Consider the following 72,089-nt stretch of genomic DNA (forward strand, 5'->3'; position numbering starts at 1 on the left):
CCTAACCCACAGCAGCCAAGATTAGCATTTGGGTCCATAACTTAGCAGTAAATCACATACTGTACATGCAGAAGGCCCAAGGGTCAAGTTCAGATATCTCCAAGTTTTTGTTTTTTTTTTTTAAAAAGCTTTTATCTGAAACACTAGGAAGTCTCTGCCAATTGGTGGCTGAGGTTGACCCACAGGCTAGGCTAAACAGCTTCCGATGGTGGTGTACATGCTTAATGGCAATTGAATTAATTCCATAAACCATAGGTCAAATTACTGTAGGTTAGCGTGTTGTGAGGACCCAGATATCATAGTTAAAGCCAAGAAATTGGGATCATGGTTTGACCTGGTGTTAGGCAGCCTTGTAAATTTGTCTAGATTTGGCGCTCAAAATCTCACTTCCAAGAAAAATACAAAACTGGAAGATTTAGGTGGGAGAAAGATACTATGAGATGCAAAGAGGGATGAATATGTCTTTGATGCATTTCTCATTTTTCCAACCTGAACATTTCAACTCATTTGCATTTTTTTAAAAGACGGTTTCAGGGCGATCACAGACACCAAGTACAAAGGTCCTCTGGCAACAACTGCAAATTTTCCCTGCCAATTGACAGGGACTTCAAGACTGGTTCTGAGACTTCCGTTTACTACTGCAGCTACTCCAGGAGACCTCTGAAAGCCTTTAGAGCAGAAGCGGAGAACTAGTGGCCTTCCAGATGTTGTGAAACTATAAACCTATCATCCTGCACTGTTCACCTGTAATGGTATGAGGGAAAGACCTCGGGAGACGGGGCGAAGAGATGCTGCCTAGGGAATGGTCAGATAAGAGAGGCCATAGCCCACAGCTGCATAATGGGCATAGAAAGAGGCTCAGGAGGGACCCTCCCTAGTTTTTCAGGCTGTAAAGGAGATGGGGGGATGAGTCTGAAGGGGAGGGTGATGTAATGGTATGTGGGAAAGACCTGGGGAGACTGGGCTCAGAGATGCTGCCTAGGGAATGGTCAGATAAGAGATGGCTTAGCCCACAGCTGCATAATGGGTGGAGCAAGAGGCTCAGAAGGGACCCTCCCTTGCTTCTCAGGCTGTAAAGAAGACGGTGGGAGATTTGTACTTTCAGACTTGCAAGATTCTGCTAATGCAGCCTTACAGTAAAGTAGAATTAGCTCATTGTGTTTCCTGTCTGGTCTACCTGGGAAGGCTGACATCAATCCCTCTGATGGAAGGAGATAGGCGGTGACAAATCTGATAGATAGATAACTAAATAAATAAATAAATAAAAATCTTGCAAGTCTGAAAGTACCAATCTCCCAGCATCTCCTTTACAGCCTGAGAAACTGGGGGTGGGGGGGGGTCCCTCCTGAGCCTCTTTCTCTGCCATTATGCAGCTGTGGGCTACGCCTTCTCTTATCTGACCATTCCCTCGGCAGCATCTCTTCACCCCATTTCTCAAGGTTTCTCCCATACCATTACATCGCCATACAGCCTGAGGCTAGTTAGAGTTCAGCAACATCTGGCGGGTCACAGTTCCCTTCTGTTTTTATCGCATAAGAAGCCAGAATCAGAAAAGAAATCCAAATTGTTCATTCCATCTATGGACAATTCCTACTCCTGATCAAGACTGTGAGTATGGATATCAACAGATGAATTCCACCACTGCATCTTTCTTGAATCTTCCAGATGGAAGTGGCTACTACCATTGACATCTGGAACCTAGGCCTGAAATGGACAATTGCCTTGACCCAACACAGTAGCTATAGGTTCCTACCTTTGTAGGCACAACCCACGTTGGATGCAAGCAACACTACCAAGACATCTCCCAACTTTTCACTTTAAGGAGTTGCTAAAATCAAGCAGTAGTCTGATACAACCAGCAGAATACCCTCGTCAATCAAGAAAGAAGGCAGGAGACTTCCTTACTCAGCTGGCAAATTCTACCACGACATACTTTTGGGTATTTACTTGAAATAGCTGACTTTGCCAAAGAAGGGACCCAGCTGATCTGGGCTATTTATGCCTCCTTCTCACAGAAAAACAGAATTCCTTTGCAATTATTACTCTGACCTGTTCCTGCTCTGGTTGTGCTTTGTTCTTTAAGGTACGTCTCTAACAAAATGTAAATATGACATTTTGGCAACTCCCGGTTCAGACTTTTATAAGGCCAACTTTTTAAATGCAAAAGATAGAGGAGGATATACATGCACTTGTGCGGGGTGTATATGTGTGTGGATGTGCATGTGCTCAGCTCCCTTTTTTAATCAATTATCCACTGCCCTCTCCTCCCCACTTCCGCATCCCTTCCGATCAAAGAGCAAGGCAACATACATCTGTTAAGCAAGCTTAATATCTAAATTAGACGCTTTGCTAAAATGATTATAAGCCACAGTAATTTCTCTTCAACCTACTTTCTCCCCCCGCTTGAATGGCGTTTTCAGGATTCAAATACATATTAATGAACAGCAATTGCAAGGAAAAAGCTATGTTTATTTTTCTGCCACTCTGGCCATTGTGAGTCAGATGTGGTGTGTACACATTCTAACTTGCCACTTTGGCCTCCGCATTGAGACAATTTACTCTTCAGAGTTGCCAAGATGCAGTTTAAAGGTTGCCACTTTTATTGCCAATAACTGGGGAATTTATAAATGAGATTATGCATTCATGAAATGAAAAGAAACTTTTTCCCCATCAATGGCAGTCGGGGGTGGCAGGGGGGAACATTGGTTTAATCGCAATGCATTAACTCTGGATACAGCCTTCAGAGGCAACAAGGAAGCCAAGACTGAGTGCCAACAAACAGGCTTGGCAGCCTGGCTAGGTGGCAGCATCCATCTGACTTAGGCCGATGTTGGAAAACTCAGCAAACTCAAAATTGGTTAGTACTTGAATGGAAGGCCGCTCAAAAAATCCTAGGGATGTAGGATAAACTAGGAATTCAGTTAAACGTGCCACTGGAAAATAATTACAAACCACTGCCAAGAAAATTGAGCTCAGAATGAAGGAAACATTTTGCATGAAGATGATCTCACATTCCAAATCACTGGAAGCCACCTCTTGAAAGAACGACACACTGCAGGAGAGGGGGTCAAAGAACACTCATTCTGGAAGACTAGAGAAAGTAGTCCTCAAGAAAGGGGGTTCCAGCAGTAGCAGTGACAACTGTAGAAGACTTAGACATTCAAGGAGCTCTGCTGAGGGCACCTTCCTAACTTCCTTGAGTAAATGAAGACAGCCTGTCTTCTCAGCCACTACCTAAAGCTGCCCTCAGGGAATAGAATGGCCCAGCTCTTAAACTGCGTGCCAAAGTTAGGTCACTTCCCTAAGCATCATTCCTAAGTAACTAGGCTCTCTTTAAAAGCATGTTTCCTGACATAGGCATGGAAATTTTTTTACCTAGTCTAATGTCTGAACAAGACAGCAATACAGAGGACATCCCTATGTAGCCTCTTTCCAGAGCCTTGTTTTCAAAATCTTCAAATCAAAACAGCCAGACAGTTGACCCTGTCCTGGTCCATAGAAGTGGTTAGGATTTTTCAGGATAGACACACCTTTCCAGAGCTATTTTTCTCTACCTCCCCATTTTTGCCCCCCCCATTGAGGGGGGGGGTTGCAGTTTCCCCAAATGTGCCAATGTCTCAATTCAATACATGCATTTTTCGTTGCATGCAAGATTCCAAAAATGTGCTGATTGGGATGCACAAGTATCTTCCCCTTTAGAAGATAAGAATTGGGTAAATGTTTGGAGCAGTTTTCTCTGCCTGTTGGACTCTTTCTTACAATCCCCCTTCCATTTTGGGGCCATTCTGATTTCTCACCAACCTGCCTATTCTTTACAAGTAGCTGAAATCTCCTTTCCCATCACATCTGCAGAGGAAGGACGGTCCAACTGCATGTTCTCTTGCAGGCTTAATTTGCAACTCAGGTCAACTGTTGGTATTCTGCTGCTAAATCATTTCCATTATCCAAACGGTGGCTTCCCCCTGAAATAATGTTGTAATCCCCCGTTTGTGAGACCTGCCAGTGTGAAAGAAGACTAAGGGAATATAATTAACCCATCTCTCTCTTTTTCTCTCAGGGTGTCATTTCGTATTAATTTTTCTCTTGCAGGAGAAATCCGCCCCTACCTGAGATTCCCTGGAAGATCCCAATGGGAAGGGAAGTGTTCGGCAGGGAAACATGACATGGTGCAGGGCTGACCTTTCGGTCTGAAATGATCACCTGCAGTATTTTGACAGTCCGACCTGTTGAAATGGATCGCTCTCAGCAATGAGGCCCAATTGAGAAAAGCAGATATGCCATGAAACCAGCAGGGGAGAAAGTGCATAAAGTTTGAGCTGGGGCATCGGGTCTCTTTTCCAATTGTCCTCTTTTTTCCTTATAGTGAAGCTGTTGTACTGAGTACAAATGAAACGTGCAAGGCTTTCGATGGCCAGGTTCTCCCCTTTACGCAGCTCCTTGAAAAATTAGCTGCCAATTCTTGGCATGCTGCAAAAACATAGAATGTTTATTTATTCAGTTTATAGGCCGCCCAGCTCCCAGCGACTCTGGGAAGTTTACAAATGTTTAAAAAAAAACATTTAAAACCAGAAAATGACATAAAACAAAAAAGAGCAAAGGTGGCGAAGATAATTAACCCAGATGAGAACAAAGAAGAAAGGGGGCTTTAATCAATACTTGCTAAAGGCCTGGGCCAAGATAGATAGATAGATGGATGGATGGATGGATGGATGGATGGATGGATGGATGGATGGATAGAGGTGGGCAGGTAGTAGGTAGGTAGAAGATAGAGAGACAGACCTACAGATGATAGGGTTTTTTTAATCTGTTCATTTGTGTCTGATTCTTGGAGACTGCCTGGACAAGTCCATGCAGTTTTCTTGGCAAGGTTTTTCAGAAGTGGTTTGCCATTGCCTCCTTCCTAGGGCTGAGAGAGTGACTGGCCCAAGGTCACCCAGCTGGCTTTGTGACTAAGGCAGGATTAGAACTCACAGTCCCCTGGTTTCTAGCCCACACCAAACTGGCTCTCAGATAGGTAGATAGATGATGGATGGATGGATGGATGGATGGATGGATGGATGGATGGATGGATATAAATTGGGAACAAGATTCTGCTTTGTTATGATTGCTGGGTTAAGGAAAACAGGCACATCGCTGGTCTTCATGGATGGAGCAGTATAAGCAAATGGGGGATATAGTATGCTGAGATATTTACTTGATTTCTCATGCTGGTAGATGCTATTTTATCACACATTCCTTCAGCCTCTGTCTCAGTCTCTAATGCTAAACTAATCCAGATGGTGGTGGTGGTGGTGATGATGATTTGTTATTGATCTATACGGTATCTTCTTCAGGAAACAGATTCCCTGAGCGGTTTTTCCAAAGCAGCATTAAAATCAAAATGTTCAGCTGATCACACAAAGGTGGACAGGCCTGATGGAATAAGAAAAGAGGTGGTCTTGCACGGGGACATCAGGGTGGGGGAGAGCCTCAGCAGGCCCACTCTGGCACAGAAGGGCTCCCTCTGCTAAAAGTCCCTTCCCTTTTCACTCCCCCCCCCCCGCCTCTTTGGACAAACCGTTAATGTCAAAGCAGGCTAACGCGGGGGCAGGAAATCCTTCTGATGTCACTGCTCCCCCAACCCCCTTTTATTTATTTCTGGCCGAACGCGCCTCTTACCTTTCTCTTTCTTGAGGCAGCTTATGAGAATCCTTAACAATATATATAATAATTATTATGAGGTCTCAAAAGCAATTGCCAGGCCCGCCAGCGACGTCCAGAAGGAAAGCGCCGACGAAATCCAGGGAATGTAGATGGTGCAAATTGACTTTACGGAGCACAGCTACCTTTCTCTCAGGGCAGGTTTTTGATTGGATTCCCCACCCCCAGAAAGTACACATGTAAACATAGAATCTCACTTCCGAATCCCAGTCATGTTTTTCCTTCCCCCACCCCAGCCTTGTTCTGCATGAGAATTCTTTTCCCTCCTCTTTTATTTATTTTCACTGCACATTTTCTCCTTGCTGGTTCTGGCCTGTTTCTATGCTGGATTCCCTCCTATCCTCCTTTCTCTCTCTCTCTCTCTTTTTCTTTTTCTTTTAATGAAGGATGACCCCAGTTTTGATCAGTTCAGACCCAAGTCCTATCACCATCACCATCACCATCCCCTGGACTGAATTTCTCAGCAAAACTTCAATTATATTGCCCTGCTTCAGAGTTTGGGCTTGGTGACTTGCCTTCATTTTTTCCGAGGATGAATTTGCAGGACTGAATCAAGTACAGGCTTGCTTCAGTGCTTTTCAGCGTCCATTCCAGGCTTCCTTTTAAAAATGCATGAAATGTGTATGCCTTCCAAGATGATTAAATGGGTTATGATTCACAAGAGGTTATTGTTGATTTGGAAGGTGACACAACGCTCTTTGTTCAAAGGATGAAGCCTTGTGGTGTTCTCCAACATGTTCAGCCCCCTCATTATCTTTTCTCCCTTCACCAAGCTAAGCTTGGGAAGACAGGATGAAATAGCTAAAGAATGGAATATGTTCTTTGCCAAACAGGCTTTGCACTGAACAGTGAAAAGCTGTTCTGCTGCCCAATGTCCTCTCTTGTACTTTTCTTCAGCTGCTTCTGATTCGCGCTGGATGATTGAGAAAGCCAAAAAATAACCCACCGCCCTAAAACTCAATATGTGCTTCACTGACGATAAAAAGGCCTTTGATTGTGTTGACTGTGTCAAGTTGTGGAATGTCCTTTGTCCTCAAGCAAAACTTGTGCGCAGGACCGAAAGCCACAGTCCAGAGAGAATATGGTGAAACAGACTGGCTCTAGGTTGGCAAAGAAGTGAGACAAGGATGCATACTCTCTCCTTATTTATTTAACCTAAATGCTGGATGGATGGATGGATGGATGGATGGATGGAGATATAGATATAGATATAGATATAGATATAGATATAGATATAGATATAGATAACCAGGGATGCAGTGGCGCTGCGGGTTAAACCGCTGAGCTGCTGAGCTTGTGGATTGAAAGGTCGGCAGTTTGAATCCGCGTGATGGGGTGAGCTCCCGTTGCTAGTCCCAGCTCCTGCCAACCTAGCAGTTTGAAAACATGCAAATGTGAGTCAATTAATAGGTACCCCTTTGGCAGGCAGGTAACGGCGTTCCATTTAGTCATGCCGGCCACATGACCACGGAGGAAGTGTCTACGGACAAACGCTGGCTCTTCGGCTTTGAAACGGAGATGAGCACCGCCCCCTAAAGTAGGACACGACTGGACTTCATGTCAAGGGAAACCTTTACCTTTACTATATCTATAGATATAGATCAAAGGAAGCTGGATTGGAAGAAGATTTGTGTGTTCATTAAAATTGGAAGAAACATCGTTGCATTTGGGGTTTTAAAAGGTCCTTTCCATTGCCACATCTATGCTGTGCTAATTACACTATTCTGATAACTAAAAATGGAAATGATTTGCAAGCTCTAGTAATGAGAGACAAGGAGCACAGTGAAAAAAATGGGACTAATATAAAGACGGCCAAACTAGTGACAACAGGTCCAACGACCTGCCTTAGAACCGACAGTGAAAATACTGAAGCAGTGGATAATTTCTGCCTTTTAGGATCAGTGATCAATGTTAAAGGAACTAGCAATCAAGAAATACACTCCCAACCAGCACATGGTAGAACAGCCACTAAGGCCTTGGGGAAAAAATATGCAACTTCTGTGTTGCATTTATATCTAGACAGATCAGAATCAGGAAGTCAATGGCTTTCTCTGTGACATTCTATGGAAGGGAAAGTTGGGCTTTGAAGAAGCAGGGTAGGCAGAGGACTTTGAACTGTGATGTTGGAGAAGGCTCTTCTGGATACAGCAGACAACCAATGGATCACAGAACAAATCTAGTTCCTACCTCCAAAATCACTCTTTCAAGCTCCAGGTGTAATCCTGAGCCTAGCTGGCAGAGCCCTCGCAAAAACCCTCTTACCATTCAGCTTATCACACATCATAATCGTACGCAAGGAAGACTGGTGGATTTCAGTGGATTTCTATATTGGATTCCCTCCTATCCTCCTTTCTCTCTCTCTCTCTCTCTCTCTTTCTTTTTTATATGAAGGATGACCTCAATTTTGATCAGTCCAGACCCAAGTCCTATCACCATCACCATCACCATCTCCCGGACTGAATTTCTCAGCAAAACTTCAGTTATATTGCCCTGCTTCTGATAAATGAGCATAGGATTGCACTGCAATTCTAAGCATATTTATTCAGAAGTCCCACGGGACAAGCCGCTGTAAGCAAGCTTAGAGCTACAGCAATGGTCCATATGAATACACAGGAAACCGAAGAAAGGAATCCGAGAGACTCTTCATTCCTTGGGCATCATCTGTCATCTCTCTTAAGTAGAAGCTGTTAACAGCATTTACTTGGGTACTACAGATGGCTGAATACACCCAGGATAAAATCCCAGAAGTCTCTGGGAAAATGTAACACTTTTAGAAGTCTGTATTTTGAAGCGCTTTCTGGTATCATCTGAAAACAAGACACGAATAAATCTAAGAGAATGAGACAATAATGGCAGGCATGTCAACAACAGCTGGTTTACCTATGAAATTTAAATAAACTCTGGGTATAACAAGAGTGAAACCCAATACAGATCTTTAGGAAAGAACTGTTATCTCCAAGACCTGGTAAATTAAATAACAACCCTTAGAGAATTACTCCATACATATGTTTGCTGATACATGTTTTATCTCTTTATCTATCCGCATAAATGCTTCTTGCATTTGGGATTTTAGAACTTCCTTTCCATTGCCACATCTAAAGAGTTTATCTAAAGCAGAGGTCAAAAATTCTGGTCAGTGGGTCAGATGCAGCTTACAAGTCCTCCCGGGTTGATGACACATATGTTCAAAACAGACCAAAGCTCTAAATATTGTCTGCAGCTTCGAATGGAGCAGTCGAGTCTGCAGACGGGTGGAGAGGGGACAAGAATCCAAGGGCTGAAAATGACAGAGAGGAGAATTTAACTAAAACTTTAGGAGACATAGCCCAATAGAAAGAGCCACTTCACTACAGGATCAACTACTTTTGTAGATGGGGAATTCAGAGAGGCAAAAGTGTCAAGAAAACCAAGAGAATTAAGAACACAAAGGACAGGGATGGAAACAGGAAAGACATATTTTGCCTGGATCCCAATTTCTGCTTACAATGGCCCACCTAGGGTTATTCAACCAGTTTGAGATCATCCACTCATAGGATTAGAAGTTTGCTCACAGATCTTAACAGAAAAAGTGTGTGTTTTGAGAATTTTCAAGGGAGAATCCCTCTCATTTGGTCCCCAAAAGGGAATCAAAATTAAGGATGATGGCCTACCCCTAAATTCTCTACCTCAGCCTCTAAAAGGTAGTATCTCACATTTGGCTACCTGCATTTCTCAGGTCAGAGGCATGAGGGGGAGAGAAGAAGGAAAGAATCCTTCTTTTTAATAAGTAACTATAAATTAACCTGCTTGATCTCTAGTATTTGGCCCTTAAGAAGAATGAAACTGCTCTCCCTGAATTCTTTACTGTAACTGGAATGATTCTTGAAGATCATTTTATTCCCACTGAAGACCTTAGCTGGCAGGGTGAGGGTTTTCTTCATTAGTCTGAGAAAATATATACAACCTCCCATTTTAATTTACTCCCACCAAGGTAGCATCATGAATAAAGATGGAAGGAAGCATCTAGTTCTTTGCTTAATGGACCATCTATAATTCAAGATGCCAGTGAAGCACCCTTTCCAACCCTATGTCCTTCAGATATACTGGACTTCAACTGGCTAAAGATTAAGGGTTCAAAATCCATCATGTTAGGAAGGCCGCAGATTAAGAAGAGTTACAATATGGTATCTGCTGTGCTGTCTGACCCACACTCAAAAAACAAGAGTGATGGGTCTTCATAAAAAGGAATACCACCCGAGAAGTGGAGCCACACAAATCCCACTCTCCACCAGTTTGTCTCACACAACTTTCTTCTAGCTTTCCTTTGACGCCAGAAACGAGTTGGACTGGAGACAAAGCAGAGAAGGAGAAATTCACGACTTCCAGCAAACTCATAAAGAGGGACATGGCCAGGGAATCTGCATAAGTGACTACACAAGCATTTACCTTTCAAGAATGCAGTGATTTCAAAGGCCAAGGTGAGAACGTGCTATAGAAATACCAAACTGGGCAGGTAATCCGTATCTTACCTTTTTCAGCCGTAAAGCAAAGTATCAAAAAACTGACCAAAATTTTAAAAAGCCTTTTTTCTCTCCCCACGAAGACGATGACTTGGGTTTCTCTTTTTTCCTATTTGTGTTTCAGTCCAGCTTGCAGACCAAACCTGTGCCGCGGCAGATAATAACGGAGCAAAACAATGGCGACCAGGTTTCCCTACACGCACATTTTCAACACAGCCAGCAATTGGAAAAACAACCAAAGACAGCGAATCTCTTTGCTGGTCTAAAGTAGCAGTTTTGTTTATCTTCAGAGCAAGTTTGTCTCTCCTACCAGCAAGAAAAGTGGGCCGTGGGGAACGAAAAGGCTTCCAAAAATCTATTTTTAACATCAGCTTCATCAGCTGGCAATTTACCATCACAGCATCCCTGTCTCTTGACACTTGTTATTTCTATTTTGTGTGTGTATCCTGATGTTTTGACATGAACATTTTGATTCTACTTTTACTTGTATTAGATTTGGGGGGCGGGGGGGGAGAGAGAACTGACTTTGGGCTCAGCTGGAAAAGAAAGAGTGATCGACACTCAGAGACAGAAATTTATTATTTTTGTTCCTTAGGTCTTATCCCCACTTTGCCTGCAACGATTCACTGAATTTATGTCCATTTTTTTTTCCTTGAGAGTTCAAGAGTCTCTTTCGCTCCTTCTCAAGAAAAAGGCAGCCCAAAATGTCTGAAATGTAGGCTGGATTGAGAGATGGAGAGTGGTCCGTAAGCTGGTGTTTGAATTAGCAAACTAAGTCACCAAATGGCTTAATCAAAGCTAACATTAAAACACCCCTTCCAAATCTGAGTCTTCTATTATAAGTTGCCGGAACCTCTCCATTCACTCAGTTTATTTTATCACCAGTTTCACAGCCTGCCAAGAGCAGATGAGAGACATGATGTTTTAAAAGAACAAAACCTACACACACATACACACACACACACACACACAGACCCCGAAAAAGATGATAAATGAACAATGTATTAGGGACATTAACCTTGGGCAGCCGTTTGAAGACCCTGGATGGGGAAGCTCTCAAGTGGACCAATATGTTCAAACAGCTGCTCTTGTATTTTTAAGATAATTGTGTTTGGCAACTTAATGATTTAGAAGGTGACTGTTCTAAAAATTTGGCACATACAAAACAAAGGGGGGAATATTTCCAGCCTATCCTTGAGGCTGGCCGTAAGTTCTGCCCACCGTTATTTTCCCATATGCCCCACAGCTGTTCCACTCCTGGATCAATCCCATCCCAAAGTATTTTGTGAATTTGTTTTATTACAGTTTAGCAGGATGTCCCAAGAGCCAGTGTGGTGGAGCAGTTAAGGTGTCGGACTAGGAATGGGAAGACCCAGATTTTAGTCCACACTCAGCCATGGAAGCTCCCTGGGTGACATTGGGTGAAGAGTGATATGTGGGGAATGAAATGAACAGGGCCTTCTTGAACATGGCACCTATATGTTAAGAACTCCCTCCCACCAGCATTCCTGTATGATCCTTCTCACTTTCCAAAGGACCATACAACTGTGACACCACTAACGAAGCTTTGGGAGTCGTCGTAACTGATTTCATGTTGATGGACTGATCTGGTTCCCTTTCAGTTTGTTTCATCCGCTGCTGTGGATGAGGCAGATCTACAAGAATCCTTCTAACATGATGATTCTGTGGCCCACCCAAACCCTAAAACATGGCTTGCCCCTTCTTCGACCCTTTCTTCTTAATTGTCACAGCTGCTCTGCAAGGAAGGTTGAACGTTGGGTCCATAACTGCTACAAGAACGTTTGGTGAACATTTTGAGGATTTGAAGCTGGATTTCTCCCGTGAAAATTGAAGGTGCTTAACTACTACCAACACACTGGTTTAAAAGAATAGCTACCACTGTGTATAGGAGTCAGTCCCAATGGCTCTCTACGGCTTCCTATAAAAATCCCTATGCCGGTCAATACAATTGATGCATTGCCCCATGTAGCCTTTACTTTATTTAACTACTATGCATCCAAAAATATAATAATGGAGAAAGAGCTCCATTCATCCTCTTACTTTGAAACGTGGAGGAGACAATTAGCCCTCACTAATAAGGTTTACACACTGTGGCAGATAGAATAGAATTGTCACTTTTACTGTCTTGACTCTTACTTTCCAGCCAGATTTAATTCACAATAATGTCATAATATCTGTGATTTCTTCGCTGTTTTACAAATAATGCCCTTTTGATGAGAGCTCCAGTTCAGATTTCTGCCCTTTCCAGCACATACACAGAAGTGGAATGCCAAGCTAATTGGCAATAAAACTAAAAGCAAATGTCCAAGAAATGTGTGGGGAGAAATATTATCAACACAGCATCAGCCAAACTCTCAGCCAACTGTTAAGAAGTACAAATACTTGGGGGGAAAGCTGAAGTTTGGGCACTTGATGAATTCCCCCCCCCCCTTGGCTGTTCATTTTGTATTATTAATGGACTGGAGTGTCTCTAATGTAAGAGAAACGGTTTTCAGGCAAGGTAGCAGCATACCACTACAACGAAGGGTAGCATGGCCAGTCAAAAGAACACCCACTCATAGGGAAGGTCAACTAACCATCAAAACGGTGACTTACACATGCAAGTGGAGAAGTCATGGGGTCTGCATCATGAGGCCATCAGCCACTGCCCCCTTCAGAAGCCTGTGAGCCCAGTCAATATATTCAATACATGGGATTACCAACCCAAGAAGATCTGAAGTCACACTAAGTCATTAAGAGCACGGCAAGTGGGGTAAACTATTCCTGGACTTGCTTCAGGGATGGGGTGGGGTGGGACGGGGTGGGACGGGACGAGCCAGTGGGAAATCACACAACGAACTCACCGATATAACACCACATAGCGCATCAAATAAGACTCTGTGCCAATGCCATCAAAGAGAGTTGAGGGTGAGGGCAATGCTTCCACAGGGGGAGCCTCGCTAATCAGACTTGGAAAGAATCTCTGAAAAAGGGGCGCATTCCCACATTCCTGTTGTCCCTCAACGGGCCATGGGCAAGCAACAGCCATGCCCAAGTTGTTCATTCTACCATGCTGCAAACGGATTGACTCCCTACTCCGATCAAACAGTGAAGTGGAAAACCAACTTGCTCCAAAGTGGAAGATGGGCAGCTCTGCCAATTTAATTGAAACCAAGTTGCCAACGGAGCTCACCACTCCAGCCCCCCATTGCCCTCCCTGCTTAGCTCTCTCTCTCTGGGGAGAGCTAATAAGGAGCCATTAGTTGCTCAGTGGTGAGTAGATATTCTTTAAAAAAAAACTTGGGAGATCTTGCTGGGAAATTAGTGTCAGACATAAGTAATTCTGGGGAAGTGAAAATGGCAAATTCTGTGTTTGCCATCTGCAAACACAAGGCGCTCCATGAAATGCCATTTTTGCTAGGAAACGTGCAAGACAGCATAGCCCATTTCCAGAAGGCCCACAAGGATCGTAGGAACTGTGCTCTGCCCCATAGCATAACCGTGACACAGCTGAGTTCACCACATAAGCTAAAGTCTCATTCCAGATTAACAAAATACAACTGCAATCACCTAATGGGTATGTTGACAGAAGACATTTATTTGAGTTGTTAAATGTACGGCCTGCCTTTCCTTCAGGAGCTTCTTCTATCCAGCCCCACCTCCTCCAATTATTCCCCATAAAACCAATCCTGTGAGGTGGGCTGGGCTGGGAGACTGCACCCAGTCCAAATCATCCAGTGACTTTCCATGGCTGCAGAGGACTTGAACCAAGACCTCCCCAGGCCTAGCCCAATCCTTTAACCCCTGCACTACGATGGTTATTTCAATGAGATGTGCCATCTCAGGCAACCTGCTAAGACCATTGCTGGGTTCTTACAACAGGCTGAACCAAAAGTTACCCACCCCGTTTTAGCCTAATTACAATTAGCCTGATTGTATCCATTTAACCCATGTCTATCCATGTAGTGAATGCTTGGTGCCAAGGCTTGGCTGGAGTCCTTGCCTCTGCCAACACTTGTTTTCATTCCTCCCTTCTTTCCTTTTGGGTTGCACTTCCTTAAGGACTCTACATTTTCAGCCTGACTTAATTTGGACATCATTCTGAACCATGGTTAGTATAACAATGGCTTACTGAATAAACCACACTGGAGGGGTTTACGCAGGGCAACAGCCAACACCACACCACACCGAGATGTATCATGATGCATGGGCCAACCAGTGAAGCTGGTTCACACTTTGCTCTAAGGATTTGTTTACTGAACACACTGCAGTGGGTGGATTAAGTCAATACACTAAGTTGACCCAATGGTTTTGGCTCTGTGTGATGTGTAACCCAGAGCATTGGTTTATCTCAGAGATAAATCACCTGGTTTCCGGGTCACTCTTGGAGCTGAGCAGCTGAAGGGGCAAGAATCTTGGTTCATGCCCCAGTGAGTGAATCACTTGAGCGATCGGCTTTCCTGCGGCCAGCTACGCCATCACAAAAGCCCTCCGTTGCGTGTTGCAAAATCCAAGCCTTTTCAACCAAACAACAGGACAAGCAGCCCCCACACCAGTGGGAAAGCAGTGCATGAAATCCCTCCTTTGTTGATCCCAGAAATGCAGTTCTGCCAAAGCAAGCCCTGATGGATGTGCACCAGCTGGTTTCTCAAGCACTTGATAAATATTAATGGCCCTGATAAAGCCACTCAAAATTTGTCATGTTGCGCTGTTCTTCGTGAAATGCAACCTGGCGGAACCCCGGTTGGGCATTTTTCGCCCTCTCCCCCAGAGCTTCCAAACAATTTGCAAGATTAAACCCACATTCCCCCACCCTCAAGATGGAGAAATGGGTGCAAGAATTTGAAGCTGTGTGGAGAAGCCAGTGTTTCAGTATCTGACATTATTACTCTTAAGGAGAGGAGGACGGGTGAATGAGGGGATCCAAATCTCACAGAAACAAAGGGATCCCTTATCCCAACCTGTAGCCTCAAAAGATCTGGCCAAATTCTAGCTTTGATCCTGTGTGCACGGCCCCCTCATTGCCATTTTTGACTTCCCAGCCAGCTTCTGGCAAGAAAAAATCAGTGGGGAACCACATGATTCACTTAACGACCACATGGTTTGCTTAATACCTGATTTTTCTTGCCAGAAGCTGGCTGGGAAGTCAAAAATGTCAATCCCATGACCACGGGACACTGCAATGGTCATAAATGCAAACTGGTTGCGAAGCACCCAAATCATGATTACGTGACTGTGGAGACACTGTGACGGTCATAAGTGTGAGGAATGGTCATAAGTTGGGTTTTTTCAGCACCACCGTAAGTCCAAACCATCACTAAACAAATGGTTGCTAAGCAAGGACTACGTGTAGTTGTTTCACCTATCCCCAACCTGCCTGCACGCCCACCCCAGACAGAAGCTGGAGGTGAAAGGGGGCAAAGAAGAGCTAAACATGAACCAGACAAGGAAAGGAAAAACAGTTGGCGGGGCTAGGATCGTTGCCTAAATGAAAACAAAATATTCTCCAAGTTGTAGAAATCCCATGGCTTCTTTTGGACCAAAGCCAGTTCAGAGCAGCCAATGGCTAGTAAACCGTTTTCATGCCAGGTCTGTGCTGTATATCATAAATGAGAACTATTCCCCCGTAGCTGTGTTACACCTTAAACAGGAAGACCTGGAAGCATTTTGGCCACTTCTGCCCAAATATGCCGAAATTGATGTACTCAGCAATTTTTCCCCCTTCAAGCATGAGTTATAGAAGGCAGCTTCTTTTAAGGGTCATTTTTCCTGGTTGTTCTTGTCAGCAATTCAGCCTTTGGGCAGCTTGGAGTTGGGGGAATGCCATTATTCAATCTCCCGTTGCAAAGAAACCTTACCGGGGTATATCAGGCCATCCACGGTTCGAAGTGATCCGCAATATTAGCCTGCCATTACTCAACAGAAAGATCCCATTTGTAGGGAGAGAACAGGAATTCCAAAGGCATGGATGAAAGGGCTTATGAGGTAGACCAAAAATAAAATCCACACGCACAGGCATCATGATCAAGAGGGTGAATGGGCTAGCGGGATAACAAGGCTGGATGGAAGCAAGACTGTTTTTTTAAAGATGATGGCAGCCTGGGAATTTTAGCCCTCTTACCATTTGACAAGGAAATTGTCAGAGAGAAGGATGGCGGAAAAACACCCTTTCCCTCCTTTCCTTTTCTTTCCAATGGGCAGCTTTAGCTTTATCTGCCTCTCTGCCTGAAGGAGCAATTATTTATTTGTGGTTCCAAAATTAATTGCAGGACGTTGATCCATCTGCAGATTGCCATCGTTTCTGCTTCATATAGATATTTCCCATTCACACGTGGAGAGAGACCAACACGCAACATGCATGTGGTGGTGCAGAAATCCAGATCCAGAGTGCAAACTCTGCTTTCTGGGTGTGCATGACACACTTGCCAGGAGCACCTTAACACAGATGTATCTTTTGGGGGGTTCTTGTGGTTCTGTTCGCACTCTAGATGGAAATACAGTTTTCTCCCATTCCTCTGCCCCAAAACAATCATTTTAGGCTGGGTTATTTGGGATTGATGGTCAACATTTCTTTTAAAGAAAGTTGAAAAAGCTATTGGCTGTTTGAACGTAGGGAACAAATTACCCTTGTAGTCTATGGGATAATTGCTAGGCTGGGAAATTGCAACTCCTTTGGAATTGATCATATGCAGGCCACACGCTAAGAAGATTGGAAAAGTGCTTAGCGTGTTAATAATGGCATATAGGTATCCTGCCACAGGCAGCCCAAATTGAGCTGTTAACTCTTGGCTTGCCATTGTTATTCTGCAATTGAGCTGTTTGCCGGGATTCGGCCCAACAGCAGATGTGGGAGTTAATTCTCAGACCAGCAGTGAAAAATGGTATGGTAGGAGATCTGAGCGTTTCAGAAACAAAGGAGAGATGGAGACAGACCGGCCAACTCAAAAGAGGAGGCCATGTGGTCATCCTTTACTTAGGGCAGGAAGGAGAATGAAACACAACCTTACTTCTCTGTATAGATTCTATATTGAGTCACAACAGGTGCTGAAATTTCATATATCTGTTTGCTACTGTTCTTCGGCAAGTATTACTTATCTCTAATTTCTGGATTTTTTTTATGAACTTGGTAAGCAGTTTCTTCTGGCCTGTGGGATAAAGCCTGACAGAAGGCTGTGAATTGAAGACTTCTGAAATGCCAGCTGGAAAGTTGGAGGATAGCTGCCAGCCAGACCCAACCGCGGTGCATGACCAAAGGAAGCTAGAGACCCAGGATCTCATTAATCAGGCTGAATGCCAGGAAAAAGAGGTTGCAGAATCTTGGGGGCTAGGTAAAGCCTTTTATTTTCTGCTCTGCAGAGAATTTCATGAAACTAAGCTAACGAATATGTGTTCTGACTCAATGTATGGCAGTGTAGAAGTCTATCTAGCAGTCACAGAAGTAGGCCAATGTTTCTCAACCTTAGCAACTTTAAGAGGAGTGGACTTCAACTCCCAGAATTCCCCAACCAGCCATGCTGGCTGGGGAATTCTGGGAGTTGAAGTCCACATATCTTAAAGTTGCCAAGGTTGGGAAACACTGAGCTAGACTCACCCTATTATAGACTGCATGCTTGGGGTTTCTGACCAGAAAGAGTCATATTTCACTAGTGGATCTTCTACTTGGTATCCAGAAAGTCCCAGGTTCAATCCATCAGCATCTCCAGGTAGGACTGGGAAAGATACTTGCTTAAAACCCTAGAGAGTTGCTGCCTGTCAGTGTCATCTACAGCAGGCTAGATAGAGCCAGGTCTACCGCTCTTTCAGGAGAAGTTTTAGCTCAGTGACAGATCTCTCATTTTGTATGCAGAAAATCCCAGGTTAAGTTCTCTGCATCTGCAACTCAACCCTGGAGAGTGTTTTGGGCTAGATGGGCCAGAACCATCCCAACTTCGGGCTCTGAACAGTTCTAACAGTGCCACTTGATGTTTGAAAAGCCAGAAGCTACATTTAAAAGACTTTCAGAAGCTCTGCAGCTGACTCTTACGGATACAGTTGCTGCACTTGTTCAGATGGCAATTACCATTTTCTGGCACACCAACCATTGCTTGAGATGAAAGCATCTGTTGCTCTGCTCCTGGGGAACTTCGTTTCTTTTCTTTCTTGTCCCTAATAATTGATTCTTTCAACATCTGGTACACAGATTAATATGTGAGGGCTAATAGTCCCAAAATGGAACAGCAATTCATTTTCATTGGGCCTAATAAAATAACCAAGTGAGGTGAGGGACGCAGGGTGTCAGGAGCACTTAAAAAAACAGTTTCTCTCTGCTCCTAGTAAGTAGCAAAGAACCCACTGACTATATTATGGATTATTACCTGGCCAAAAGGACTTGCCTTCCAGCTTCTCCAGAAAGATAATTAAACATGTAGATAATAGGCCCAATTTTCTAGCTTAGGAACTCATGGGATGCCACGTTCTCACTTCCCCATTGATCCCTAATAAAACGCATTTTATTATGCTTTAATTCCTCAGTAGAAACCCAGGGCAACTGTCTCTCACCACATCTATCAGTGCACTTCCAGGACACTTGCCCAACACTGTTCAAATGATGCTGGGTCACAAGCATTCCCCCTTTCGATGTTCCTCACTGTCAAGAAGTTCTCCTTCCCTTGAGGAACGATTTTGAGGGAATGAAAGGCTCATGCATCTTCCTGGTTGTCCAAGAAGATCCATTTGGGACTATCTATAACTGGCTGTTAATCTGCCTCTAAGTCAGAAGTGCAGAATGAAATGGAGCAGGAGTCTAATTCGACACGCAGCAGTTTTCTTCCTAAAAAGACTGAGGGCTGGAATATATCACTTTTTGTGTTTCTTTTTTATTAGCCTGGCCAGCTGGGTCTGGTAACACTGAGATCCAACCATGCAGGAATCCAGTCAGAAGAAATACGACTGTTGTGCATTTTGTAAGCAAATAGAGAACGTTCTACCTTATGGCTGAGAATCCATACATCACCTCATTGGTGTTTTGGCATCTATGAAAAATTAAATTGTGGCCCAGAGCCTATAATGGAAGAATAGAAGGTGCAATGTTCCCCCAACTATTTTTCCTTAACCCTTCCTTTTTGTCCCGTTGCTGGAGATAAGCTAATTGGCCAAAACCCAGATCTGGTGTACCACTACAATAGAATGTCTTCGCTGTCACCATCTAATACAAGGGACCCATTCTTAATGAAGCGAACGTGGGTGGCTTTTGAAACTGCCAACAGTTTGAGACTTTTTTGGGGGGGCAGATTATACTGCTCACATTCTTCATTTCCTAAGATCCATTTCAGTTAGGAAGGAGAAGATTTGGGTTTTCTTCTCTCAAAAAGCAACAAGTAGATCCCTAATTTGTAAGGAGGGGTGATATAGCCCCACTACCATTATAAAATCATCCAAGCTCGATCTGTGAAAAGCCCCCCTTTGCTGTGATTTCCCCTTTTGCTCACCCACTGGATTCACAAGGGCACAAGTTTGGTGTTCAACAATCTGCAGGGAGGGCAAAGTCTTGAAAGTCTTCTCTTAAACTGATTCACCCCCTCTTAAAGTTGTGACAACCCTTAGTTAAACCCAAGGCCTGTATAACATTGTGATGTCACTCTATTCAATAGTAGGTTTGCTGACTGGTGTTGTAATGGGCTGTGAGAATAATATTGGGAAACAGGAGGAAGGGAGGCAACCAAGACAGTGGTTAGATAAGAGGCAGCTGAGTCCTCAGAAGGAAAGGGGGTGTGGGGAGCATCTTGGAAGGGACCGTCCCTAGTTCTCTGGAAAGTAGAAGTAAAGGAGGGGAGAGATGCTTTCAGACTTGCAAGATTCTGTTAATGTAACCCTAGAGTAACAGTAGTGTTAGTACTCATGGTACTAACATGGTTTTGGTTTCCTTCTGAACTACCTCGAAGGGCTGACAGGTAGGTCCATCTGAGAAGGTGATCAAATCAAGGAGGAAAGAACAGCCCTAAAGCAACAACTGAAGAAACTGAGAAAAGATCTAAACAGGGTTTTCGTAATCACGGTGCTTTTCCATAGCTGCATATCAAACAGAAGGGAGTCCTTGGTGCCCTCTGAGCTTGGTTGTTTGCTTGGAGACATTTCATTACCCAACTAGGTAACATCATCAGAAGAGAATCTGGCAGAAACCTAACAAGGAAACTTGTTTTTGAAGCAAAACAGAACCCTTACCATCGCAAGTGGAACAATTCCCACAAACATCGAGTGGCTGACAAAGATCTCGGAGACCACCAGCTCGCTCATGGCCTCATCTCGAGGGTATTCTACCTGCCAGGTGATTTGTTGGGCTCCAGCCAAGCCACTGCTGTTGTCGATTTCGAAATCCATTTGAAAGATCTCATAAGAGGTTATGTTGATCCTGAAAAGAAAAGGAAAAAACAGAAATGTGGCATTAGGAACTTCAGGAAGGAGCTGCTTTCTGCATTTTATAAAAGGCCTGTTCGTTTTTCATTTTTCGGCTATGACGCGGAGAAAAGGAGGGGGGGAAAAGCAAGTTAAGCTGCCCAAAATGATAGGTTTAAAAATGCAGTTAGGAGAAACATAAGAAACTTAACAGTGACTCTGTACCATGGCTACTGTAGTGGTGAATTAGAGATTCTATAATGAAGACAGTAACAGGAGGGACATCTGCACCATCGGAAGATCTGAAGGGCCAGGTGGGGACAGATCATCCTGGAGAACATCTATCAATGTGCTCACCATGAGTTGACACAGACTTGGTAGAACGTAATCAGTCAGGAGCAATTACTACTTAGCATCCCCAGATTTTGGAAATGAAATGTCCTGTGACTTCTCCCCCACACACAGTACTTTAAATGGACCCTGAGATGTTCAAGGTGCTTTCCTATCGCTTTTTCTTTTCAGGAGCACATCCAGAAGCCAAGTCCCAACACAGAAGAGAGTTGAAACCACGGGGAGTTCCCAACAGCATACAAAGTGATCCAGACCAGGAGAAATGCTTTCCATATTCTCAATACTCATTTGATGGCTCTAGTTGAGTAAGAATGATAGTTGTACATTCCTGATGACTCCAGCTTTAAAGTACGGGGTTATCTGTGTCCTTCTCCCTTTCCCTCTGCAGCCAATTTGCATATACTAAGCATGGCTGGCATAAAAAAGAGGGGGAAATTAGTGCAGTCCTTTTATTTTAATCTCTTTTTTAAAAACTTTGCTGCTGGTGCCAGGGGGAAAAAAAAGCAGCTGTTTTCACCTCTCAGAGCAATTCTCTTATCATTAGATTTTGTGTTAGAGAATAACCACCTTACCCTTACCCTGTTTTAAACCAGAGAAATGGTTCACAGTATTGCAACCGAAACTCTCCCCACGACCCGAGTTTGATCCCAGGGGAAGCTGGATTCTCGGGTAGCCGGCTCAGGTCGACTCAGCCTTCCCTTCTTCCGAGGTCGGCAAAATGAGCACCTGGCTTGCTGGGGAAGGAGACGACTGGGGAAGGCAATGGCAAACCACCCCGAAGTCTGCCAAGAAAACATTGCGAAAGCGGCGTCCCCCCAAAGGGTCAGACATGACTCAGTGCTTGCACAGGGGACCTTCCACCTTCCACATGAAGGGGGACCTTGGACCCTGAATAACAGATGGTGGTATTTCTTCAACCAAGGGCTCTCATTTCCATTCTTCCCTTCTGCAGACAGATCGTTTAGCCCAAATGCTCTAGGAACTGGGACACAATATACCCCCATCCCGAACACCCAAACAGAGGGGGAAGGTGGCAATCAATCTGTGATCTTTGTTCCATATATTTTCCCAGGTTGTGGCTATAATGAACTAGTGATAAAAACTTTCCCAAGCCCTTCCTTCCTTCCTTCCTTCTTTCCTTTCTTTCCTTCTCTCTCTCTTTCCATCTTCAGCCTGTTTTGCTTTTAATGGCTCCTTTCCTCTAGCCATCACCCCCTTGACTCAGTTCTTTCATAAGCTTCTTCCATCTCTGGCTGGGTAGATAATTAACCCTCCATTCAAGTCATGCCTATTACCAGCTTGTCTGGGAGCTCAGCAAAACCCCTAAATTCAAGAGTGACCTAGAGAAGAAAGACTGGGGGAAACTGAATTGCCTTCGTTTTGCTGTTCAGGGAAGGTGAGGAATAGCACACACAAAAAGCCTGCTATGGCAGTAGAGATGTGATTACAATCCATGAAAAGCTGAAAGTGTGTCTTCGGAGCCACACCAGAGTATGTCAGAAGAACAAAGGATGAGAATGATCTTCTTTGGTTCACCAGAGCAGAGAAAAAGAGCAGTATCCTGTTCTTTCTTTCACAGCTGCCCCTAAGTGGTAAGTCAATTAAACTGCCAATGGAAGGATCTCCCATACGGTCAGAAGAGGAGAATCCAGCCGCAGGCAGCAGAAAACATGGATGGGACCTGAAGGAAAGGCCAACTATCCTGTCTTCAGGACCTTCCTGGCTAATTGAACGTCAGGACAGGCGGGTTGTGCATAGATAAATTGGGGAGATTTGATTCAAAGGCAATTTGATCAACTCTCTGAATCAAATGAACTTCCAGGATGGAATCAGCAAACTGTGATTCAGTGCATAGACTCGGCTGAATTTTTCACGTTTAAGTTTCAGATAGGATTGAATCAAGTTTCGAATCACATTGGGGCCAGTTCACACACTCTTGCAGAAGAGGCAACGTCTTCAGGAGTAGGGTGGCTGAGACATCTCAGAAACAGCTTCCCTCTATAGCATAATGGGGGCCACAACTCACTCGCTTGGAGTTCTCCATGGTCCTGATTCCATTGCTTTGTCTATTGCCTTCTTCACTGAAGGCCCTACTTGGACTTTACAAGCAGTGTTTGATTTCTCCTCTGAGAACAGCACAACGTCTGAAGAGCTGACAGCTTCAACATGTAACTTCCAGCTAGTATGGAATTCTTAGCATTCATTATCCGAAATCTTGCTTTGCGAAAATAGTTCTATTGTAAAACACCCCATGAGCATTCTGTGAGCTAGAGTAAATATTCCAAATAAACAGACAGTAATGGCTCCCAGTAGCTCCACCTACCAAGACAGAAAAAAACAGTTACTCTCAGCTCCGAGTGTCGGGTGAAAAGCTTGCTCGCAAGACTTAAGAAGACTTGCCAAGCATTTTTGCTAATCACCGATCTTCTCCACCCTCCCTTCTGCAAACTTAGCAAAATCCAAGTTTCCTTTTCAAAAAGAAGACAAAACTTTGGTGGAAAAAGAAACAGAAATTTCCACGTGCGCATGGGCCATTATTTCCTGCAAGCAATAGGAAAAGGCCTTGTAATTTCAGGCAGCTGGCATGCGTGCTAATAAGTCCATTTCTATGGAAATGAGTTCGTAACTATTAATTTCGCCTGCTCCTGATCTATTCTTGATGTGCTTTTCAAATTTAGAAAAGCGCTTCATGATTCTCTCAATTTGGTAATTACTGACTCCCTTTGATGAATCCTGCCCAGTGTTTCAGACATGAGACATTCATTAGACATATTTCTTTCTGTGGAGGGGTGGGTGGGGGTAGAATAATAAAAGGCACCACTTAGCTTTATTGCTTCCCTGCAGCCTTAAGTGAGCAGCTCCCCAAACAAAGCCAGGCCATAAAATCTGATGCTCAGTTGTAACTTTTTCCCCCCTCCAAAAATTTCTGCAGAATTGTTAGATTTTGACATAACTTGGAGTCATCTCCTCTATGCAAACAGTTCCAAAGGCATTAGGAGGTAGCTGTGGGAACAGCCCACATCAGCTAATGCTCCTAAGAAGGTGTAAACCCCAGAAAGCTGGTGTTGGCTTGCACCACTCTTGAACACCTACGAATCTGGCTTTTGGGTAGCCTGTTTGTGTCCATGCATGTATCATAATGGCAGCCAGAAAAGTAAAAAGAGTCCCCCTTTGGGGGGAGATGGGCAGTGATAAAATTTGATAAATATATAAATAAAATGCATTCAGCGAGGAACAGAGGGGTAGGAGCAACAGGATGTGTAGAGCCAGCCTGCCGATGACAACTCTACGGGCATAGGGCACTATTTCTTTCTGGAGAGCCTATTGCAACCCTGTTATGCAGACTGGCAGTTCTCAAGCATTCCTAGCAGAGTTTGGGAAGAATGCCACCCTCAGGAACATGAATAGCTCACTGTGTGCCTGTTTACAAGGTAAGGTATGAAAAACCAGGCCAGTAGGGCTTCAGATCTGATTCCAGAAAGGTGCTTTGGAATGTGGCAATCCCAGGAAACGGCTGCTTTAAAGAGTTGCAGGTTGGGGTTACATTGGTGCCTCGGTGGGCTTGGGAGCCTCTTTTCAGCACTAAATCCAAAGCATTGCACAGCCATTTGGAGATCTAGCAAGGAAAGAGCTCAGAATGTCCTTTCAGCTGCAGCCAGGGGCCTGCTGGGAGCTTACGTTGTCCTGTTTCAGGATGTGTATGTGGAGCCCTTTCTGTGACATGATGAGAGCCACATCCCAGTGTAGGGGAGGGTGCTGGAGTAGGGCCAGTTGGGGAGTCTGAAGGGGTGAAATGAAGACCTTGAGCATCTACAACATTTAAAGCAGCCGTTTAGGCCCATAAAACGCTCTTTCTTAGATGCAAAACAAAAAGTCTCCAAATTGGGGACCTGCCCATTCTGTGGAACCCCAGGAGACAATCCGAAGATGCTGGCAGGCCACATATTCCCATCAGGTCATACTTCTTGTTTAAGGAGGACCACACATTATCCCGCCACTATTTGACAAGTAAGAAAGAGATGGATGGATGGATATCAAACTTATACAGGTGGTCCTCGACTTACAACCATTTGCTTAGCAACCATTCAAAGTTATGATGGTGCTAGGAAAAGTGACTTGCGATCGGTCCTCACATTTACAACCATTGCAGCATCCCTGCAGTCACATCATTGACATTCAGGCGCCTGGCAATCAGCATGAATTTATGACAGTTGCAGCATCCTGGGGTCACAAGATCACCATTTGCAACTTTCCCAGCCAGCTTCCGACAAGCAAAGTCAATGGGGGAAGCCAGATTCGCTTAATGACCACAGCAAAAAAGGTCGTAAAATCAGGCGAGACTCACTTAATGACTACCTCGCTTAGCAACGGAAGTTCCGGTCCCGATTGTGGTCGTAAGTCAAGGACAACAAACAATTGTTGGATTTAATTTTGTGGAGAACCTGGTGAAGATCACATTGGAAAGCTCCTCTTTGTTAAGAAAAACCTCTGCATCTGAAAAGCTAGCGCATGAATAAAAAGCTGCCTTAGTAGCTACCTTTCTCCTAAAGTGCTAACAGTACAAGGAGTTTTCCCTGAGGAAGCATTCCAGCCTACAGACCTCTGAAGAAATACAGATTAAACTGTATTTTTTTTAATTGAACAGAGGACTCAGTTCTTAACTTGACCAGCTTCTGTTTTTACTGCCAGAATGAAAGGCAAATATTAAATATTAAAGGAAATAAATATTTTTTTGCTAAAGCACTGCTGCACAGTGTTGGTTAATAAATTACTTTTGATGCCAAAGTAATAGCAGCCCTAGACTCCTGGCATGATTAATAAAGGAACATGATCTTACAAGTGGCAAGATCTGCTTCATAAGCATCTGTCATTAATAAACAAAAGATAGCAGAGGTGTGAAAAAATGAAGGAAAAAGACGTCCATTATAAAATCTACCAAGGAGAACAGTTGGCTTGCAGCAACAATGGCAAGGAAAAGCAAACTTACAACAGCTGTATATTCAAAGGATGAAGGTCGCATAGGCTTTAAAACAAAGGGAAATTGAATAAATGGTTTACAGCAAGCTGGTGAGCACATTAGATTTTACTGGAGCAAGGCGGAAAATACTCAGCGGACTGTGTTTGGCCACTCCGCAAACATTTTGAAAGCAAAACATGGAGAGATCTTCTTCCATGCTTCCAATTCAGAGGGAGGTCTGCATGACTGAGCTTGGCCAAGACTCAACAAGCTTTTATATGGTTCCTTCACCCACCCTTGATTCTGAGGCAATTCTGTTCTTCCTCAACAAAAAGAATATTATGCAGCAATCTGATAATATTCAAACTTGGACTTTGGAGGGAAAGATTGGTAGTCAATCAATAGCTATAGGAAAGAAGATCTAGAACAGGATTTCTCCACCAGGGTTCCATGGCACCCTCAAGTTCCCTGAGAGGTCCCGAGGGGTTCCCTAGGAGATCCCAATTTATTTTAAAAATTACTTCAAATTCGGGCAACTTCACATGAAAGACGGAAATTTCATTCTTCATGTTTAGTTTAAGAACACTGTCAAAGCGTAGAGACAGGCCTACCCATGGAACAAATGTAATAATTTTGTAATGTCTGGCCTACATTTGAGCCTGAATGAGCAGGGGTTCCCTGAGGCCTGAAAACCATTTCAGGGGTTCCTCCGGGGTCAAAAGGTTGAGGAAGCCTGATCTAGAAGTCCTAAAAACTGTCTTTTGTTGGTCAATGGCTTCACCTCTATACCCTGCTGCTAGCTTTTGAAAATATCTTACACAAAGATTCCAGGACTCAGTTTTTCTGCAGGCCACCTTATAATCCAGCATGAACGGCCTAGGGACATAACAGTCCTCAGATGTATAGCTGCAAAACCCACAAGTGAAAGCTGGTATTTTTGTTCCAAACATAACATCCCTCAAACCAGATTTTGCTTAGTTGATGGGAGGGGGGGTTTCCCCCTTCCTTGCACGTGAAAATAATAAATCTGGGTAATGAGAAAACATCTTAAGCACCCAGACTGGTTGGTGCTGCCAATTCACTACCACTTCTCTTGCTAACAACTTGCAATAACTTCCAGTTTATTTGATTTTATCAACAACACTGTGACAAGCCAAGAGGGAAGAAAGACGATTGCCTCAATTATTTTTATTTGCTTCCTTCAACAGCTGATTCTCCCTACTCCAGTTCTTGTTACAAACATGAAGCCTCCAACTGCTGTTATACTTGAGTTAAAAAGATGGTCCCAGCAGGAGACTTGGAGAAATGGGATTCTGGGGGGGAAACGGTCACTTGTTAAGTCAAGGTACAGGATCCAAGGGCAGGGCAGGAGAGAGAATGAAGGAGGGCCTCAAAAGTCAAGACCAATCAAGGGTCCAGAAATCCAGAACAGCTCAGGATCACGCTGTGGTCTGTGCAAAGCATAACCAAAATGGGAAGCCTTTGGTTTCTTCCTATTCAAGAGAAACAAGAGGACCACAACAGGCAGAACTGGTCCAACCTTTGAAGGTATTTGAAGCTACCATCTGGAATTCAGGCCCTCACCACTGGTTGGCAGATGGCAGCTACTTTCAGTACATGGTGGTGTGTTATTGGGGGGGGGGGCAAAAAGACAGCAAGAGTTAGGTTGAGCCCCAACTCTGCTGGCCTTTTGGAAAGTCCTTAAGAGCTGGCTGTGTTCCCAGGGATGAGGCCCAGGAGGCCAGATGAGCCTATGGTGGGCTGGTTAACTGCTTTCCTCAGTTGCTGTTTTTGGTTCTCTTATTTTCCATTTTTATTGGTTTCTCTTTATTTCAGAAAAATTGTATTTTAACCTTCATTATCACAGGGGAGGGGAGGGGAGGGGGAGAGAAGGAAGGAAGGAAGGAAGGAAGGAAGGAAGGAAGGAAGGAAGGAAGGAAGGAAGGAAGGAAGGAAGGAAGGAGGGAGGGAGGGAGGGAGGGAGGGAGGGAGGGGAGGGAAGGGAAGGGAAGGGAAGGGAAGGGAAGGGAAGGGAAGGGAAGGGAAGGGAAGGGAGGAAGGAGCAAATATGTTCACAAGCACTGGAGTAGGGAGAATTGCTCCAGTCAGAGGATGCTCTGAAAATGTTGTCAAAGGACACATCCACTGCCTGCCACTTGATCCTAGCCAGTGTCCAAACCTGTCAACGGAAAAGAGGCTTTCGTGTTCATCTTGCCCCCTGTTTGGAACCTCTTTCTTTTTTAAACACGGTGCGTGTCTGTGTGTGTGCATATTTATGAGAACACTGGTAAAGCCCCAGATAGGCACTTGCCAGGGTGGGATGGGAATCTGGTAAAGCAATCCAATTAGACAGAAAGCAGAGGATCAGGCTCAGCAAGCTGAGAATTAAATCAATACCTTCCTCTTACACAACTCTACCTTTTGTTCTTTAAACTCCAGCAAGCGAGCTGAACAGGGATGCCCGCAGGAGGGTTATCTTGGCATTTTTGAACCCCACCCACTGTGGACACCCTTAAGGCTAAATGTTAAATGATGGAAAACAAAATGGGGGGGGGGGGGAATGTTCCAGCCATTCTTGTTACCAACCGTACGATGTTAGCACAGTGAAACAGGTACTATGTAGAACTGGGAGGGGAATGGCAATTCTTTTATTTATTTGTTTGTTTGTTTGTTTGTGCTTTTATGCCACTCCAGCTGAAAATGAAATCTTTGTGGTGGTGGCAGTTATTCAGCCACATCTAGAAAGGTGCACCATCTCCACCCTACCTTATGGAAATCCATCATACATAGGACTCTGCATACGTGGGAGAAATTATATTCATTTATAAGCTGTTGCTCTTTGTGCTTCTTCGTACAACATTTACATTCATCCTTCTGACCCCAGAGATGTATTTCAGCAGACCGGTTATTACAGACACCGTTTATGTAAATGGCAGCTCCGGGTAAAATGTTTTGTTTTGAATGTGGTAACCTTGCAAATTACAGACAATAAGAGAAGTGCTAAAATTCAGGTCAAAAATATTCAGCGGGGCCCTTAGAGATGTTGCCAAACAAGCCTCTCGGGGCCCACCTCTTTGCGTGGCGCGGTTCCGCATTGCCGTGTTCATTGTTGTTTTCGCCCCCCTGGGTCAGTTGTTCTGCCTAGAGATTTATGGGCATGGATGTATCCTTCAGGGGAGGTTTTGTCATGCCAATTATAGACAAAAAGACAGAAGAAGCCTCATTCAAACACATGGGGGCGGGGGGGAATCCCAGCATTTTTTTCAAGTTGCAATCAAGAACATGCGAGAGTTGCTTGCAAATGCCCTCTCCGTGGCCTCCTCACTTTTGAGAGTAAACAGGATGATTTTTGGCGGCCCACACGGGCAGGACAAAATGATGCAAATTACTTCCATAACTAGGCTAATTCCCCCACCCACCCACCCACCCACCCACCCACCCACCCCAAAACACAAAAAGGAAATCTGAAAAATTTGGCCCTGCTCTTTCTGCAACATTTTTCTGGCCTCACCTGGCCCTCTAGGAAGTTTGCAAGCCCAAATGATCAAATGTTGCTCTCCCTTCAATATGAATAGGGGTGAGCAACTGAAGGCCTCCAGACCACATGAAACTCCAAGCCTCCTATCCCTGAGCTACTGACCCCTGGCACAATTACCCCTGTTTTGGGCAGGAAACCAGTGGAAAATCTAGAAACAAATTCCCCTCCTCTGAATTTCCTTCTGAAACTAGAGAACCAGCTGCTGCCCACAAGCATGACGCAGCCCTACCCACCCTGTAGAGGTAGTCCTTAACTTACGACCACAATTGGGACCAGAACTCCCATCGCTGAATGAGGCAGTCATTAAGTGAATCACATCCAATTTTACGATCTTTTCTGCCGTGGCTGTTAAGTGAAGCACATGGTCTTTAAGCAAATTGGTCTTCCCCCATTGACTTTGCTTGTCGGAAGCCAGCTGGGAAGGTCGCAGATGGCAATCACGTGACCCCGGGACGCTCCAACCATCGTAAATACATGCTGGTTGACAAGTGCCTAGACAAGTCGCTGCAGTTTTCTTGGCAAGGTTTTTCAGAAGTGGTTTGCCGTTGCCTGCTTCCTAGGGCTGAGAGAGAGTGATTGGCCCAAGGTCACCCACTGGCTTTCTGCCTAAGGCAGGACTAGAACTCACTGTCTCCTGATGTCAGCCCAAGAAAGACGAAGAACCAGTCCAGCCAAACTTCAGTCCTTTATTTGCTCACACCGTATGGACAGAATCTTGCCAGACTGAAGCTGCTCTACCTAACCCAAGGGGGAATAACCTGGGAAGGCTCTAGGGCAGGGCTATCCTGAACCTCTTAGTCTTCCCATGTGCCAGATCTGGACTGTGTTTTCTCTTATCTTCCGCCCCTCCTTGGAATGTTCTCCCTCCTTCCTGAGAACCAGCAGCATTACAGAAGTCCACCACATCACCTCCCCCATCAGAGAGACTTTCCATAACACAGAACAACATCTTCATATCTACCCAAGATGCCACAATCCGACTCCAGGGTTTGGGGGGTGCAAAATCTTTGTTCTCTCCCAGCATTCTGGGCCTTCCCAGCTGGCTATCAATTTCTGCCACTGATTCTGCAAAACGTGTCCTCTGTCGCTTGAGCCCCACGTTGGACCACGTCCACTCCAACGTCGTTCCTGCGACCCACGTGAAGGTCCTTCGCCTGGTTGGGGCCCATGTCAAATCCTCCCCTTCCTATCGCAATTCCTCTAGTGCCAGGTTAACCTTCCCTTTCCTTCTGTTTTTGGAAAGGCTTAAAAACCACCCCAGCAGCATGATAAGACAATAGTTAAATGTCGCCTGATTGCAGTAATTGCATCCAGCCCTGCGTCGGGAAGTCTTGTATTGTATTTCTAATACATCCTGATAAGTGCATTCACAACATGATTAACGGCCTGGAGACAAGAATGGCTATTATGTTTAACAGAGTGATTAATGAGTGACGGCGTGGCTGCAAACTCTACGCTGGTGTAAATTGCCTCTTTTTAAAATTACAAGCGCCCCCTTCTTTTCTTTCCCCCCTTCCTCTTTAATACACTGTTCGGTTCAGGGAAGGTGGGGACAAAAAGACAGAACCAGGCCGACATTTATCAGGGCTCGGCTGGATGAGAAACATTGCGTTATTTCTTTTAATTGCCTCGTCGCAATTAAGCTGATGCATATTTTTCCCCTAATTATGCCAGAACGGGTACGAGCAATGGTTTTGCGGAATGCTAAGGAGTTAACACTTCACAGAAGGGTTCTCCAATTTTTGGATACCTGGGGGTACAGCTAGCATCCTCGTCGTCAGTATTACTGTAATTGTTAGCATTAGCATTGCTAATTAAAACAGAGCCAAGAAGAAGTCCAACTGTCATGAGCACTGATGGTGAGCAGGAGGGGGCCCCTATCCAGGGGGGAAAACGCATGCGTAGTAGTGAGGAGTTGAGCAGCCATTCAAAGAGACACAGAACAGACCCGCCTTGACTTTGGGGTTTATCTGTCTGGGTTTTCCCACGCTTCTTCAGTTTATTAGGATTTTCTGTCTAATGTAGCAGTAATAAAACACTAGAGACTTATTCCTCATCTCGGCGTGGTTCCTGACTGTTAGGACACCAACCCACCATATTTCTGCAAGTGAGTGAGTGGCCTGATTACCCCATGTATTTATTTTCCTTATTTCCTTATTCAATTTATATGGCCGTCCATGTCAATTACATGACTCTAGGCGGCCATATAAACTCAATCAGCTTCATACTTAAGAAGGATTTGAATTCAGAGCTCCACGGATCTAATCTGGCACTGGAGGCATGACGCCAGAGGGAACAGCTTCATGCATCATGTGAAGCCATGATGTGGTTTAACTATGGTTAAGGGGCACTCCATGGTTTTCTTTACCTGGACATGGCAGGGATTGATCCTGAGATCTTCTGCAAGCCATGTAGGTGTTCTACCACTGGCCTATGCCTCTTTAGAGAGACATACTAGTACACTGATTTTTGAAGCAAGTTGATTAGTTCACCTATCTTCTCCCCAGCACCTTCATAACAGTGTGGTCTCCTTGAAAAGGGCTCATAATGTCTTCTCCTCCCCATTCTATAAACAAAAACTAGCTGGGCTTGTAATTAAATATTATTTTAGTACTGATTATGACTGCACTGGGCCAGATCTTAGATAGTCAGCTAGTTTTGGAGGTTAGAGGCATGCCTCACCCAGCCCTGTCTTCTAATAGTAAAAAAGATCTAGAGAATCCAGAAGGAACACCCAAAGTAAAATTTGAGGAACCATCTAAGAAATTTAGAGGGGAAGCCCTCTCTCTTACATTGTTGGTAGAACGTTCAGGCTTCCTCAAGACAAGGCCCCCTGATTTGCACCTTCCTACAGATACTTTCTTGTGTGGGATGCAAGTCTTTTTTTTAAAAAATCCTAATTAATATGCTGCTTCATTTGCATGAGATCAAAACGAGGGGGAGAGACAGTGACTCACAACGGAAGCTTATGAGCTTCCTCAGTTCACAGGTTGCTTGCATTGTGTTCAGATGGTGTTTCTTAAGACGATTATGTGATATGAAGACTAATTACACACATAATGTTCTCTTTTACAATGGAGAGAAAGGGAAAGAAGATGAAATTAGGAGAATGCCCATGCGCTAAAGATGGATCAGAGGCCAGGCATCCACGTCAGTAAAACGTTGGGAAGATCTTACCGTTCATCATGACAGATTTCCAAAGACATTTATATACTCTGACATTTGAAAGGTGAGACATTCTGGTGCACTTATTATGCCTTCTAATAACAGATTCCATCCTATCAAGGAGATTGAAACAGAAACACAGAAAACCCATTGAGTCAAAAAAAAAGAAGGTATCAACTTGACCCACACAGTTTGTGGAACTGCACAAACTGTTGAATGGCGATGACCTTCTGAGCTAATAGGCTTAAGCCCAGAAGCTCCTAACAATTGGATTGACGCTGGCAGTGAAAGTCTGCATTGATATATTGCACAAAGTATGTTTAAAAAAACAACAACCCAAGTATTCTACAACTTCCCCAAAGTGGACTCTGTCCTCACCGGAACCAACCCCAAATATATACATTTTTTACACAGATCATGGAGCAGGGAAATATTTTATTATGGATATTATAGAATCACAGAAGCAATAATAAAAATCTCTTTGCCCAAGGTCAGTAGAAGAAGCCAAGTTAAAGCCCACAAAATGTCCGTTTCCACCTCTGTGATTCTCTACCGCATCAACAAAATGGTTGTGAACAGACTTCTGGGGGGTAAATTCCCATTTCTCCACATTCCCATGAGTTTAACCAATTCTCCCTGCAAGCAGAAAACACGTGTTTTTTTTTCCCCCTCCTTGCTGCGCTCATGTTCTAGTAGCGGGAAGGGTCCTATTTGGAGAGATTTGAATAAGGTCCCTTAAATTAATTCATAACTCTGATTCTTCTCAGTTAAAGTCAAATCCCCTGTCTTTAATCTGCTTTCAGAAGAGATAAAGAAAGCTATTGTGGAATTCTTCATATTTCAAGTGTCAGCAATGTAGTAACAATTCATTTCAGGCAAGTGGGTCTTCCATTAAGGGGGGAAAAAAACTTTTTTATCCATCTTGCCTCAAACAACAGTTAATGAGCTATTAAAACAGTGGCATGCCGACCAAGAAAAAAAAAAAAGAAACTCACCAGACCACCACTAATTGCAGAGGGAGCTCACACACATAAACAAATTGCATAATCTGCAAAGAACACTAATTCCCTAATATTCCCTTCAAATTTAAACTAACCTTTTACGAGTGCATTTGCGATGAACATTTCCAAGACAGCAAGCAACTTGCAAACTCCCCACTTGCCTGTTTGCATGCAAATGATTATTAGCAATAACGATTAATCCAAGTGTTAACGGAATGCACAATTTAAAGAGGCACGCTGGCTTTTTCACGTTTGCGGTAGAAGGACTCCACTCTTGGTGGAAGGTTTCAAAAGTTGTGTCAATAAGGTGAGATATCGTGGGTGGATTGCTTCCGCTACATTGCCTAATATCTCTTATTTGCGGTGTTATTTTTACACAATTGACTTCAGGTTTCCTGGTCCTTCCTGCGCAGTCACACTTGGCTAGACGTAGAGATAGCCTAAATGTTACGCAGAACAGATTTTCAGTCTTGTATCTGGAAAAGAAACAAAAATACCAAAAAAACCCTTTGACATTTTCAGGCCAAGAACCAAATGTTGCTTCTGAGTGACGCATCAGAAGCTTGACTCGAAAAAATGGGGCCAGGGCAAAATACAGACAGGGACATCTCACAGAAATTCAAGGTCCAGAAGAATATTTTTTTAAAAAAATGAAGAAATGCAAAGCATTGCCCCACAAAAGCTCCCTTTAACTTAAAAATTCCAAAGTATTCCATCTTTTTAAAGCATCAAAACTCAGTCATGGTCACCTCTGGCCCAATTCTGCATTACCAGCCTGGATGTCCCCACCTTCTGGGGAAGATACTACTTACTGTGTCGGCTGGTGACCCAGCCCTGGATCGACCATTAAGCAAGATAAGAATGTGCTTAGGGCACCAAAGAAAGGGGGACACCACCGAGTTTTCCCCCCTGGCTATCGTGCCCTTAAATCTTGCACTGCCACACCCAACTTATTTGAGTCTTAATGTCTTGTTAGTTAAGCAATGGAAGGGCTGAGGAACACCATTGTGATGCTTAGGGCATTGGTTGGCCTTAACCTGGCCCTGTGGTGACCAATGGGACCCATTGGGACCCAGTGAGGGATTGTCCTCCCTGTTTGTACAGAGGTACAGTTTGGGGTACAGAACCCCAACTGCAGAAAAATGTGAAGCCATAGAAGAATGAATGATACGTGCTGGAAACTAAAGTCCTCTCTAGTGGCATCCATGAAATTTTCCATGAAATCACAGCTGTTGGCCAATCATATTTCATTTAGGCACCAGGACAAGAAAGGCTATTCTATTTCCTCCCCAATTCTTTCAAAGCTTTTAAAACTAGCTGGGGTAGTCTTCTTAGAGATCGACCAACTTTTGAGTAACTCTTGAAAAATGCGATGCTGCCGTTGTTAAGAAAAAAAAACTGGATTCCTTTTCTTTTTGGGGGGGTGTTAAATCTGTTGAATGGTGTGGCGCTGGCCGATTATTTTGTAGCTGGCCGCATGCTCTTCGTTAATGCACATAAGCTGGCTTGCAAATTGCATAAAGGCAAGGTAAACATAGGCAAGGCCATAAGGAAATAAATAAATAAATGCGTAAATAAAATCCACGGTTTGAGCTGGCTGCAGGCGGCTGGCGTTGTGCCATCAGAAGTGTGAGGATATCGTGGGAATTTCCATCTGATTTAATTTTCCTCTCCCGGGTGTTGTTTTTAAGAGTTTTTAATGCTTTTCTGTGGTTTTACACAGGCGGGCTGTCAGAGGTGAATGAGACATTAGCCTTCATAGACACAAACCTTCTTTTCACCCTCAGCACTCCAAGCCTTTGCACTACTGTCCTTTCCAGTCCCTGCTCCCTCTCCTATTTTCATATTTTCATGTTAAGCCCTCTAACACCAGAACAAAAATCTTCACTACCAAATGCCAGATTCTCATGTCTGTCTTGGTTGCACAATCCATACAAGATACCCTGAGAGATGCATTCTTCTTCCTCCTCTTCCTCCTCCTCCTTCTTCTTCTTTAGTTTTGTTAACCACATTGGGTACTTTGCATCTTTTCATTGCAATGTCCTCCATTCCCCCACCTCCCTTCATTCCTCAGCCAGTGTGTCTAACGTGGAGGGAAAATGCATGCAACGTTAATTTCCTTAGGTGAACTGAAGCTTTCCTCTTGCTAGTAAATGAGATGATTGGTCCATGCCAATGGGCAAAGTGTCTACAGCGCTGTTTTGCTACTTACAGGAATGGATGACCTTCAGAATGAAAACGTCAGGAGAACATGCCAGGCTTCTAGACTGATCTCCTAAAAGTTACTATTTTCCAATGGATTGATGAATGGGCTTCAATTTTTCTTTGCTTCTAATTTTCCCTTATTTTGCTTCTAATCTTCCCTTATTTTTTTCCTTCTTTCTGCATCCATTGCAGCCCTTTTTTAAAAAACACGGCACAAGAATTTGTGGCCATTTTCATGTGTGTTTCATGGTTCCTGAGAGTTTTCCTCTTGGCTAATGTTCTGAAAACAGCATTGGAATATCTAGAGAGGAAAACAAGCTGTCCTCCCACCTGCAGAATTTGGAATGTGGGGTTTGCAAAGCTCCCTGCAAAACACAAACCAAATTATAGTCTCCCCCAGTCCCCAAGTGAACTGAATTAGACTTTTCCCAGTTCGATTCTATCCAGGGAGCTATCAACACAAACAATGATGGTCTGTCTGACTTCAGGGGGAGATTACTGTCGCAAAGCTCAGAGATATTCCACCATTGTGAATGTACACTTGTAGTTGTTTAGCAGGTTTTAAAGAGAGACCAGATATCCCTCTGAATAGGCTGCAACACTATCTTTTCTAAAGAAGTCACAATGTTCAATCCCAGGTATAAATCAACATTCCAAGGCTCCGTACTAATAATATTTACCACCTTCTCAACACATCTTTGAATCTTAATCAGTTTGACACAGACTGTACTTCCTGCATTTCACTGCCCATGCCCTCCTGCTTCCACCAATTTTATCTCTATGTGAATGGATGTGTATTCATGCCTTCCACATTGAGAAAATACTCTTTGTCTCTTAAGGATCAGACTTTCCCAAAAGCAAGGGCCATGATAAGCAAACTGCTTTTTAAATCAACAACTCCTTCTCCTGCCTGGGGAAATAAGCAATCTTCAAAAATAAAACTGCCTGTTTCTACATCACTGTAACTGTGAAAGATGGTGCAAAACATGATCACTGTACATTTTTGCACTAGTGAGCTTAACGTGAAAGTAACGCAAAGCGGAGGTCTGGAAGCTGGTTGAAGTCCCTGAATTCAGCCCAGATATAGTTCTGATTTCAGCAAAAACTTGTCTGATTGAGATACACTCTTTTATTTAGGGTCATGTCACAAATAATGGAAGTTCTCACCATGGCCTTTGATCTGCTGTAACCATTCATAGACACAGATCTTCAAGAAATAACTATTTGATTGAATTGGAGCCAACCCCAAATGCCAGTGCTTTTAGCAGAAATTAACTCTACCCAAGAAGTTTAGTTCTTCAACTAATGCATCCATAAAGGCCGACATTTGCACCCCAGACTTTGCACTCTGGTGGTTAGAGCTTTGCTAACGCTTCTTGCAGATAGAGACAGAATCCAGAAGAAATACGAATTCTGCTAAGTGAAATTTTGCGTGTCAAGTTTTAATCCAGGGTGATTTTTTTAAGCACCACTTCTGCAGAATGGTTTTTGGAGTGTGAATGTTGACAAAAACATAATTAATGACAGGAATGGCAGCATTAGATTCTAATCGAATATAACCTCAGGCACTGTTGCTTATATACTGAGGGAGCAGTTGTGTACAAGGAGGAGGGAGATATCTGGAATTTTGGCTTAGCCCTCAGCCAAGCAAAACAGCTGCTAGATCAAATGATGGGGTTCCAGGGACAGTTGGTACAAGCCAAGAAAAATGGGGTGGGGGTATTTCTACCCTTTTACCATCATCAGCTCTCAGCAGTGCAGGCATGTCATTAGCAAAGTCAACTCATACGTGTCCAGAAGAGTTTGAAGAGCAGCCAGGTGGGAATTAGTACTATATTGGAATCCCATTCACATAAAGTCATCATATGGATTCCCCCCCCCCCCCGGTACTGATAACAGCACAGGTGTTGATTTTTGCATATCTGGGCACTGCAGAAAAACAAGTTGGTTAGCAATACAGGTAGCCATTTTTTCCTGCAAGGGCTGGCATCCCTCCACCCTAGCATGAGGTCTAGTGGACATTCTGGGAAAAAAAATAATAAGGAGGATGGTGGCCAGCAAAGGCAGCCTTTGAAATTTATTGCACTGCAGTGTAAACCAGCTCTTTAGTTTTCAGATGACGCCATACAGAATCGAGGAGTCTTTTTCAAACTTATCAGGGGATCTCCAGAGCCAAGAAATCAATAATGCCAGACAAGGATGGCTGAAAAATAGCCCTTGTAGGCATCCATGAGTGGAGACTGTAAACAGCGCTGGACTAATGCTCAAGCCGGTCGGAGTGGAGTGACATAGAAATGCCAGTAATACGGAGAAATAAAATTAATAAATAAATTACCTTCGTCGATTTGTAACCAACCTCAAGGAGGCCAGGAAACATCCTCACCACTTTCCCAGAATCCCCTGCAAAGGTCCTGGGAGTCATCGCAGATCCCAGAGGGGGACTCTTGATGGTGGGACATTCACGGACAACGCACCTGTTCTGTCAGCTTGCTCTGGGACGCCATCTCACTCCTTGATAACCACCGCCATTTTTTCCCCCATCCTTGTACCGACGGGGAGCCAAGGTCATAATGGGGAACGGAGATAAATGCCGAACCTTTGTTGTTTCACTTCCCTTAAGAGGATCATCTCAGACACAAATCCACCAAGCCGAGACCAATTCTCAGTCCTAATAGCTTCAAGGAATTGGTTCACCCCAACCTATTTGCCGCTCACAAATAAATCAGTGCATTTAGATGAAGCTCCTATTTACCAATAATATGACCCTTTGTCTCCTAAATTTACACTCCTACCCAGCTGCTCATTTTCTAAGTGACACTAACTGGCAACCTCTTATTTATCATCCAGCTCTTCCTTCCTCCTCCTCCCCTTACCCTGTTCATCGCTCACCCATCCAAAAGAAGGGCTTAAAAGAAGCTATTAAGATATAAGCTCATAAAGAATGCTCCAGCCACCAGCTCATGTCGAGAAAGTGTTCTCGGTGACACAAATGAAAGATTACACTTGGGCTCCATTTATATAATCTGTAACACACGCTTCCCAAGCAGTCGTGTATGTCCCTGGGCATTACAGGGAAAATAGGATTCCTGACCTGGATATACATTTTGAAAATGGTGATTGAAAGCGAAAATAAATGAAATGTCAATGTTTAGGAACCACAAAACTGTTTCAATTGCTGCAGTGGGGAAAAAAGTTCTCTCCCTTCTCTGCATTGGGCAGAACTAAAGCTCCATTCAAAGCCTGGCCTGGTTTCCTTGTCCTGCTTCGCACCCAAGAAACTGTCTTTGGGGTGCTAAAAAATGCTGAACCCAAGCCTGCCCTATTCGCAGCCACCTAGCTTCCTTCCAATCTTCCACAATCAGGCGTTCCCTTTTTTTTTTTCCATGAAAGATTACACTTGGGTTCCATTTATATACTGTAATCTGCAGAACTTCAGCAAAGGATCATTACCATGAAATCACGAAGAGTCGGAATTGACTGAATGAGTAAACAACAACAATCCGCAAAAGTAAATACAAGGGAGGTGGCATGCAGTCCTTCCCGTCTTCCGTTTTTCTGGGCCCTGGTTGGGGAAGTAAAAAAAGGGGCAAAAGACTTCCCAGCTGTGAATCAATCCTGATCCTCTCTGAAGTGTTCATTGGATTGATCCCGTTTGATTCAGACTTCTGAGCTGAATCGCCAGATTGGGTTGATTTGATTCATATTTCTGGAGGGATCCCAGAAAGCCCCATTTCTCTGCAGGCACCAAAGGGTTTGAATCCATAGCAAGGCATTGGGGTGGATGATCTGACTTGACTGTTTTACTGTTCTCTAAAGTATATTTCATCTGCAGAGTCAAATGAATTGCCACTGAATCTCTAAACAAAAGCTTTTTACAGCTCTGTAAAATGTAATAGCAATCCCCCACCCTAGCATCGCATTAAGTTATAAGGAATATAATTTATAATTATAAATAAGGAATTCTGGGGATAACCAAGTGTGGGTTGGAGCCTTGAAGGGCCATGAATTGTCTATTCCAGAACTCAGTCATTTATTTTGTTACATTGGTTTTTCCTCCCTTCCCTTCCCTCCCTCCCTCCCTTCCTTCCTTCTGTACAGTGTGTGTGTGTGTATTCATTCATTCATTCATTCATTCATTCTTGTCTATTTTTTCCCACAACCCAATGAAATAGGCTGGACTTAAAAAAAGTGTCTGGCCCAAAGTTATCCAGTAACTTTTCATGGCTGAGGGTGGACATGAACTGAGGGTGGACTTGAACCTAAGTCCCAGGTTCTTAACCACTGCTTCACACTGGTTCTCTATCTCAGGTTGGTGGATCTCAGAGTTTTCTTTGAAGGTTACCTATTTCTAATCCACCATGAAGTCACCAGGAATCAAGTTCAATGGGAAAGACATGTTACTTCCCCTTAGGTAAACATTTAGGTTGCTAGTGGACTCATATTTTTGCTTCTTGGCCTAACTTGCCTTCTTCATCTTTGCCACCATTGACCTCAGCCTCACTGGGCCTCCCTGTTATTCACTATGGTTGTCTACAGTGATACAGTCGGCCCAATGGCATGCATCATGGCATCTTTAAATGACGTCATAGAGAAATGGACAATTTAGCAAACAAGAAGGTGGAGAAGAAATGATGTGGAGAAGGATCTAGGAAGGGTAAAAGAGAGGATCTTCCTTCTCCCCCCATCACACACACACACACACACCAGTCATGAAAATTCAGCTAAGCCAATTTTGGACAACTCGTTAGTCATTCTCCACCAGCTGCCCATTTTAAAGCCAAGAGCTTGAAACGTGATGATAAAATCCAAAGCAATGCAGCTAGAAACATCAAAGAGTAACAGTCAGTACAAAGTAGAGCATATTACTCTGAATTTATTTGCTTTTGCTTGTTCTAAACTAAACAATCCCCTCTCCCCCATTAGTGACAAAGTGGAAAATTGCTCCCCCTGCCCTGCACTGCACAAATTGAAAAAGGCAGGGCATCTTGACACGCAACAGAAACCAGCCTGCATTTTCTGGCCATCTAAATTAAGCGGCAGCAAATGCGGCTGCATCTCCCAAGGCACTGAGGGCTCCGTGATGCTGGTTTTTGTTTATTGACAGAGACACATTGAGTGCAGAAAGGGGAACAAAGAAAATAAACTACACCATGGTTTACTTAGGCAAACCTGTAGGCTTATCAAGAAGTCCTTCAGAACTAAATATGGAAAGAAATGGTTGAGTAAGCGAAATGAAGGAAGGCACCGAGGGGACCTTGAATGCTGAAGCATTGAAAGGGACAGCTGGATTGAAAAACAGCTTACTTTTTACACAACTAAATCATCTGGTGCTCAGAGCTTCACAGCTCCAGCATGGAACAGCAGGAAGGGGAGAGGTTTTCATTTATTCAGTCCTAATACCCATATAAACACTGCACACAAAAAGTCATGCATATCTACGTGCACAACAGGCAGATTGAAAAAATTAAGAATATTTATCAGTATTCTGAGGGCAGGAGCAGGAAGCTGTGCCATTTTGAAAGCATGTGGGTTGTTCCCACATGGAGAGGAGAAATCCATCCAGAGATCCTGAACAGCAGTCTCCACCCAGATCTTCTCTCACCATGAAGAAGCCAAAGATTACATCAGCACTGGATTATTTTTTTTTAAGATACACAAGGGGTGAAAATATTGGGAAGATTCTTCTAATCAGGCTATTTTTTTTTAATCCAATCAGTTGTGTCCAGTTCTCTGAGGCTGCCTGGACACGTCCCTGCCATTTTCTTGGCAAGATTTTTGGAAGTAGTTTGCCATTGCCTCCTTCCTAGGGCTGAGAGAGAGTGACTGGCCCAAGGTCACCCAGCTGGCTTGGTGCCTAAGGTGGGACTAGAACTCACAGTCTTCCTGTTTCTAGCCCAGTGCCTTAACCACTACGCCAAACTGTCTCCCTAATCAGGCTATAAAGCCCTATAATTTCCCCATGGTAATATATCTTCGTTTTGGTTGCCCTGTTGCTGTCCTTGGTCCTGAAACTGAAATCTACTTCTCAGCTTGCTGCCTACAAAAGCTGTCCATGGGCCCTGAACCTACAGGGTTCAAGTTCTGTTTCCACCAGCTACCCACCACTGTTGTTGAATTTGGAAGTTACAGTGGGGTAAGACATCACATATGGATCTTCTGTGTCATTAGAGTCCCCCATTGGGGGAGAGGGGCAGTAATACCAATCAATCAATCAATCAATCAAATAATGACCTGATCCTTTTTATATCAGCAATGGAGAAGACTGCAATGTGGCAGAAAATAACCGACACTAATGAATGAGTTGAGAGAACAGGAACGCCTTCTCCAGCCTCAGTCATCAAGCCGTTTCCCACCACAAATCTGTAAAGAAAAAAGGGTTTGAGCGTTGTTGCCTTTTTTCCCCCAGACTCAGTCTCCTAAATTGGGCCCAATTCTGAGGATTCCCAACATAAAATTAAACAGATTGTGGTATGCCTCTTGGATCAATCATAAGGTTTCCATCTTACTCATCTCCATGGAACTTACTCCCAAGTAAGCACACAAAATACTTTATCCTAACCAGGGTCTCCCAGAAGTTTCAGGATGCAACACCTGTCATTTATGGTCAGGGGTTAAAGCTGATGCCTAAAATATCTGGGGGATATAAAATTAGGGAAGACAACTGCAGAAGACACAGAACTTCTGTGGCTTTCTCAGGCCTACACCACCACCACCTTAACCTTAAGAAGATCCTTCTTTTCCAGTGCATTGAACTAGCAGATGTTTACACTAAATTAAAAATGAATCTATCAAACCCAATATTTAGGGTAATAAAAATATTACCCTGTAACTTTAATTATTATGAAAAAGAGGTCTCTTGTGGCTTGTTCATTTGGGAGGGGGGAGGGGGAGAAAAGAAGCATTAACAGCTTTCTAATTATATCCATTTTTCCAAACTAAAAGGAAAAACAAGCAAATCAAACCCTCTACTACACATTTATTATTCTCTGTCTAGGGAGGGTTATGAATCATTTTGCTATTCACTTAATGTGTTTCATTTACATACCAGAACTAAAAATAAGGGCAACATTATTAGATCATATTCCCTTTAGTTTTTATAACCTGAGGAAATGGGCCCTTTTGTTTAGCTGTAACAATTAATTTAATTTATTCCACTGTGACAAGCCTTTTGATAAGGTCATTTATCAACAAGTTGACAGGAAAGAGCTTAATGAAAGGCTGTTTCTTGCCCACCCCGGAGGACCACAGTAGCCAAAGCAGGACACAGGTGTCCATTTTCATCCGATAGTGGCCTTCGGTCTCCATGGCTCTATTCTAGGGCCTCACTAAAATAAGACAGGGGTGTTGACACAATGACTGACAGAAATTCAAGGACTCAACCCAAAACAAACAAACAAAATGAAGAGCACTTACTTTATGACAAATTACAAGCATGTTATTTAGGTCTGTCTTTATGGTCAGGGGGTTTAAAAACCTGCTTCTTTAATATATTATTTTTTCAGGTGGGGGGAGGGGGGAGTCAACAGAGCATATGAAATAAAGGAATCTGTCCAGAAAATTAAAAAACTGTGTATAGAGGCAGTGCATGGTTTTGAACATTAGTTACTATGGGGGAAAAAAGGAGGGGAAAGGAAACTGGCTTAATGGTAAATCTTTTATCAAGCTGTAGAGCAGCCGGGTCCAACCTGCAGCCTGTGGGCTGCATGCGGCCCTGAACAGCTAGAAATGAAGCCCCCAAAAAACAAACGAGGAGTAAAATTAGAATTAAAGTTTCTGACGAGCACCTTGAGAACTCATTGAGAATTGCAACCACTTTCATCAAACCAGACACTGATGCATTAGTTTCACAAAGACAAGGTCAAATATCCCTAGTTTTATGTTGCCCTTTTTAAAAAAAAAATTATAATAAAAATATTTTTAAAAATTGAAGTTTTCTTACTTATATACATTAACTGTATGATATATTTTATGTGTGGCCCAAGACAATTCCTCTTCACTCAGTGTGGCCCAGGGAAGCCAAAAGGTTTGACGCCCATGCTGTAGAGAGTAAGGGGGATGACCTTGACAAAAATAAGCAAGAACCATTATCTTGGCCAGTGTTTCTCAACCTTGGCAGCTTGAAGATGTGTGGACACCAACTCCCAGAATTCAGCAGGCTGGCTGGGGATTTCTGGGAGTTGAAGTCCACACATCTCCAGCTGCCAAGGTTGAGACACACTGATCTGGGCAAAGGGGGATGAAGCATTCTCTTAGTCCTGGGAAACAGATAATATTTGGAAGTGGCTCAGGCAGGATTTTAAGAGGAGGGGCAGCACAACCAGACTTGCAAGATTCTGTTATTATAGCCCATCTCAATAAAGTGTAATTCTGGTCTTCCTGTGGAGTTGACTTCATGGTCTGGTCTTCCTTGTGAGTCTGGCACGAGCCCTGGTGGAAAGTAAGAGAATGAATGACATCCCACGGGTTTTCTTGTTTTAGGCCATGGTAAACTGAAGAACAAACACATTCCATATAATCAGCACTCTCCCTCCCCCCCCCCCAAAAAAACCCACCGGTGTCTCTCAATTTTTTTTTTAATGCTACCATTGGACAAAAAAAAATATCTTCAAGTAGGAAGCAAAAATGCTGGCTCAAGGCCAAAACACTTAAAATGATCACCATAGTGTGATTTTATTATTACTCTGTTGATGTGTATTTTTTTCAGAGGGAGGGGGTGAGAGAAAGTGGTGGAAGGACGAGAGACCACACTGTGTACACATTCCACATTATTTCACTGGTACTGCTCCAGCAACGTTCATGGTCCTCGCCACTCTAGCTAATTTGCAAAGTTGATTTAAAAACAGAAGACGCATTAGCCAATATTACAAAAGTGTGCATTTGCAAAAAGCTCATTAAAAGCAGTGCGCTGACGCTAACATGGTAGCAATTCTATTTCACTGCTAAACTGCTGTAATTAAACCATAGCTGCGCTGTGTTATTTAGCAAAGTAAATAATTGCACCATGCCCCAGGGGTTTAGTCTGAAATTTGCAGTGTCAAGAAGCAACCCACCATTGCTAAGCATGCAGTCCACATTTTCAGGGTGGCTTTACCCTTCTCGTTGCCAATGATTAAAAAGGAGAAGAAAAGGAAGAGGGCCCGGTACCTTTAAAGACAGCAGAACAGCTTCCATGAGGTAAACTAAAAATCAAATAAGAACAATCCAAATGATACATAGTCAAAAGCGGACAGATTTCATTTAATGGCAGAAACTTAAAAATTGTTAAAGATCAAGACTGATACAAATTATAAGGTGGAAAACCCACCAAACCAGATAGGCAACAAGCAGCCAAACTAAACTGAACAACAACAACAAAAGTTCATTAAAAACAAGCAGGCTTAGAGCCAAGTAAACCTCCATTACATTCTAGGTAGCACAACGAAAAAAGTCCTACTCCTTAGAGCAGGGTTTCTCAACCAGGGTTGCATGGCACCCTCAGGTCCCGCGAGAGGTCGCCAGGGGTTCCCTGGGAGATCCTGGTTTATTTTAAAAACGGTTTCAAATTTGGGCAACTTCACATGAAAGAGGGAAGTTGCATTCTCTATTTTCAGTTTAAGAACACTGTGAATGCATACAGTCAGCCTACCCAGGAAACAAATAAAATAATTTTGTAACTTCTGGCCTCTATTTGACCCTGAATGGGCAGGGGTTCCTTCCCTGAGGCCTGAAAAATATTTCAAGGGCTCCTCCAGGGTCAAAAAGTTGAGAAAGGCTGCCTTGGAGATACTGTGTATTTGTTAGGAAAGGAATCTACTGCCTCTTAGAAGGAACATGAAGGGAGATGCATTCTTAAAATGTTCAGGTCCCCTCAAGCTTTAAAGACAAAGGACACGGTTCTTCTGAATCAATGCAATTTGAAATGTTCTATGAGATAGAGAGATAGAGAGATAGAGAGATAGAGAGATAGAGAAAATTTGATTTAGTCTTTTGACCATATCAAATGAAACGTTCTGTGAGAATCAGGAGGGGTAGATTCACACAACCCTTTGAAATTCAAAGGCCAGAACAATCCTTTGGAGCATGCAAGACTGCTGGTCTTCATCAGCAATCCTTTAAAGCAGCTGTGTCTTTTTCTGTAATCACACCACAGCCTCTGCAACCTGATTTTATTTATTTATGTATTTATTTAATGTATTACATTTATACACCACCAACCTCCCTATAAAAGTGACTGTGGGCAGCTTACAAATAAAAGTTACAAAAACCACCATAAAAATACAAGAGCTACAAAAAGGTTTGTATTTGATCCTGGGAAGAGAGGTTCAAAGATTTCAGATGGGTGCTGCATCATATGCAAAGCCCCACTAGGCATCCCATCTCAGGAGCCCCATTTGGCAAGACCCTTGACAGCTCTGCTTTAACATCTCTGGGTTCCTTGGAAGCAAATCCAGATGTAAGGGTTATTTCTGGGTAAAACTAGTTAAGACATGAGTTGCCTTTTTCTAAGTCATTCTTGAGTAGTTGCCTTTTTTCTGTTGCTGTTCACCTTTCACCCCCAATTTTATTATGCTCTCTCCTCTTTGCAGGTTCTTCTCTCCCTACACAGGAATTTAATTTACTCAACCATAGTAAATGATTAAGGTACACTGTTCAGTTCAATGTGATTATGGAATGTCCAGCATTGAGTTCTCCTGTAGGTGGCATTTAATTTTTCGGCCATAATAAATCTCTGCAGATTAAAAGACAAAAAAGAGAGAAAGAGGGGGGGGGATATTTCTTTGGCTCCACAGAGAGCACAGAGGTAAATATTGTCGCTCTTTCAAGGTGGCTAATTAGTTCTTTCCCAAATTATTTGACTGCTCACAACATTTTGAATTGCTTCCTGGACCTTCTGCATCTGTATATAGGAGGCTTGGAGCAATTGAAGCTATGCTGGAAAATTGACAGTGCAGTGATCTGATATATCAGGTAACAAAAGAAAGGGAAAAGTAGCAACTCTTCGTTTAGTTAACAGGGGAATGCATGCAAGCTGGTTCTTCTGTGTCCTGCTTATTGGGGTGAAAATGCTACAGCCAGAAAGATCCCACCCAATTAATGTTTTCAAGACACATCCTGCCATTCTACTCACATCGGCACAATTATGTTATCTTATATTAATCTCACCACAACCCTGACAGTAGGTTAGGCTGGAAGATGGTGGGCTAGCTCAAAACCTCCCTGTGAGCTTCATGTCAGGGTGGGGGGTTGCTCAGGAGACAGCAGTGTCTGGCTGACCTTGTCTGGATTCTGAAGCTGAGGAGCATCTGACCTGGTTAGTATTTGAATGGGTGACCTCCACAGGAAGGAGGAAGACACCAGGGGTCAAATTTTGACTTGATGGAAAGTCTATTTTTTACTTTACAGGTAGTCCTTGACTTACAACCATTCATTTAGCGACCATTCGAAGTTACGACGGCGCTGGGAAAGTGACTTGCAGTCGGTCCTTCCACTTACAATTGTTGCAGCGTTCCAGCAGTCGTGAGATCAAAATTCGGGTGCTTGGTGACCGGCTTGTATTTACAATGGTTGCAGCATCCCAGGGTCACGTGATCACCATTTGCGACCTTCCCAGCCAGCTTCCAACAAGCAAAGTCAAGGGGGGAAGTTGGATTCGCTTAACAACTACACTGATTCACTTAACAACCACAGCAGGAAAGGTTTTAAAGTTGGGTGTGACTCACTTAACAACCACCTCGCTTAGCAATGGAAGTTCCGGTCCCAATTGTGGTAGTAAGTTGAGGACTACCTGTATTGCATAATCTGAGTTTCCTCCCCAGTATAAAATCTTTTATTAAGATTTTTATGCAGTCCACTTTCCTGGCTGTCAGTCCGACCTCAGCTAAAAAAATCTCCCGTGAAAGGGACCCCATTGATTCCAAAGCCATTCTCTTTCCCTTTCAGAGAGCTCTTTCCAGCCCAGAGGTTCTCCTGATGTTTTCCAAAATTGCCTTCCTTATCCTTCCCCGCCACCCCATTCATTCTAGGCCTGCCTTCTATAGTAAAACCAAACAAGTCCATTTTGATGGCTTTGCTTCTCACCAGACCTGGAGGGGATGCTCAAATCCCAACTGAGCTATTTTTTCTTCTAATGGCTTCCCAGCACAGCCTCTTCACCAAGAGTTACAGACTTTCCCTTTGCAATTGTATACAAAATCTATTACGTTGATGGGACTGTGCATCACCAAAACAACGAGCGTCAGAGTGTTCCTTAATGGGAATAAGCTTTCCATCGATTGCTCAGACCTGCTCTTAAAAGTTCCCTCTCTTAAAAGAGAGAGAGAGAGGTAAAACTTAGTCTCTTTTGTGTTTCCTCTGTTGTACAAAGTAAAGGTTTATGCAAAGAATGAGCAACTTTTGATGGCCAGGAGCAGCACTGAACGCTTAAAAGGGGTGAATGAAGGCCCAAAAGTAAGAAAGTGGGTGCTCCAATGATGCAAAGTAGAGGGTTTTGTTTTGAGGGTGCTCTTCATTAAAATGTGGAGATTGGTCCTTCTGTTATGGAAGGTGTCTCTGAAGGGGGAGGTGATGTGGTGGATTTTGGCAGTGCCGTTGGTCCTCAGGAAGGAGGGAGCACATTCCAAGAAGGCAGAAGAGATAAGAGGAGACGTAGTCCAGGGGGCAGTTGTGGGAAAACCAAGGGGTTCAGGATAGCCCCACCCTAGAGCCTTCCCAGGTTATTTCCCCTTAAGTTAGGCAGAGTTGCTTTAGTCTGGCAAGATTCTGTCTACACGGCATGAGCAAATAAAGAACTGAAGTTTGGCTGGACCGATTCTTCGTCGTTCTTGGGCTGGGCCTGACACCATCCCTAAATTCTGGCTGCAGATAATAATCTGAGTAGGGCATGAAAGACCAGTTTGGACATGGCAGATTTGGGGACATAGGAAGCAGCCTTGTACTGAGGTCAGAGCAAGACAAATCTAGTCCAGAACCAGTGACTTTCCATAGTTTAGGACTGGCATTTCTCAGCCCTACCTGGACATGCCAGGAATTGAACTTGAAACCCTCTGATTTTAAACTGCAGAAGCAATGAGGGAAAGCATTTCAACCAAAGAGGGGAGCTTTCACCTACTTCCAAATCACAAAGAATTTGAAGGGCTATCACTGGGAGAAGGGATTTCCTAAAGCTCTTGAATTCTATTTTTTTTCCCCTGCACTGGATTATTGCCACCAATGAATGCTACTTCAGTTCACAAAGGGCAATCAAGCTTTGAAATGCCCTCCTTGAAAAACTGCTGTTTGTTCCAACTAAATCTATTCAATGTTGCAGTTCTCAGCTGCACAGGTGTGCAAATGGCAGAAAGTTATGAAATGGGTTTTTTTTCTAAACACTCCTTTCTCTTTCCGTAGGGAGTAAGTAATCATGTGGTCCTCCAGATGTTGTGGGACAATGATACTCATCATCCCTGACAACCCACTGGGCCGTCTGGCAGTAATGAGAGTTTTCATCTCACAATATCTGGAAGGCTACCAGTTAGCTGCCCCAGGAGATCCACCTTGGCTTGGCCTGGCAGATCTCCTTTGGTTCTAAAGTCTCCTAAGAAATCTACATTCCCATCATTCTTTTCAAACCCAAAGAATAAAAGCAGAAAAAAGAATGACATGGCTCATAAGTTTCAATGCCAGATGATTTGGAAGTGGCAGAAAAGTCTCTCAATAGAGTGGGCCAGATAGGGTAAGTAGTAAGATCTACCTAGATGGACCCAGGCAGTGAAATTCAGGAGATACGATGAAGATGAACTGCTTTCTCCTACTTCACCAAGTTGGCAAAACTTTCCCAGGGTTTATAGAAGATTTTGATTCTAAGAAAAGGAAAAGAGGAAAAATAATTGCATCCTTCTGCCCCACCCTCCAGATAGTTGATAACTAAGAGCTTCCTGATGCTATTTTATTTTTTTGCCACACTTGTCATTTTTATTTGAATCTGTCACATTATGCATGGAGACACAGTTGTTTATCATTCCAGTGATGGAATCCCATGAGCCGGAAAAAGCCAGGTGTGACAAAACCCCAAAATCAACATAATCAGGAGGCTGGGGAAAATTGCTTTTAATTGTATGTTTACACCGGCAATTCTCCTAAATTATTTGGGCCGGGAGGTTGCAGATTTGATACTCTCAAAAACCTGCAGAAAAACTTTTATTTACTGGGAGAAAAAGGTATTTGGCCTCACGGTGAACTGAAAAGTCATCTTGCACAAGGTGTGTGTGGAACATCCCTCCAAAGTAGCCCAACCATCTGTTCCTCAAGGAACACCACTAAGGTTAGACCACCAAGTATTAACATAGAGCACCGCAACTCAGAGGGGCTGAATAGTTAGTAGTGTGCATCTTTTTTCTTTTCTTTTTTTAAGGTCACATCTAAAGCATAAGAAAAATCAAATCTCCCAGAAGTCCAGTTCAACACCAGGCAACTTCCTGGATGCATCCACGCAAGAGATTTTTAGCAGAAGTACAGAAGTGGTTTGCCACTGCTTTATTCCAGGGCACCTTTTGAGGCACTGCCAACCTTTGATGTAGACCAAGATTTTGCTCCTCTTTCCTGCTGGAAATTAATTCTGGACGTTTATGGTTTGTTGACCCTAAGCTGCAAATCATGGCTTACAATCACAATGGCTGCGTTAACACAGCATGCTCAGTCAAAACCAAACCAACCGCTTTAAGGCCCGTTGAAATATTTGACCCCAAGTGAAGGACTGATAAACCTGGGAATGGTATACAGAGCCCACTGTCAGACCTTTGAGGTAGGCAAGCAGCAGCATGGATTTCAAGAATGTTCCTTAGAAGGGTGGGGTAGAATAACAGAATCTTAAAAGCCCATCAAAGTTTCTCTCTACTCCATCTTATGCCATACAAAATCAAGGTGGGGTCATTTCTTTCTCACATTTTCCTCTTTCAGACTTCTTGGTGAAGTTTCCAAGAAGCTGGCTCTTGATGTGCTTATTTAAAACATGGTCTAGCCAGACAGTAGCATGGCCCAATGGTCAAACGCTAATTAGCCAAGGGAGATGTGTAGAAGGACCTCAACAGTTGTGATGGACTTCAGCAACCCTGCTGGTTCTTAGGAAGGAGGGAGCACATTCTAAGGAGGGGAGCAAGATAAGAGAAAACACAGGCCAGAGATGGAACGTGGGAAGACTAAGAGGTTCAGAGTAGCCCCACCCTAGAGCCTCCCCAGGTTATTTCCCCTGAGGTTAGGTAGAGCAGCTTCAGTCCAGCAAGATTCTGTCCATACGGTGTGAGCAAATAAAGGACTGAAGTTTGGCTGGACTGGTTCTTCATCTTTCTTGGGCTGACACCAGGAGAATTTGAGTTCTACTCCTGCCTTAGGCACAAAGCCAGTGGGTGACCTTGGGCCAGTCACTCTCTCTCAGCCCTAGGAAGCAGGCAACGGCAAACCACTTCTGAAAAACCTTGCCAAGAAGACTGCAGCGACTTGTCCAGGCAGTCTCCGAGAATCGGACACGGTTGAACAGATTAAAAACAAAAAATCTTTTCTCATCCCTTAAGGGTTCGTTGCTCCCTTCCTCCTTCCCAAGACCAGGTCTACATTCTTCCATGCCCACTTCTTAGATACTGAGTTTGGAACTCACCCGCTCTAACAGCAAGGCCCAGAAGACTGTTTGGCTTTGAAGCTATGTGCCAGGCCACGTACAGCAGGAAGTGCCAGAACAAAGCCTAACTCCCATTTCTCTCTCAAATTTAAAAACAAAGTAATATAGGTCCTTCAGGTTTCCCCTTTAGTCGCATTAAAAAGGGCAACTTGAGAACTGTTTTGAAGATCTCAGGGCAGCACATGGGACCCAAGGCCAGGGATGGGCAGTATTGTAATCCAAGGACCATGAGTCCTCAATGGCGTGTGGTGATGCCCTGACACCACTGGATGGGACAGGGACCATTTTGGAGCCTTTTTTCAGCTTTTTAGGGGAATGTAAGACTAGGCATGAGAACTGGAAGCCACTGGGGGGCAAAATACTTGATTCCTCCAACTGCCCATGCCAGGCTGGACAAATATGTTTTGCAGACTTCGAGGGAGAACCACTTCTATTGTCTGCCTTGCAGTTGTTGGGGCGAAAAAAAAAAAGGAACGAAAAATCCATTTTCACGCCCAAGCCTGCACCTTCTGAAAGCTGGTGTTTCTCTGAGAAATAGCAAAGCCCAGATTTAGATTAAGTTAAAGGCCTGCAGTGTTTTTACCCACCCCCCACCCATTCCACATTGTTTGCAACCTAGCTTCACCCATAGCATAAAAGCTCTACTGTGCATGCTTCATCTCAGAGAAAATATGAGATTTTATTCCAGCCATGTCTCCGAGGCTTACCAAGGTTTGCAATAAAAGCAACTCACGAGGGGCAGGGGGCGGGGAGGGAAACAATAATAATTAAAAGAATTTATTGTGTTGGAAAACCTCTAGTGTTAACATTGGCTCAGTTCCCAGTTTGGAAGCGATTAGAGGAAGCCATAGAAATATTAATTAACAGCACCAGGATTGCAGGACCGATAGGATTCGTGTTAATGGGGTGTTAACAAATTGAGGGCCATTGCGCTTGGCAGGGAAAGAGTACTTTAGGTTGATGAAAGAAATCAAAATCTGCTTTTGCAGGGCAAAGACGATTCCGGCAGCTATGGAAAAGAAAAAGCTAAGTGGGCCGCAAATGAGTTATTTGCCAATGCTCAAAAACATCTGAAGGACCTGCAGTTGCTTTTCAAAGGAATTCCCATCAAAATATTTCCCTAGCATTTCCATTTCACTGCAGCAGAGTCAAACATATTCATACTTCTTCAAGGATTGTTTTCATCAGCATCAAGACAAAACAAAAGCCCAGCTTTTCCCTCCAGTCAGCAGTTCTCCTGAGACAGCCTGCAAATATATGCAGCCCAGCAACCATCTGCCTTTGCCTCTATTTTATCCTAAGGAACACCTCCAATTCCCTGACATGTGCAAGAAAGCCAACTTGACCATCCTCAAGAATTGGCTGTCCAACCTTTTCATAAAAGCCTCCAGAGATGAAGAACTTCTCACCACCATTGGTAGACTGATCTTCTGCTTTACAGGTCTTACCGCCAAGAAGCGTTTCCTTATATTAGAACAGAATCTAAGAAGAATAGGATTATCCTCTTTCAACACAGCACCAGCTTGTCCCCCACCCCCACCCCCACCCACCACTTGCCAATGATCAAAAAAGCCTGACCAGGGAATTTGCTTTGACTTTCCATGCAGTGTAAACATCTGTAGTAGTTACAATTCTACCCCCACCAACATCTGCTCAAGGGGAACAACTGGAAAAGCAGCACCTAATGAATTAGCTTAAACAATATGACAGTTTTTGTTGATCATTCAGGGAGGGGGGAAATTCTTTTGGCCTTAAGCGTTACTTAGGCTCCTGGTTCATGTTCCCCACATCTGTCTGTACCCACAGCCTTTTTCAGAGCAACAGGTCATTCAATTCCCATTCATAGCACACCCACCCACCCAAAATAATGAAAAAAAAAAAGCAAATCCTCTTTTTTTCAGTTCTCCAAACCTGGTGTTTCCTGGTGATCTCTCTTACGAGTCCCAACTCAGCCCAATCCCACTTAGCTTTCTTAAGATGGCCAAGAAGCCAAGGGTTTTCTTGCTATTTGAGTCGGGGGAGGGGGTTCTCCATTGGATACAGGAGCTCATTTCCGGGAACGTTGGCTTCAATGGGAAAAAAGTGGAAGAAAACTTTCTATTGTCATACTACGGAGCCAAAGGGAACGAAGGAACACCCTACCCTCAGGACATCCAGGGTCTTAAAAAGGCCATCCCCACCCAAACATCTCACCTTCTCCCTTCTTTAGTGCCTCCCTCCCGGTGATCTTGAGCAAGGCCTTTCCCAAAGACCCATCCATAGCAATGGAAGACCAACAACCCATTTTCTGAGACTTCTTCAATCTTGCTGACCAGCTCTTTGGTGGGGAAAGCAGGTGGAGCTCCAGACAATCCTGCGGGCCATATTTTCAGCAGCCCACCCCTACTTACTGCAGGAGCTCTAAATGCTGAAAGGAAGCCTTGCCAGTCTGCAAAAGTTAAAGCAATTGGCCAGTTACACCAAAGAGCTGAAACCCAGCACCGGAGAGGGCACGGTGGTTAAGGTTAGCCTGGCTCAGTGAGTCCAGGGAGATGGTTAAGAAAAGAAGGGAATGAAACAAGGAGAAGAAAGAACACAGTAAAAATAGAGGAGAATTTGGCTATATACAGGTATCAGCATTACCGGCATTTGTTGACCGAAAGGTGGACCCTGCACCTGCAGGAGAGGAGGAGGAGGAGACAGATGATGACGATGATGATGATGATGATGATGATATTTATTTTCTATCCCACCTTTATTATTTTTATAAATAACTCAAGACGGCGAACATACCTAATACTCCTTCTTCCTCCCATTTTCCTCAGATAGCAGCATGAGCTGCTTAAAAAAGGCCTACTTCCTTTCTTCGGGTCCTGGAGAAAGAGATTCAGTCACAGACAATAAGAAATGAAACCAAGCAAGCTAAAAATACATTCAGGGATTTTTTTTTTCCCCCAGAGAAGGGGCTATTTTTTTTTCCTTTTCTTTTCCTTAAAAACTGTCAAAGGCATTGTGATTTTAAGAGAGAGAGAGAGAGGACAGAGGAAAGGAAGAAAGACTAAAGCAAGCCATGGGGGTCTATGGGGAGTTTTAGCAAAATAACTAATGAGATCATAGAATCATAGGATTGTAAGGGACCTTGGGGGGTCATCTAATCCAACCCCCTGCCCAGTGCAAGACCCGTTATAAGCCCAGATGTGGTTGTCCAATCATTTCTTGAAAACCTCCAGTAACGGACCACCCAGGCTTCAGGAGGCAGGCTATCATTAAAGACTGGAGCATTTCAGCACTGCATTTGAGCACTGCATTTGAGCACTGCACTCCAGGGAGCTAGCCACACCCCTTTTCTCAGGATAGCAGCATCCATGCGCCCTTATAACTTTTCAAGGAAAGCTGTTGAGGACGGGTCTCCAATTTGCCACTTGAGAACCACAAGCTGTAAATCCTAGAGATCGGACAAGCAGACTTGAATGTCAGACCCAAAAGATGAAAACTAAGCATGTCCTGAATTGAAATCCTAAAACCCGAGTTCCTTGGCTTGGTGTCTATAGGAAACAGTGCATCCACAAGCAACGTCCTCGGTGCTGATCAGGTGCTTTCCACCAACCGGTTCAAAATAGATTTCCTTCACTGGAGGTCTTCAAGCAAAGGCTGGATGGCCAACTGTCCCAAATGCTTTAGCATTTAGCATTCTATAGTCCTATCTTAAGGAATAAGCTGGGCAGCCCCAATGAGCTTTGTGTCTTTTTTTTTAATCCAACCTAATTCCAGCAATTCTAAAAAAGGGTCCTAGTCTTACGCCATTGCTTCAACAACCACCGAGTGATCAGCTCAGACCAATTAGTTTGATATGTTAGCTATTTTTGCATATCTGCATGTATAAAACATATTGTTGTCTGCGGAACAGTTTATTGACTTTAACTTCGTATTTTCTATGTTTTGCATGCCTCTTACTTTGTTTTATCTCTTGGGCTGGCCCATGGCCATAACAATAAAATCTAATTTAATGATAATAACTGCTGATCATGCTTTAATCACTCCACGTTATATCCTGGGAGTTTTTGTGAGCATGTAAAGGAGGTGTGTGGGTATTGTTTGTTGAGGAGTTAAATGAGGGAAAATAAATGGCAAGGAACAACATTTGGGGGCAAGGGGGGAACAAGGAAGCTTTCTTGGAGAGACAGTATCAGCATTTAATCTATCACTCTCAGCAGGAAGTAGGAAGCACTGCTTAAGGAACATCACAGGCTGACATACAATCATGGCTAAAAAAGAGTTACAATTCACTACTAAGACTACAGACAGTTGATGGCCACTGGAACTCCAGATGGCTGGGAGAGGATGGAAATTAAAAGCAGAAAGGGAAAAAAGGGGGTAAAAATGAAGCCAGCAAGCATGAGCTGAAAACTCAGAAAGGAAATTATTTGCAAACTAAACCTGGAGTTGGTCCTGGGCCTGTGGTTGATGTAGCAATGTATTATTGTATTTTGGGGGACCCTGCTTTGTTTGATTTGTGTTGTTTATAAGATGGTTTTGGTCTGGGCTGTCTGTGGGGTTTTATGTTTTATCTCTTTTTATGGATTTTTCGGTTCTGTACGCCACCCAGAGTCCATTGGAGTTGAGCGGCTATAATCAATTTGAAGGAATAACTAAAAGAATAAATAATAAAGGAATGTTCACACTACCAAACTGAACAAAAGCAGCTCACATTGCTTTGCAATGGAGATGTGGGATGGAGGAAATCCATGGGATCAAAGCCCTGCTGGGTGGATATCAATAGTTCAGTGTTCCTCAACCTTGGTGACTTCAAGATGTGTGGACTTCAACTCCCAGAATTCAGAGAAACACTGCTCTGGTGGAATGCAGTTAGCTCAAGAGACCATCAGCCACTACCTTCAGCTTACACTTGGGTCCCTAAACTGTGGGATATTATTGCAGTCAAAGCAAACAATTCATGTCTTGCTAGATAGGCACATAAAAGGAGGCAGTGGCTCATGGAGATTTCCTGAGTAATTGTCTAGAGAGAACTTTGTGAGATCACTTCCTTCTTCTTCACCATGCATCTGATCTGAAAGCGCATGTATGTCTGAGCTCTGCAGCTCAGACTCCATTTTAGGCCTAGATGTTCTACTTTAGTAACTTAGTTAGTACTTTAAATCTGCCTTGACTTTACTACTGCAACTGCTGTTTTGAAACCTAGATTATGTGAGTAAATATTACTTTTACCTCTTCACAAAACTGTGTGATTGTTATTTTAAGAGGGATAAAAGGGGCAATACCAGGAAAATCCAGTTTGCCTAAAAGCATCCTGGATTATTGTTTTCTAGAAAGTCAAACCAACCTTGTCTTACTCTTCCAAGTCTATGCTGCAAAGGATGGTACTCTGCTAATCTCACTCACGTGGCCAAGAGAGGATGATAACTAAATACTATATCCTCTCTTAGTATCAAAATCCATTCCTTCATAAACAGGGAGCAAACCCAACACTCCTAGCATCGATGATGTTCCCTAGTTGGGTCATGAGACGTCCGCAAGCCAACCACCAAGCTCAGAGAGCACCAAGGACTCCACAGGTCAACCCAGCTATGGAGATTCTCTTCTATCAGGTCCCATTGTCAAAGCATGACAAGAGCTGAACTGGGTGTTCTTAGAAACTATTAAACAGACACATGTTCATGTGCCAAAGGTTTAGATCCCATTGCTTAGCAGACCCTAACTGTTGGTCTGTATATTCAAGTGCTGTGGTGACTCGGCATTTATACCTTTCATGACAATAAATGTTCATGAACCAGGGGACAGGGGATAGAGACTACATGCAAGATTAACAACTATCACCACCCCATCCCTACCCTCACCATTAATGCAAAGCAAAAATACTGTGCATACAAGGCTCAGTCTGTGTATGTGCAGGTTGCAAAATTCAAGTCTGTGCTTGCCTCTGAAACTGGATTTTATCAGCAAGAAATCTGGTGCAGTGTGACTGGTATGTGTGCAAGTGTGGAACACAGTACAAAGGGTCCACTCATGACTTGTTCATATACAACACTAGTGAGCAACACATCTGCACTTGCATTTTGTGTTTATTACCTCCTACTTAAAATTTACCTCTTTAAGCAGGGAAAGGGAATTTATTTCATCTCTTCTTAATGAAAAGAGATCTTTTAAACTGTTTTTGCAAAGCATGCCATTTGGCTGAATGCCTCCAATGTTTATTTCTCTTTTCACCTTCTAAAAGCCAAAGGATTTTGAAACCACACTGCGAAGCAGTATCATTTATGAAATAAGACAAATTGGGGAGGAAGAGAAAGGGGGAGAGCAGGGGGATCTGTAGGCTGGTGACAAATGTCAACGAAGTGGCAGCTGCCGCTATGTGAAGGCGGCCCTGCCCCCTTTTTATGTGTGTTGTGCCTGTGATATATGCAAAACGGGGCAGGAATTTGATCATGCCATCCCAGGTGCCATCTTCACATTTTTTTAGACCCTGCAGATACCCTTGAGAGAGAGAGAGCGTGCAAGAGCAGAAAAGTAAGACTAGGCCTTGGTATCAAAATGTCACTGTTCCCACACAAATGAGAACATAGAGGTAAGTGTGCAAACTGAACTGTATTCAGAAGTCTCCCCAGATCCTAGTGATGCTGCATTTATGCTAGTAGGATACAAAGCTGAATTAAAATATGCATATCCCAGCATTTGCACAACGTCATTACCCCAAATTTTGTTTAGTGGACCCCCCCACCCCCCAGTTTCAAAAATATTCCCTGTTGCTACCAAGGCCAGGCTATGTCATGATTTTCCGGTTGGAGCTAAGAGAAAGCTCAATATACTTTTGAGCCAATGGAAAGCTTTCTCCTTCACCACATCCATCGCACCTACCTACTCCTAGCTAGCTTCGAGGAAGGCCTTCAGGTCTTCCTTCCTGGCCCTTGAAATGCTGCTCCAAGCAATGTGCACGACCCATGGGAAGTGCATGACTCCCAGGGCCCCCAGTTCCTTCATTGGGCACCCTGGAAACTATTCCTTTGAAAATCTCCAGGGCACAAGCCAATCAGAACCCTCAGAAGCCATTTTTTCTCCCAAATTCGTGGAGACTTGTTCTTTCATGACGCACCTGCAGAAAGGACATGCTACATTTCTTTGCCAATTCTGCCCAGCCAGTTACACTGGGGTGGTTTCTAAATGGAAGTCAAATAATAAATACACACATTTGGCCAGTGTTGTAGTGATCCTTTCAAACGTCCCACAGTTCTCCTATCTTCAACCTTGATTCTCAAATCCCAGGTTCACTCAGCCTCACTGTTCCTCCATGTTGTTTCTTCATGTTTTCGTCTAACAGGCCGCTCCCCGCTCCCCCAGGTTCAATGAATCTATAATTTCTCCATTTGAATCATCACCTTTAAATCATTAAAAAAAAAGAGAGAGAGAGTGATGAATATTTGTCAGGACAATACTAAAAGAACAAGATTAATTTATGGGAAGCTAACAGTTTTATTAGAAGAAATATATCTGGCATCCTGGGAACCAAAATAATTCAAAGCAACAGCTTTTAAATGCTCACCAATCTTGACGGCAGCATCTTGCGACAATCAGAAGGGTTTAAATTCTGGCAAAAGGGCTAATAAACTGGTTGTTGGCTTTTATATAGTGATACTTGGATTGCTAAGCGATAAGAACAACATCTTCATAATGGAAACCTAAATGGGAGCTAAACACTTCCAACCAGCCAGATTAGAAAATTATGAATCCATAAACAACATCTCCCAGCAGTTATTCAAGCCCAGTTCCTCTCCAGTTTTGCCAAATTGGTTATTATTCAAATAATCCTCTGAAGCAGTGTTTCTCAACCTCAGCAACTTTAAGATGCATGGACTTCGACTCCCAGAATTCCCCAGCCAGCATGGCTGGCTGGGGAATGCTGGGAGTCAAAGTCCATGCATCTTAAAGTTGCTGAAGTTGAGGAACACTGCTCTGAACAGTCAAGATGGCAGCTATGATCACACGGACAAAGCCCCGCCCCTTTCTTGCCCATGATGCATGTGGCATACACACAAAAAAAGACACAGTGCTTTGGTCACACAGTTAAGGCCACCATCTTGACTTTTTTGAGCTCCCCCCACCCCTCGCAGATGTCCTTGGCCTAATCCAATTCTAGCACACCCCTAGGTATAGACAACTGCAATATCAAACCCATTTTACCCCACCCCTTAGATGTATTATCATTATATTGTCATTGCAGCACCCAGCTGATGTCAACTGGGATTGAAAAAGCTAAGCAGGGTTGAAACTGGCTAATCCTTGGGTGGAAGGACCAGGACATGCCTGGGCAAGATAAACTGGGAAGTCAGAGAAACATCCTAGAAGAAAACAACACCGGACCACTCACATATTACTGCCAAGGAAACTACATGGATGTGTCCACATGGTCACCAGGAGACAACCTGACTCAAAAGAGTCTTCATCTTTTGTCATCATACTGGTGGGGTTCATGTGTCACACTGAGCCACAAAGACATTTGGTTGGTCGGTGTAACCGTGTTGTCTACGGCTGAGCTAATATGGTCTGCAAAACCAGAGTTCATAGCTTGGCGTGTTGGGCAAACCCAGCTGTGGTTTGTTCAGCCACAGATTGTTAAGCCAATCGTGGCTTGCATGGCATGGGACACAACTGAAGCCCATTGTTTGTCTACATCACTCCCATTGGGAAGCAGAAGATGAAGATAAACACTGTTGGGATTTGGTTGGAAGGGCTTCCCTGGTGATCCTTGGTTCTTTTTTTCTCTTAAAGACTTTCTGGAAATCTCAGGATTCGCCTAAAACAGCCACGCCTTGGTGACAACATTTTATCCCCCAAGTGGGGCTCGGGCCCAAAGGAATATTCTCTTCTACTGTCCTTCCTTTGCATCTCCCTTTAATGAGGAGCAATGTCTCCAAGCCATTTCAAACCGATCCCTTTTTCCATGCCAATCGCCAACAAGGCAGCTCCACTGAAGCAAGACAGGTCTGGTAACTGTGGGGAAACCGAGGCAGGCCAAATCAGAGCTGGGGTGGGAGGAATTATCCCCTCATTTTCATTCAGGCCTTGAGTCAGAACACCTGCCATTACGAACTCCTTCGGCGATAATTTCAGCACTCATGTCTTACGTGGAATAGATTATGCGTTTGTAAGATACCAAGTAAGTACCACTGATGGGCAATCTTGCCTCTCTCAAGGATGTTGCCTTTTCCAGCCGCACGGACGTGACGCGTCACCGGCGAGCATCAAGCGCGCGACAACAGCTGGCGTGCCAGGCAGAACCCAAGCTCTAATCCCAGCTCAGCTATGAAGCTCCAAGGTGACTCTCAAGATATATATGTGGAAATGCGGAGGGGGGAAGGCATAGGGAAAAGGCATATTCCCCACAAAGTTCCCAGCCTTAGTAAACTACAATAACCAATCAAACTCAAAACTGACATCCTCCAGGGGAGTTGGGACTATAATCCCTAAGTGGCTGAACCTTCCTGGAGTTAAGCTTTTTCCTGCTCTTCAGGGCTGTTAAAGGAAGCCTGATTGCTTTAAACCTTGGCCCCCTCCCACCAAAACAGGTGAATCCCAGAAGATAACACTGGCAACTAACGGTTGGAGTTATTTTCCATCTACATCTATCCCAACGGTTTGGGATTTGTTTGGGGTTTTTTTTACATTGGTACATACATCCAAGCACGCAGCGATGTATATTCACACGGCACACCTTCTTTATGCAAGCCAGCCTTCCCTGAAATTAAAAATGCTCACCACTGTTATGCCAATCGTGTCTTCTGCATGTGAAATTCCTCTCCGCCCCCCTTCTCCTCAACCTTTGCCCCACCAGCTCATGAAACAAATTAAAAAGTCAAATTGAAATGCAAATCTTTCCAGCAAATAATTAATCCCAAGGTTTCTAAAATACTGATATTAATTCCACTAGTGCTGATGGGGCAGGAATTAGGAACGGGGTATTTTTAGTGTTGAAGCGATGTCAGGCTAGTATGCGTCAAGAGAAGAGCTGCTTTTTCTCAAGTTGTGTGGATTTTTAGACGCACGAGAACAGCCCCGCTGGAGCGGGCCAAGGGTTAGCTTGTCTGGTGTGTTGTTTCTTAATGGTCAACCCAATGTCTCCGGGGTGCTTACAAGCAAGGAGATGCAAAAGCAGCCATCATCTGCCATTATTCCACCTGGCTGGAATCCAACCCACCCCAAGCTCAGAGCTGCCATGGTATTTCTAGCCCTTGATAGACATGACTTCCCTGAATTCATCGAATCCTGTCCCACAGACCACCAAATTTAAAGAGCATCTTCCAGGAAACTGAAGGAGTTTTGGCCACATTCATCTTGGTCACGTTCAGCTTCTCATCAAAAGATGTTATATGTGCGCTGAGGCAAGGCCTTTAAACATGCTATGGATTTGATGGTATTCATTCCCTTCTTCTCTCCCACTGCCCACTTCACCCATGACAGCTGACATGTTCTTGCAACCTTAATTTTACAGACTACCCTACCCTGAAATTAAACTATATCCATGGGCAAGCCAACATGGCACATATCAAAATCCTGACAGGAAGGAACAATTTGCTGATTGCTCCATCAGCCGTCGTAGGGTTTCACAAACCCCTTTAACTCTCTCGGTGCCTATGGAGAAGCTGTTTTCAGCAGTTAGAGGTTCACATGAAAAAGATGGGTGATGGCCAATCAACCCTAACATGTTTTCCAAACTTCATTTGGACAGGTGTCTGAAAGCCACTCTCTGAAGAACCACCTGCTGATTTCTCAGTCTGACTCCAATGTGGGGGCAATGATATCAGCTCCATTAGATGCTCTCTAAGGAATCTAGCGGAGAACATCATTGGCCCGGACAATCCTGGAAATATCCTCACAGAGATATCCTGGAGGATATTTCTTTGCCATTGCTCCTTCCTCTGGGTTAGAAGATCAGAGAGAGGATATTATAAGGGCTGATGTAAGTTACAGTCCAAGAAACTCTGGAGAGCTCTCCTCCATGCAGAGGGACCACACACATGATCTGGATCATCAGCGATTAATGTCTGTACTAGTAGAAAACTGTAGGAAACTGGAGCTGGGACAGGCGCTAATTCCACTTCCCTGACCTGGTGATTAATCTCTTCGCTGGTTCCCTTTCCAGTAGAAATCACACCATTCCTTCCCTTTAATAAAACCGGCAATATTTTTTCCTCCCTGCCTTGTGGAATTTCCCTTCCATATTGTCAGAGGGTCTGAAAGCTCTCCCATTCCAGCCACCGTGGTTTTTATTACTCCATCAAATGCTTCTTTCCGTCATAATGAACCAGCACAGCAAAGAGAAACCTATACAAAAGAATCTTATAAGCCTCTACGGGAGGGAAAGGGTTGAAAATGGAATCAGATCAGCCCAGCTCTGAGTAGGCACAACCAGGAGGGAGTTGCCAACTGGACCTATAGAAGGCAAAGGAAAGAGCATTATTCAGCCTACACCAGTCAGTCATCACAATGACCGGTCTCCACTGGAGATGTTATTGAATCGGCAGCTGGCCTCCTGAAGTAGGAGGAGAGGAAAAGAACAAAGAAAAAATCTAAAGGTTCGGTGATCAGGGAAGACTTCATGGGGCTCCCTGGGCTATTAGATTCCCAGCAGGACTCAGCCACTTAAATTTCATTGTCCTGAGCCCAGAAGGAAAGCTTTTTGCACAGTGCTTCACACCCTTTCGCCCTCCTGCTCCACCATTTTGTGGCCCTAAATTACTGCTGTAAACCAAACCAGGTTGGGGAGGGGGAGAGGTACAGTCTTCACAGCCTTATTTCCAGACTGTGAATCACCAACTGAGCATCCCTCCAGGGTCATCTTGGCTGCAAAGGTACAATGTTGGCACTTCCCTTACGTTTGTTCAACTCTTAGGGGGCTTTATGTGTTCCAGGGCATCAGGAGCCCATTGCTCAACTTCTAAGCACAGTTTATCCATAATTTGCCATGGATGATGGTGGTGGTGGTGGTGGTGATTATGATTTTTGTATATCACCCAACTCTCAACAACTCTAAGCTGTAGTGTGTTTCAAAGGTGAAATTGCCCGTAACTTCAGCGTAATTCCTGGTGGCCTGCAGTTTTCTTGAGGACAGGACAGAAATGATTTGTTCTTCCTTCTTCTCAGATGCCTCCAGACTTCCCAGTGGGGTCCCATCCATAAAATAAACTGGACATGCTTAGCTTCCAAGCCCAGACAAGACCAGCCCTGGGCTGCCTCCTCCTGAAAAATGCTTTGGCTTCTCGAATAAGGTATCACCGGCTGGGTCACCCGACATGCCAAACTATAAACAATAGTTTGCAAACCACAATATCTGCCTTTGCCCAGCATGCTATGACAAACCGAGGTTACAAAGTCCAATTTCTAGATAGCCAAGATAACCATTCTATGTTTAAATGAATCGGTAAACTGCAATGCTTGCTAAGGGGCTGTGCGCAACAGGGAATAAAAAGATGCCAGGCATATGCTCATTAACCAAGATTTATAGTTCATATGCTTTGCAAACACAGCCACTTTCACATTCATCTGAACCAATACCTATCCAGGCTGCTAGTTATTTTGAATTTTAACAAAGAAATCACTGGTATAATCCCTTATGCTCAGCTCCGCTTATTAGAAAACAGGCCTCTGATAGTCCTGCTACATTTTCATCTATAAAATTGCCTATTCTCTCTTGCTTTGCCCTAAATGGTCTCTGGGAACAAAAGGTTTCTATTCTGCTACAACATCAAGCTTTTATGTACTTTAAGTTGCCGGGCAACAGAACGGTATGCCACCCACAGGTATTTGCCTTCAGATGGGCTGAGAAGCAAAACAGAGACAAAGAAAAGGGAAGGAATAATAAAACAATTTGCAATGGTTCCTTAAGGAGCTATTAACATTCACAGGCCTCCTGCCTTTACAGATTCAAAGCCCGTTTGACTCTCATCCAGAGCCTTGCTTACTTAAGCTTTTAGTAGCTTTAGTGCCCAAGCTTGAATTCTTGAAATTAAAACCAATCTGGAATGGGGTCTTACTGGTCTTCAGGCATTGGCTTTGCAGACAGAAAGCCCAAAGTTCAGTCGGCAGGTGGGGGGGTAAGATAAGCATCTGTCCCCAGAGAAGCATTCCTGATCAGTTCTGAAGTAGAAGCCAGCAGCCTTGTGTCCTCCAGATGTGCTGGACTCCCAGTTGCACCCGTCCTATCCAACATGAGCAATAATTGGGTGGGAGAAGTAGTGACCCCACAGCTACAGGACACCAGGCTACCCACAACATACTTGCCCTTAAATTCCCCTAAAGCTGAGCAGCCATCGTGAGGAGAAAGGCCTCATTTTGAACATCTGTTGATTGAACCTTCTTGATCGGAGTTCATAGATTGGCTGACTCATGTAGTTGCTTGGCCAAGAATCAAACATGCAAGAAAAGGCTGAGCATGAAGATGGGAAGCAGCATTGTGTTAGAATTCTTTATATTTCCTTATCAGGTTCGTTTCTGAGCCGGGACCAAAGACACAGGCAGTTGCATGAAATTAAGTTCTTTATTCTTCACCCAGGAGCAAAAGCAATAACATCAAACTGTTAGGTGGGCAGCCATGCAGGACCCCCTCCTTGTAGTATGTTATATACATTCCACTCAACTCCACCTTTAGAAGACCACCCCTTACTCAGTTACCCATACTCCACCTTAACCTCGTTCCATATTAGGAATTTCCTTCCTTTACTCTATCTTAATATTCCATATAAGGGACTTCCTTCTATCCTTGCTAGGGCACCATGACCGTTGTTAAATAGTGCCTTTCCTCTGGAGAAGCTATCCTTGGAGTGTACACCTGATCTTGTTTCTATGGGCACAGCTGTCTATCAAGGCCTGTAGGCATCTGAGAAAGGAACAGGAAGGAAATAAACAGAATTCTTCCAGGAAATACAACATGGCTTCAGGGCCATAACACAAGTGCAAATGCTTCTAACGTAGGAATACTACGTATAAAATATATGAAAATGAAATATATTCGTATTTAAGTTCTATATATGTAAAATCTTCAATAAAATCTGGGCTCTTGAGAGTCTTCAGTTTGACCTCACAACAGGATTTTGAAAAGCCAGATGGTCTTGATTTGCAAAATACAACAAGGGCTTGTCAACCTGAAACTAAACACACACACACACAAACATATACTGTGTGTGCATATATAATGAAAAGAGTAAAATATGCTTTACTGGACCATATTATCAAAGAGAGACTGAAATCCCCGTTCAGAGCATAGAACCGGCCACTGAAGAGATAGACGCATAAATGTGTTTTGATGGGGAAAAAGTTTTTTGCGGATTACAACAACCTTGGGCAAAATGGATTTATAAGGGAATTTAATATATAAAGGGCCTGAGTTACTGTGATAAGGACGATTGGAAAGGAAAGAAGGGAGGAAGGGAGGAAGGGAGGAAGGATGGAAGGGAGAATTCTCTGAAGTGAGAAGGAGAAAGAAAAGGTGTGATGCACTTCACGCAGAATCACGAACACTCAGTTGATGTGGGCAAATTGGAAATGTATGATGAGAAACCGGTGATATGAAATAATAATAGGGGGAGGAGGAGAAGAAAAGATTCAGAAAAGTAAGCAAATCAGAACAGGCTCCTTTAAAAAAAAAAGAAGAAAGGTGAGTTGGAAGGAATAAAAGAACAGGATTCAGGCATTCAAAACTATCCTTCGCCTTCAGGGTATATTGTGCTTTTAGGCCAAGAAATTACAGGAGGGAGGAATAAGGGAAAGGGAAGAAGGCAGAAAGGCCCGGGAGGCTCATGACATTTCAACACCCTTCTTGGGAATGTCAGAAGAGCCCTTGATTTCTGCTTCATCGGACTCAGGGTTCCTTTAAAAAGCTCCAGGAGAGCCAGGTTGATCTGCAGGAAAACAAAAACACTCACAAACACAATTGGGTAATGCTTAGATTAGGAACCACTGCCAGTCCCAAAAATAAAGATTTTTTTTAAGTTTGAAAGCTTTTTAGTTCTCCAGAGCTCTTGCATCATGGCATATGGCAAGATTGAGCTGCTCTTGGCTGATCCCCCAAGCCTGATTGATGTTTGAATGGGAGACCACTAGGAAATCCCATGATTAGACCAGGAACTGAAAAGCAAATTTATGCAGTGGTAAGCTGGAGTGAAGCTGGTGACTTCAAGGACACGTCCATATAGGTTTCTTGACAATGAATACAGAAGTGGTTTGGGGATTTTTTTTTTCCAATCCAGCATATAGATTTCCTCATGGTGTCTTGTCCATGTCATCATCAGACCTGACCCTGCTTAGCTTTTTGCGGTCAGCTGAAATCATAACTTAAGGGAACACGGATGGTCTTGTTTTAGAAAGAGGCTTTCTGAAAATGCAAAACCAAGTTCTTGTTGTGCGAAGTTGATTAAAACGTAACACTTGTGGCATGTATTGAGCTACTGTGGACATTTCATTCAGGGGAAAGCTACCTTTGGCGGTGTTGTTACCGGTGAGCTGAATCTTCTAAAACTAATAGCAAGCTAAGGCAGAGCTCTGAAATAAAGGCAGTTCAAAGATGAATATTTATTCTGCAGGCAGCAATATTTATTGTTCTGGAACAGATCTTGGGGAGTTTTTGGTTTACATTCTTTAATCAATCCCCCAAAATTAAACTAATCTCATAATGGAAAGGGTCAGAGCATCAATTAACTTGAAATTCATTTCATGTAATTTAGCAGTTTGAAAAAAAGGCAGAAAACACTGCATAAAACCTAAGTTACTGTGACAACTGTGATTTCACGGGTTAGCAAAACTTCCTGCATTCTTGCAAAGTTTACAGCTAACTTCCATTTTGTAATGCACTTTGCTTCAGCTATATTTTTTCCTCTTCTCTTCCAGATAAAAATTACATTTCAGTTCTCCTTTAACCCCAGGATTTCTTTATTATTGTGGTTTTTTTTTAATTCATGCAGTTCTAAACAGAATGTGGGTCACCGAAACAGAGATGCTGGGAGTCCGGCAGCACATACATTTAAATCGGAAATGGATCATATGTTTGCCTTTTAAACCAGAAAGTAATAGTATTCATTGGCCAACACAAAATAGTGTCCATTCCTTTGGCCCAATCTAGCTGACAAATAGCTATCTTTAGGGTAGAGAAACTTATTCAAACTCTATCAATGTTTGAATGTTGGATGGGTTTCAGTCAAAGAAACCAATTAACGATTACTGCAATGCGCTCTACATGGGGCTACCCTTGAAGAGTATCCAGAAGCCTTAGCTGGTCCAGAATGCAGCTGTGCGGGTTATTTTTCATGCCCCTAGATCGGCACATATAACACCTTTACTGCGCGAGCTGCACTGGGTGCCAGTTTGCTTCCGGGTCCAATTCTAGGTGTTGGTCATCACCTTTAAAGCCCTACATGGCATGGGGCCAGGCTACCTGAGGGACCGTCTCATCCTCACAACATTGACCCGCCCCACCTGGTCAGGCAGAGAGGGCATGTTATGGACCTGGTCAGTAAGAGAACTTCATCTGGCGGGGTCCAGGAAGCAGACCTTCTCTGCAGTGGCCCCCGCCCTTTGGAACATCTTGCCCCCAGAGGTGAGGCAGGCCCCTTCACTTCCGACCTTCAGGAGGGCCCTGAAAACCTGGTTCTGCCATCTCGCCTGGGGCTGGCTCGTGCCTTAGACCCCCTCCCACCTGATCAGAATTCTTAACCTCCTGGATTTTATTTATACTGTATTTTATATTTGTAAATTGTTTTTATAAGATCTTGGTTGTTTATTATGGCAGTCTTAATTTTGTTGTAAACTACCCAGAGTCCCTCTTTTGGGGGAGATGGGTGGTAGCAAAATTTGAATAATAAACAAACAAACAAACAAACCCCAAGAGCGTAAAACGTATGTATTGGCTTTAAGTTAATGTTGCATTTATCATCATTCCCATCATGTATTTTTATTTTGTTCACCACCCAGAGCTCCTTTTGGTAGATGGGCAGCTTTATAAATAAGCAATGAAATAAATAAAATTCCTTTGCATTCAATCCTCAGCAAAAGCAATTGCTTTCAGACTTATTGCTACAAGGGAGAAAACTCTTGGGGATGGGGTATCATATAATTTCCCCACATCATCTTTCACTGGACAGTAGTCTCCAGTTTGCAGCCTGTCTGGCTCCTTGTGCTTCTGGTCAGTCCCATGAAGCTGTTGGAGATTATGGGGTGCAGCCTGAAAGGTTGAGCAGTGTTACTCAACCTTGAGAACTTTTGGCTTGGGAATCCTGGGAGTCGAAGTCCACACGTCTTAAAGTTCCCAAGGTTGAGTAACACTGCCGTAGAGTGAGAGAAGGATTTGTAACAGAAAACACACCCACCCGCCATTACACACCACCCCTTTGGCCATCTTGCGGCAACAAAGGATGATCAAAACTGCCCCAAGAGAAATCCTACAGATGTTCTAAGATAGCCAGAGAGTGAGGTAGAAAACAGAAGCCTCTTTTTGCTATGCTATCGAAGATCAGAGGAGAGAAGATAGCACAGAAGTACTAATAAAGATGGTCTCTGGCCACTTTCAGAGTAAGAAGTAAAAGGAAGAAGAACCCACCTGGCAGATCTAGAGCGCAGAAGGAACAAAAGAAGCCAACACGTTCTGAAAACCTTCCTGGCTGTCCAGTGTGGAAATAATCGCAAGACAGAGGGATTGCAAACTAACTTTGCTTCCTGATGGCCTGAGCTGCTATAAATCAAACTTCTTCCCCACATAGCCATGAAGTTTTAATGAGCATGCACCTCTCAGATTCCTACAGGAGCTCACAGAGGCGTAAGGTGGGGTGGTTTTGCTGTATTTTGCAACGCAATGGGCAAAACTGATCTCTGGTCATGCTGATTACATCTTCCCTGAATCTTGAATGAAACATGACCAATCTCCAGCAAAAATCTGGGATTAGGGTACAAGAATTCCACATCTGCCTATTGACCATGTGAATTAAGCAGGGTTTTGAACGCACCTTCTGGTCTATACCGTCCACTGTGACTATCAAGTCATAGGGTGTTGGTGAACCAAAGGTAAAGGCTCACTCGCAGTGTTCCAACCATTGGCAAAACAGCTTGAAAGTAAACAGGAGGTGCCAAGCATGTTCTATGCATACCCAGATCAAGACTTACAAAACAGATATTTCCAATAGTAGAAAGGGAGGCCATTGTTGCAGACAACAAAAGGAAGCTATGTTGGATATTTCAGTTCAAGAGAAAGCAGACCGACACATCAATAAAACTTGCTGTTCTCCCCAACTCAAACACACACTCATTCACTCACACACACACGCACAAAGTCTTAATGAGAAAAGACACCTGTGGCTGCACACAGCACACCGTGGCTTTCTTACCAGTTCTCGGCGTTTGGATCAATGCGTTCACACACAATGGTAGCAGTCGTCTGTGTCCGTCCATTGTCAACGTCTTGTTGAACTTGCCACTGGTGTGGATCAATGACTCGAATGTCGATGATCTTCACACCTGGGGCAGCCTTAACTCTGCCAGGAAAGCAACAGACATGGGTTTAGTCCTAAGAAGAGAGCAACACTCCCAAGTGCAAACTCATCTTTCTGTTCCACATGCCCCAGAGCACCAGTAACAATCCTCAGATTTATAGATTCCACTTTCTTGGGGGAGTCCACCAAACTTAGAACCTTTATACGATGCAGTGAATGCACCAAGACGCTCACAGATGCAACACAAAAGAGAATGGATTGCTCAGACGTTGGATATTCCTTCTTACAAGCAACTTGCTGTCACTTAAGTAGGAAATTGGCAACCATCCAGCTGGGATAGCCCTAAACTTCCCTTTGCAAAGTACTTATCTGGATATTCTTAAGGTCAATGCAGACCTGAATGAAGGATGAACTGGCCTTCTCAATCATGAGACTTTAAATCCAACCACTCTTCTGAGGGCCGCAGTGAATGAGTCAAACAGGGCCATGAGATCCTCACCCAGGCAGGAGCAAAATCCTCAACCCCTTTTTTTCACAGGAGGGGAAGCCTGGAAGGGTTTTAAAGGACAACATGGGTGTGTTGACTCCCATGGAGACTTTAGATCTTAATTGTCCCCCAAATAGGAGAAAAAGGTAGTGTCAGAAGCTGGTGGGTTTGCAACCAAAGTTTCATGCTCACAAGCTGTCCTTCTGTGCAATAGAGAACTCTGGTTTGGCTTGTTTTCCCACCCAACTTCTCCGCCAGTCTATTTGTTTCAAACATTGGCTCCTGTGTACTTTTTTTTTTTCATTTTCCTCCTGCTATTTCTATATACCATGTTGACATGGCAGGGATGTAATAGCTTATCAAAGCACTGCATTCCAGGTAAACAGCATCACCTGGGCACAGAAGAACAATAAGCATCTGACAACATTTTTAGGAAAGCTAACAAGCAGAAATGCTGCTAACAAGGTGTCATACTTTACTTATCAACCCCACTGTAGCCCCAGGTAGGAAATACAATTCTAGAAAACCATCTGCTCAGGCCATGCAAGTAATGTATGTACCAGAAAGGGCCAACCTCAAAGCCTAAGGAGGGCGCATAGTTGCTCTTTGCACATTTCTAAATGAACACAAATTCAGGAATCAGCATCACCCCAGGGCAGGATAGAAACACTGAAGTGGGACCTTAGTGCTGAAAGGAGATAGTTAATTCTTCTTATCCTGCAGCAATTTTTTAATGAATTCCTTGTTGGGAGTATGAAGAAAATGGCTTAACAGACTGCTTTCCCGACCTTAGTTTATAGTGGGGGGGGAAATGGAAAGATCTGTTTCTGGACAGCTCCAAAGAGATGCCCTAAACAGTAGCTTTGTAAATGTGGTTTTTGTGAGACACACCTAAATAGAAATTTTGACATGAAAGTAAGTGGCTGGAAATGAACTGTTTAAATTATTAACCATCAACTTTACATTTGTGCACAGAGGTTCTCCTTGTAAAAGCTTGTTTTTACATTGGATTTGATAGTATTGTGTTCTCTCCAGCTGCATTTTTTTTTAATCTGCGTGGCCCAGGGCCAAAACAAAACAATTGAACTGAAGCAGGAACTGGGAAATTAATCAGTTATTTGACAATGCTAACAGGATTATGGCGCAATCTGGTGCAGGTTTACCCTCAACCAGAAGTCCCACTGGGCTGAAAGCTTACTCCCAGGAAAGTGAGTAGGTTGCAGCCATTATCTATTAATAACAGCAGTTACTTGGCAAGGGCAGAAGCCACTATGGAAAAATTACTATTTCTAAACTGTGAAAAGCAATGTATGTTTAGGAGGACCTATTTTTCTTGCTAGTTTTGAAACAATCTTCACATTTGTTTCAGTGGGGCAGGAAATAAATATAGCAGCTGTGTGTGGAAAAAAAACACTTTTTTTTAAAAAAAGGCCATTTAAATATTTATGTAAAGAGCATTTTAAAAAATTGTTCTCCCTGATTGCCGCAGAGGCTAAGCGGGTTCAGGATCAGCTAATACTCAGAAGGGAGGCAATCTGGAAATCCTAGGGCTGTTGGCTACAGCAGGAGGTCAAAAGAAAAAAAAATCACAGAAGGTGTTTTTAGGGAGAAAATGAAAAGGTATTGTTCTGTGTAAAAACTGACATTCACCCAGTACTTGTATTAGAATAAGCCTTGTCAATAAGTGTTAATAAATACATATCTCAACCTTGGCAACCCAGCACTA

The sequence above is a fragment of the Candoia aspera genome, chromosome 15, assembly GCF_035149785.1.
Source record: "Candoia aspera isolate rCanAsp1 chromosome 15, rCanAsp1.hap2, whole genome shotgun sequence".
Taxonomy (NCBI): Eukaryota; Metazoa; Chordata; class Lepidosauria; order Squamata; family Boidae; genus Candoia; species Candoia aspera.